Here is a 62,119-nt window from a genome sequence, read left to right on the forward strand (position 1 = left end):
AATCAGTTTGTGATATGCTTCATGAACAGTACATATTTTAGACTGTATCAATATGATCTCCAAAACCATGGAAAATAATTGTTTCACTCTGAATATTGGCCAGAATAAAATATTTTAAAAAAATTAAAAACAAATATTGTATGTATTTAAAGAAACATTTTCCGTTTCCTGAAGAATCAACAAAAATACCTGAAGATGTATGAAGAAAGCCTTCACCTATGCTCTATTATACTAGGATTCATGCTATGGAATAATGACCTTAACATTTTTTTTCCCCAGGTTTAAGTGGGAGTACTTCACTTAGCTGCAGAGATATCCTCTGGCTGCACAAGGTCCATAGTTCCTCTTTGAAATAAAGAATAAATATCCCTGATACATAGGGCAAATTGCAGTAAAGTACTATATTCAGCAAAGCTACGTAACTATCTGCCTCCTTGTGGTACAACAGTAGAAACAGTAGACCATATTCATGTAGCAGAATGAATATTAGCACCCCACCAAAGTGTTGTTGTTTGATCTTATATTTCATGAGAATAAAGTAGCATTTGGATCTTGATCATTTGCAATGCAAACTTAATCAGTTTTAACCATGGGTTGTGGTTAAGTGACAAAATTTATGTGCAATTTGAAAAGTAATATAGGTTCTGAAAAATGTGACGACTATTTTTCACACTTATGAACTTGGAGCATCCTCATGGTCATGTAATTTGCATTTGGATGCTAAACAAGTGACTCATATTTATGACAGTTGAAGTGATCATGTTTTGCGACCTTCTGACAAGCAAAGTCAATGGGGAAACCATATTCGCTTAACAGCCGTGTTACTAATTTAACAGCCAGAGTGATGTATTTAACAAACATGTAACAAAAGTCGTAAAATGGGGCAAAACTCATTTAACAAATTTCTCATTGGGCTCAATAGTGGTGGTAGGTTGAGGACTGCCTGTAGTCCCCAATTTTATTAAAACCCGCAGACATAAAAAGGACAAGATTCAAACAAAAGTCACAAATTTAAAAATGAAGTCTATTTTAAAAACTGCCTTCAATTTGAGTATGGTTGTTATGCTTTTCAGATTTCACAAGTCATGGGACAGTACTCAATGGTTAAGAACATAAAATAGCGATGTTTCTCTACCTTCCCCAGAAGTTCTCCTAGCATTTCATTACAAAACCATTATGTGCCACATCAATATGCTTATAACTTTTTATTCCAGAATGAAATTAGGGTTGAATATAGTAAATAAAATAAAAGCATACATGCTTAGAAATCAATGGTGGACAACCCCAACAACACATTTTACAACAAACTTGTTTCTATGTCTTTCCCAAAAATGTGGAAGCTCATACTGAAGACAGGAGTTTGCGAGATTTCAGACTTTTTATACTCAAGGAATCCTGGAATGTTTGATAACTTCAGAATAGATTCCCTTTTCCATTCATATGCACATCTATCTGGATCTGTTATACAATCTAAATTAAAGCCATTAGATTCAAAGTGACTCCCTCCTCTTCATGCATACCTAAATGCTGAGCCAATAGGAGAATTCATAATGTAAACATATTCAAAGTCTTCTTGCCAAGGAGCAAACAAGGGAATCTGCAGAACAGTGTCTAAGATGCCCTGTAATTCCCAGAATTCTTAGCTAGCATATCCTATGGGACGAGCAATCCCAATGTCTTTTGAGAGAGCCCATTTTGGAAGGCTTTTCTAATGAGTATTGTAAGACAATTTAAAGGCAAACTGCACTTTAAGAGGCATAGAACTTACAATACCATTTTTGTTATATTACTTATCAAAGAGGGGGGAAGGGGAGTAGGGTGAAATAGTAAGTATCTGCTAAAAAAAACCTAAATACAGTAGCTTTTTTATCTTTAGGAAAAGATGTGGACTTTAAAAAGGAAACTTGGAAGGCTGAGTCAAGTCCAACAAGATACGCTATGCAAAACATTTTTCCCAACTATTGTCTCCGGCCTTTTTTAAACAGCACATCCTAAATTTAAGTTAAAAATTATTTTGCAGACATCTTGCTATTGTTACAAGTGAGGTTTTGTCTGCAATGTATGTTAGAGAACCGTGGAAAGAGTTGCTGTTCAAGAAACAGAAATCCAAGAAAACTATTGGATTTTATTACTGCACAGTTGAATGTATTAAGAAATTCTGTATTAGGAAATTGGAAATATGTTTTTACTTCACACTAGATTACTAGAAGAGTCCCCAATTGCAATATGTCAAATTGAAGCATTCAGCCTCACAACTAAACTGATGTATATGCACAGAATATATTAAATTATAAATTCCGCCAAAATCTGGCAGGCAAATCCAGAAAGGCCTGTAAGATTTATTCCACAGTAAAAAATACAGAAAAGAAAAATACGCATTTGCAACATTTTTGAGGTTGTATAAAGTATTGCCAACAAAAATTGAATGAAACCAATTCTTTTGTATTATTGTCCAAATCACTAGAAAACTTCAGTTTCTTGAAGAATGTGACTGGCTGTAATAAGCAGCTGGAAGGCATCTCCCATTCATTTAACTTGAAATTGTTATCAAACCACTCTTTACTGCATGGAACATTATTTAGCCCCATTACTTCTCCTCACAAAAAGAGCCATTCCAGAGGAAAGGAGCCCGGAAGTACAAATTATGCAGTGATAATATCATTTTTTCCAGAACGGTGGTTATTCTGCACTGGGATTGTGTGATGTAGAACTTGATGGTCCCATCCAACTGTTGTCAACAAGTTTTTATTCAAGGGAGACCATGATAAGCCTGTTACAAAATCTCGATGAGACCGATTCCTAAAACTGGGAAAGATAGGAGACATTTCTGCTGTTAGTTTAGAAATCCACAGGTGAATTCATAAATAAATAATTAATACCAGACTACCTGCAAATTGCTAGGAGAAAGATATGAATTGCTAAAATGAGGAAGAACTAATGTTTGTAAGCAATCCACATGGGGTTATCTGTAAACATTGACTATGTTCCTTCAAAAAATAAGCCAATTAGCAAAAACTGCTTTACTCTGTTCACAAAGGGCCATTCTCCATGTAGCAAAAAGTAGGACATTATTATTTGCCTCATACGCAGGAGAAACAAACAAATGAAAGAGCTTCTGGGGGGAAACAAGGTTCCTCCTCACTAAAGTCCCACCCATTTTTGCCAAAATATTCAGCCACTAGAGTGACATCAACTCAGCTTTCAGCCTGCATTTAATTTCCCAATTTTAGATAAACCCTTATTAATGAAAGCTAAAGGAATCCGCTATTGATTTATTTAAAATATTTATAGCCCACACATTATCTATTGGGATCTTCAGATGGTGGAGATAATGTTGCTGTTCCACTATTTGAAGATCCTACTGAACAATGGGTGGGCTATAAATATTTCAAATAATATAATGGTTCCAGAAAAGGGAATATTCAACCATTTCTGAAGCATCAATGTAAGCAAGTTTCTAATTTTCTCTTCTTGTCTAGAACAGAGGTGGTATCTATTCTGAACAGAGTCTACAGGCATACTACCTCCCTGCAATGCAGCGTCCAATTTCCTACTGAGGAAAATGCACTGTGTGGAATTCTTCATTTTACTGTATTATCCTACGTGCAAGCTGCTTTCATTGTGCAAGGATCTGGATAAACAAACCCTGGATAAACTCTGCTCTACTCTTGCATGGGTCCATTCATCTGGTAGACCAATTATGAGACTCAGGTGATTTGCCTTTGGCCATAAGATCCACCAGGATAAAAATGGGCATGCTTTGTTCTGATCATCACTTTAACTAGAGGGGGCAATTTGAGTCTGAACTGTGGCACACAATTATTTTTATATAAATATATGCAACTTTTAACCAAGATGGCAATCATATCACTGAGAGCCTAAGTGACTATATGGCACAGAAACTTAGAGAATTGCAAGAGAGAAGTGGATTGAACTCTTTTGTAACTCACATTTCTGAAAAACTGGAATCAAGAACAACGACAGAACAATCTTCACTGATAGAAGCCAGCTGAGATGAACTAGAAGAAAAAGCTTCTATTAACAAATACAATATTTTTTCTGTTAGTTTAAATGTGACAAACAAATATGAGAGTTTATTAATGACATATAAATAAACATGTCATAGCAAAGAAAACCTTATGATCTGTATGTTAAAACTGGAGAAGAAACAGAAATAATTATCAGATTAACGCTTGTGAGCAGACACAGAGGTGTACTTATGAATGATATAGGATGGACTAAGGGATAAAGCAAACAAAGTCATCCAAGAGGAGAGGTATAAAAGAAATTGCCTGAAGTGAAAAAAAAATACACTATATATTTAGTGAGTTCGAGAGAGAATGAATGGATTAGCTTTACATACAAGAATCTTTTTATGTAACAACACAACACAAGATGAGCAAAGATAAAGTAGCTTTTGTAGTTTAAAACTGAAATTAAAAGATTAACAATATCTCAGTAAAAGCCAAATCTGGTTAGGTAAAATCATGTTGTATTTTAATTTTAGCCAAGCGTACCAATCAAGTCCTTTTTTGTTACAAAATAGCATCAACTGAAAATAAAGATACCAAATCAAATTTATAGAAAAAGAAAATATTGCGCAGAATCTAGAAGTATTTGTAACTTTTTAGCTTTCATTGTTTCAAAGGAAAATCTAAAGTTGAAGGACAAATTTCTATAAGATGACTGTAAACTTGAAAAAGACTTTCTGTAGCGATTTCCCCTTCTGTTGATTACTGAAGCAAAATAATCTTCCAGGTCCCAAGTGATGACAACCTATAGCCAAAGCCATATACTTCTGAATTATATAGATATTTGTAAATTGAAATGGTCATGGGAAAATTCTTCTGGAGGTAGTAATTTTAGAAAACATCAGGGAAGAAGAAGCTTTTATCATCTTTGGCATCTTTGGCAACTATTTTTACATCCAGTGGAAGAGAAAAAGCTGTAACGCTTTTATAGTGTTTGTAATTGCAAGGCAGGATTAGTAGGCCTTTTATATATCATGCTGCTGTTTGTACAGTTTTTAGAAAGCTTTTCTTTGTTTGGTGAGTGCACATGTAATCATTAAGAGACTGAATCAGTCCGCTGCAGTATGAAGGCCTGTTCATAAAGATTATAGATTATAAATCAATTTGATCCAATATAGGTTTATAAACATTTTTTACTTATTTAATTGATTTCTAAAATTTCTTGGCTACCCATTTTACCACAGGATAATTCTGGGTGGTTTACAATCTTAAAGCGATAAAAACTATATAGGGACATATATTCACTGAGCCACCTTCCATGACTAGAACCCAACTCTCCACATTCCCAGTCCAGCCCCTTAGCAATTACCTAACATTGGCTCTCATACGATTATGAGATAATGTACACATATACATGAATGAGTTGACATCCAAGAGTGAATGGCACATACATTTGTACATAAAAACTACATACAGTTTTTTCTTTTGACACTGCAGTCCTACCTGTGTGCAGAAAAAGCAAATCCTGTGATACTACGGGAATGCACAGTTGAACTGATGATGGTATCTGGCTTCTTTGTATCTATAAGTGCAATCATCCCACTTTTGTCACCTTTGAAATAACAATGGAGAACAAACAGCTGGAGTTAAATGGGTATTTAGTATGTAAAAAGGATTTAAAAAAAAATATTCCTTACCCAAAACAAAAGTGTCATTTTGATGTGGATGCCACGCCAGTGAGGTAGCAAGATTACAAGAGGCATTGCAGGCTGAATATATGTAATGGCAGAAAAAAATATAATTAGGTTCACAGGCCTATATCAGAGAAGACAATTGATTACTAGCTCATATTCAAAAGAAAACAAACACAAGTAGACATTTCCTCCTTTAAACAGGTTTAGTTAGCTTATTTCTAAAAAAAAAGTAGTTTAAGACTTTACTCATCTATCTAAAAATACATGATTTTTAACTATAACAAAAATACATTGAGAGAAGTTTTACATATTTATTTATTTCTTGCATTAATATTCTGCTTTTTCTTGGGATCTAAGGATAGAATTAGAATTGTGAATTCCCCAAATTTTATTCCCAAAGCCAGCGTGGAAGGTTGGTTAGCTTGAGAATGCTTCACTGACCATAAGTAAGTGTTGTGGCCCAGCAGGAGCCGTTAGAGCTGCAAACCCTTTGGAACGAACTCCCCGTGGAGATTCGAACCCTCACCACCCTCCAGGCCTTCCGCAAAGCCGTTAAAACCTGGCTGTTCCGACAGGCCTGGGGCTAAAGAGCTGTTGCCCCCGTCTTGAATGGTATGACTGTTGTGTGTTTTTAAATTATGTATTGTTATGTATCGTTTTTATTTTTTATTTTTTGTCTGTACCCCCCCCCCTTCCCTGATTTGATTTGTTAGCCGCCCTGAGTCCCCTTCTGGGGGAAAGGGCGGCATATAAATATAATAAATGAAATGAAATGAAATGAAACAGACTTCAACAGCAAGGGGCCCTATGAGTCGACTCTGGAAGATGTGGAGGACCCTGGACAGGGTTCAGACTCCGAGCAGGGACCAGAGGCTGGTTGGCCACCATGAGGCGCCTGAGACATGGAGCAGCAGTGAAAACCAAAGGGAATTGGTCCCCGATGTCAGGCCCTGGAGCAGTGGGAGGAGCTAAGGGAGTTAGTCCCGGACACCAGGGAAAGGTGGGCAGATAAGCGCCGACAGCAACTACGCAGATACAGAAGATAATTGGACCCAGGTGGTTGAAATTAGACTCCTCCCAAGAGTGTATATAAGGAGAGACTTTGGAGGAGGCTGTTTGCAGGATTCAACTATTATACTAAAGCTGGAGAAGCTCTGGTGTGTATTTCTTATCTGTGGAAGTCTGGGTTGCTGCTAAAGTCTTGTCGGTGTGTTAATTTACTGTGAATAAATTGTCTAGCAGTAATCTTTGTGTCGGCGTGCTTCACCGTATGGAGTGGGGTCAGAACAAGTAACCATTCAAATTTAAGAGGAAATGTGAATCAATCCTATATTTTATGCTACACTATTTCAATTTTATATCTTTTGATTTTCCTTTTAGAAGGCCAACATCTAAGAAAAAAAACAGGGTTATAAAGGAGGGGGGGAGGAACACTTAAATCTACTGTTCAGAAGTAATTTGAGCACTTAATTAGATTACTTGTTACAATACTTCTGGATCCTGCATGCATTTCTACAATAAGGACAATTTAACATAAATATTTTTAGAATTCATAATTGGATTTCCTTCTTGATTCAAGTGACTCCATCTGCTGCAAATAACTAAGTACTGGGATGTGAGCTGGCTTTTAGGTATACTGGTAAACGACTACAGTCTTGAACTACCTCCATCTGATTACATCATGCTCAGTGAGCCCCTTTGACCAAATCCCACCTCAAATCCATTCTTCTTTTTTTACTTACTTGGAATAATGTTATATTTCTGCATTCCACATCCAATAATTTAAACCAGGCTTTAACTCGAAGTGAGAGTGCAAACCATAACTTAGTGATCATTAATACCCACTTTGTGTATCTATAAAACTGCTCCAATGACTGGATTAAAGCATTCCTACCATGAACTATATTTTGTGATTATAATTTTTACACAGCACAGTGATTCAATCAATGTTAAGAATGTGTGGTTAGAAAAATTCATTTCATGGGAACAATCACGTTTCTCCCTAACCTTTATCAGAAAGATCTTTAACAGCTCCTGCTGGAAACTATAGTTCACTGATATTTGAAAGTTACAGGCTGCAGTCACTTGATCCCTTGGGCTGTTCTCCTGAAATTTATCATCCTCCACCCCGACTGGAAGGAGGGGGTTGACCCTAAACAGGCAAAATCTTACATGTCTCCATTCCCTGCCAAAAAGGCCATAATGCAGACTAGGCATTATGCTAGGCACAGACTAGCTTTGGAATCAAAGACTTAAAACTTTTCCAACTTTTTGCCACCTCCAACTGTCAAAAAAAAACAAAACACTAATGTTTCTTTAGGCCTTCTTCTGATGTCAATGGATGAAATACTCTATCCACCTCCACCCAGAAGTGGGTGCGCAGGAGTACATGAGAGTATGTATATAAAAAATGGTATTTTAGGACTTTCCAACTGGCTACTGAATAATCCACTCAAAGGTTATGTTGGAGGAGAAAGAACCAACATTTTTTTCTACTTAAAGGAGAAACATTTCCAAAACTATCAAGCATAAGACATACCAATTCGAGATGCTGGCTTTGGAGATCTTGTATCCCACAGTAAAACCCTGCTGTCCTAAAGAAGTACAAAATTAATAAAACAGAATTAAAAGTGAAATTGTCAACCAAAATATACACTTCAGCATTCCAATTTTGCCACATTTTCCCCATTTCTTTGCAATACTGTACTATTATACTTTCATCCCTTTGATGATTTCTAACATTCCATTCACTTTTGCCTTAAGAATACAGAGGTTAAGTCTGAACTTATATCTACGGTAATTCAGAAATAGAAAGTGGAGTTTACCTCAGCGCAAGACAGGAACATTGTATCCTTTCCAGGGCAGGAGGCTACACAGGCCACTTGACCAGAATGAGCTAGTCCAAACCAAAACAAAAATTATCATATATCCCATTCATACAGATTTGCTTATGATTTAAATCAAAGATACTCCAGAAAACATCATTGGATTCACACAAGACAAAAACCTTTCTACACAAATTCAGTTCAAAACCATTAGTGCTGCTCAGAAGGTAGAAATAATAACATTATATGTGTGTGTGTGTGTGCTACAAACAAAAGTTCAAACTCCATTAGTTATGAAGTTCAACAGATAACCATTACTCAGCCCAATCTACTCCTTAAATGTATGAAGCCACAATGGAATGAATGTGTCTGTGCATATGTGTATATGCATATAATAAATAAATACATAATGGGATAAATAGCCATAAACAGGATTATTTAAGGAATGAGAATACTTCCAATTGAGACATAAAACCATAAAGCTCCTAGAGATGAGAAAATACATTTAGATCCACATTTCCTAAAACATTGCATTCAGTTTAAAGAAGGCATACTAAAAAGTTTTAAAATACATATAAAAAGTTTTAAAAGTCTATATAATTTTAAATTTTTAAAGTTTGTTTTTTTAAAGCTTTATGTCAAGCATTGAATGTTTAGGCCTCCCACATTTAGTCTATGGAAAACTGGGGGGTGGGGGGAGTTGAATGGAGCTGGGGAAGATATATAGTCATAACAACAGTCCTTTCTCCGAAAATCAAAGACATTCTGCCAGGCACCTGGTGTGACTGGCAGGCATCTCCAGTTGGGATGGTGCGTTGATTGGACCATATGAAGGACATGTGGGTGCTGATTAGGTGCTTGGACTTTCTTTCTAATTTTCCCAGATGTGCCAATATGACATCTCTAATAAAAAAAATTGACATCAAGTTATTTTGCAGTAAATTTTAAATATGGTACCTGAACAATTCAAAAATTTCATATAACTTTCTGTCTCCAATCCATGCTGGACAGAACTTGAAACATGGCTCAGACAAACAAAAAGTAGCAACTACATGACTAATTCTTTCAAACTCCCTGTAAAATGGAGCAAATCAGTCCTGTCCAGCATAAATGGCATAGTTTTCATCCCACTGAGATGATTTCCGCTAAAAAAATTAGATGAATAAGAGCAATTGAAAAACAGTAAACCTTTCATAACAAAAATTGATTTTTGAAAACTACTGGGTGTCTGAAAGCACATCGATCTTCTGTCAAAGTATGTGCAAAGTATGACAAAACTCAGATGCACTGACTACAAATAGAGAAAAGAAAGTAACTGGACACCACCAGTGTGTTGAAGGTAGACATTTTGATTAAACTCTGCTCATTCATGAAGTTTATTAGATCAGATTGCGATAACTGTCCTCAAACCTCCCATATGAAGATACACTGTGACAAAGGTGAATCGCTTGCAATTTACTTGGGAAGAAAGACAGGATGAAATAATTGAGTAAAGAAATGTTTGGCAAGCTTGGCTCTTACCTCTATATGTGCTGAGTACTGTTTGTTGAGGGATATCCCAGATCTTCACACTAGACATAAAATTCAGATCAGGTTCATGATTCAAAAACACAGATGTTTTTATATAAAGCAGAAAAACAACAGCACAAGAGTCACCTGAAATCTTTGCTGCCACTGATGGCCTGTGTGTTGTTGGAAACAACACTCACAGTTGTCACAATGTCATCATGCTCGTATTTACAGAATTTGTTCACTATCAAAGTCTCATTCTCATCCAGCTCCCAAAATTCCAGAGCACCTGAGGAATAGGGGAGAAGAAAGTCAAATTCATATACTGCAGCTTGCATTATTTGACTGTCTTACTCCAAAAACTTTAGTTTGTATATAACTTGGCAGCTAGGCTTGTCCTAGTAAGAATGTAAAGAGTCCATATTACACCTGGGCTTAAAGCACTCCAGTTGACAATTTTAAGGCCCTTCAAGACTTAGATCCTATCTATCTGACAAAACACTTTGTTTCATACGAACATCCATGCTTTTATAGATTGTCTACCTTCGTGTGGCTAAAGTTGCTAAGAGTTTGTCTGATTTGGAACCAAGCCTTCTCTTTTACAGTCTCAGTTCTTTAGACCACATTCCCTATAGAGATGGGTTTAATATTTCCATTAGCCTTTTAAAAAACCCATTAAAACGCATATGTTTCTGTCAACCTTTAAAAGTTGATTTTCAAGTTATTTTTAAATGTTTAAGTTTGCTATGTTCAATGTTTCTAATGTTTGCATTTAAAACAATATTCAATTGTTAAGTCCCTGAAAGATTTCAGTACTGAGCAGTGTGTTGAAATTAAATCGTAACCAAGTTGTTCAGCTGTGATATGTGGTATTTTGATTTGTTCCATCAAATGTTCATTGAAATATGGGATACCCTAAACTACAATAAAACACAGTTTCATTACAAAAAGGAAGAGAAATTACTCAAGCATTCACAAGATCCTTCAATAATTTTTACATCACTGATTGTTTGGCTAAATCACACACATGGAATAGATAAGGCAGAGAGAAATAGACACTTTTATTTTGTCACCGGCTTTAAAAAAGAATTAAAGCAAAATCCCAAATTTGCATTTTGTATCCAAACTCCATTGTCCAGTTTCTCCAGAATATTCTGATTGTCTGTATGATCATTCTGTTATTTTCTGGAAGTGATTCTTCCAATATTGGAAGTAGTTTTCAGCATTCTTGAATCACCATGTTCTAAGAAATTTCATTCTATCTTTGACACTATCTTTAAACTCTAACAAGTTTTAGGAGGCAAATATCTTTTGACACTCACCTGAATCTGATGCTACCAAAATTCCTTTGTCTGCTACCCACTTCAGATCTGCTATTCCTGCTTCGGTTTGAACACCCGCAGAGCAAAAGCCTTCATTAGGAGCTCTTGATGTATCTTTGAATACCCAAATGGAACCAACCCAGCAACGTCCACTCAAACTGGATGCCCCCAGGAGCAGAGAACCATCTGAAAAGCAAAATTAAAACAGATTAGTGTAATAAAATATTTTAATATATAATGAATAAAACATACAAAGACTTGAGTTTTGCATTTTACCCAGGACCTTTGTTCTTCAACAGAGGACTGTTCCAATAAAGAAAATATAGTTTTGTCTTGAATGATGTTCTTAATTCTTAGTCCAGTTTTGGATTCTTCTCATAGAGAGAGAGAGAGAGAGAAGTACAGGCTTTTTTTTTGCATATACTTTCAATTTACCAAAAAGAGTAAAATGAGTATATGTTTAAAGTATAAAAATATGAAGCAGCTAATGGAATGCTGAGGACAAAGATATATTTCATGACAGCACTAAAAATATCTGAGTAATAGAAGGGAGTTCATTCAAAGATGATCTAGCTGTTTGCCAAGGTGAACATTTAGACTCAGAGTTCACCAAACTGTTATTTAAGATTTTTTTTATAACTAAAAAAAGATCAGAGGATTGTTCAACTCAGGTAAGGTTTGAATCTGATTTTTAAATGACAAACGTTTATCCATCTTTAAATGATGATAAAATTGCATAAGAGGTGCCTTTCAATCAACATTCACATGGGTGTGTGTATGTCTGTGAACCTTCACATATGGAGAAAAGCTGTCTTTCCTGAGTGGTGTCCAGGTTTACAAATAATGCATTACACATGAATACTTTAATACACAACTATAGAAGCAGACCAAAGCACAGTGATTGGTACCAGCAGTTTATATTCCTAAAAGTGATTGATAACCTCAAAGAACTTTCAATAGCCAGGTGATGTCTATATTTACTATATTCAAAAATGAAACCGACAGTTTAAAATGTTATTTGGGAATCACACTTTAAAATCGACTGATTTAGACTAGAGCACCCTTGCCTACATCAGACTAGGATATCTGCAACTGCTACTGTCAATCCACATCATTTGCTATAAAAGATGGGGATTGTAGGCAAGGATAGCTGGAGTTTGAAGTGTGGGAAGACTGATCCTACAGTAAGAGTTTTATACTCTATAGTGCAGAGGTCTTCAAACTTGGCAACTTTAAAACTTGTGGACTTCAACTCCCAGAAGTCCACAAGTCTTAAAGTTGCCAAGTTTGGGGACCCCTGCTGTAGTGATTCAGAACATCGCAGGATAATTGTTAAGTTTCTGCCTTTTTTTTAAAAAAAAGCCGAAGAGAAATTATAAACACATCAAAAGGCGGCAGATTTAAATTGCGTATAATGAGTATTATATAAAATATATCAACAGAATGAAACTCGGCTCACATGGCAGAAATGGCCAATTTAAGAGAGGCTCCAGCTAATAGCGGAGTTCAGGAGAAAGATAACGTGGGCAGGGCACCCACAAGGCATACGACATCCTCGGATCCCCAGCCACGAGAACCCCGTAAAAGATCGCAAGATCTCTGAAATGCAGGCTGCAGGCTTCCGCAGCTTGCTGCCTTTCAGACGTTCGGGGCTACACCTGTCATTATTCCCTGGCAGCGATGGTGATGAGTTGTAACAAAGGGCGCTGGGGACATCAACGTGGTAAACACTCAAGGGGTACCTGTTCGGTAATGGGCCCCGTCCAGGTGGCGCTCCATGCAGGCGGGAGCATTGGGCGGAATATTCCACTCGGGTCCGGCTTCTGTCTCCACTGCATGGCCGGGACTCGCTTTGGCTTCTTCCATAGATGCAGCAGTGAAATGCTGTCCAACAAACTCCAAGAACGCCCACGTGTTCCAAAAAAGACACTCTTACCGCTCCGATAGTACTCTCCTTTATCTCGCGAGAGCTTCCAAAATACCCTCAAGGCGGAATTCAGCCTGCTTTTCTCGCGATATTTTCCTAGACCGTATAATCGAATTATATAGAGCTAGAACCAAGTGTTTCTAAATCTTAGCCATTTAAACCGTATGAACTTCAACTCCCAGAATTCCGCAGCCAGCATCTCGCGAGAACTTCCAAGATTCCCTTCCAGGGAAGGAGTCAAGGCAGTAAAAGATTTTCTTGCGAGATTTTCCGAGACTACAGAATCAAACTCTATAGAACAGAATAGGAACCAATAGAGAATAGGAATCAATGTTTCTCAACTTCAATAACTTAAGTTGTGTGGACCAACTCCCAGAATTTTCCGGTTAGAGAAAATTCCCCATAGAGGCTAGGGGATTCTGAGAGTTAAAGTTCACTCTTAAGTTGCTGAGATTCAGAAACACTGAAATAAAAGACACTTAACTAACAAGACAATTTACATTATGGAGCTTAACTTTTTCTCAGTGTAGGAATTTAAATTAAAGTACAGATGGCTACCATGCCTGCACTTGAACTTATCAAGGAAAATGCTATTAAAATAAGTCATATTTTAATATTGCTATAGACGTGGCCCTTTTCTTATATAAATGCATGGCTTTATAGCTATACTTTGGAATGATGGAGAACAGGACTATAGCTATTATGAATCTTGATGTCAAAATGATCAAAGATGTCATATCACAGTGCTGTTTTTGTAGCTGTATACTACTACTGTATTATACAAATATGCAATCAACTACTATTCCAAGATACTTTTCATTAGAACTTTTGCCAGGCCAGGGGTCCCCCACTCCAAAATCTAAGGGAAAGTGTTAAACTGCATTCTGTCTGTAGTATTCATCTCCAATCAATCAATGTAATTTGAACTGACATTTATCAGGTATGATTGTTGTAAGACTTCGGAAAATGGATTAAATGGCTGTAATCATGTTGAATTCTGGAATCCTATTATATGGTTCTAAACAGCTGTATCTTGAGACTTCCTAGTACATTACCAAGTGTTCATAAATAAATTTTCACTTTCAGCTGTGCAATGCATGCACAACAGCAGAGGGGGGTGTTTTTATTTTACATAATTGCTCATTTATTTTAGTTTCATTGTAACAATTTTGGAGATTCGTTTTAGAAGTGAAAAATGATATAGACATGTTGAATGAATGAATGAATGAATGAATGAATGAATGAATGAATGAATGAATGAATGAATGAATAGCGGCATTGCCTTGCCTTGAAGTAATCTCAGCCACAGCCTGGAAAAATGAGACCAATGATACATTTAAATTGTGGGGTGATACGAACCACTGCCAGTTTACCAATTGTTGAAAAGGGTCTTATCAGATTTCCCCACAAACTCAAGCTTGAAAAAGAGCATATTTCAGCATCAAAGAAACACAGTCCTACATTCACCAATAGCTATCCCTGTCGAATTTTTTTTTAAAGCTCCGCGGGTATTCCCCCCACCCGCCTAGCTTTTTAACTACTCTCCGTTGCCTTGTCGTAGCTCTATGGTGATAGCCCTTGAGTCGGAGGCGGCGCTAAGAGGACACAGCGCGAGTCCGGTTTTCTCGCGAGATTCTGGTGACGGAGGCGGCCATTTTAGTGCTGTGACCGGGGGTCACAGGGACGTTGGGCAGTGCGGGGGAAGGCAAGATGCTCTCTCGCTTGGCGTTGCGTGCCCTGGGTGAGTAAATTGAGAGAGGGGTGGCCCAGGGGGCGCGAAGCCGGGGAGGAGGCGTTGCACTGTGACCTGATCTGCTTTTTCGCCCTCTCTGCAGCCCCGGCCGCCCTGAAGAGCTCGGTGGCTCTACCCTCCCTGTCATCGGGGTGAGTATAGTTGGATCAGCGGGAAAGGGAATGAGGCGCGTTGATGGCCTAGAAAGCTGGGGCTGGGCCCCTGGGGCTTCTCTGTTAAAAACACCGGTTTGTTCCTGCCTCGAGTGAACCCACACGCCATTTGTCCTAAAAGGTGCTTTTTTTTCAGGAGGCAACTGGACTTCCTTGTTTTCCCTTTGAGGACGTTTCCCTTCTCATCCAAGAAGCTTCTTCAGCTCTGACTGGATAGTGGGGAATGGAAGGATTTATATTACTTGCAGACAAGCTGGTCATTTGCATCCGTTTAGAAGGTCATTGATTGAAGCACTTGGAGGTTTATCTGTGTCCTCGGGGTCACCTGAGTGGTGCTCCTGTTTCCTGCGGACTGCAATTTTTCCTCTAGAAACCCATTCTGACTCCAATGCCATTCAAAGGATGTTTATCCCAAATTGTATAACTAAAAGTCTGAACAGATTCTCAGTCATCCAAGTCACAGTTGTCCCAAAGGTGCTTTTTCAGGAGACAACTGGGCTTTCTTGTTTTTTCTTTTGAAGATATTTTGCTTCTCATCCAAGAAGCTTCTTCAGCTCTGACAGGATAGTGGAAGGAATGGAAGGATTCATATTCCTTGCAGACAGCTGGTCACTTGCATCTTTTTAGAGTGCTGTTGGAGGCTTATCTGAGTAGTGCTTCTGGTTCCTGTAGTCTGAAATTTTTCCTCTGGAAAAGGATCCTCTAAAACGATGCAAATGACCAGCTGTCTGCAAGGAATATAAAGCCTTCTTCCATTCCACACTATCCTGTCAGAGCTGAAGAAGCTTCTTGGATGAGAAGTGAAACATCTTCAAAAAGAGAAAACAAGAAAGTCCAGTTGCCTTCTGAAAAAGCACCATTGAGACGACCATGACCTAGATCAGTGGTCCCCAACCTTTTTATCGCCGCGGACCAGTCAGATGAGCCTCCCTCGGCCTTCCGGACCGGCGGGTGGGAAGGCGGCCATCCTGGGCGCGCGTTCCGCAGGGCGGGGGGGGGCTTCCTTCACGCCAAGGCCGACAGCCCACGAGGCCGCCCCGCCTCCTCCTTGGCCGTCGGGGGAAGGGAGGGGGAACCGACCCCGCGATCCGCTCGCTCGGGCAGCCCTTTTTCCTCACTGCAGTTCGGCGGGGGAAAAAGATGGCCCTGTGTCCTACTTTGGGCGGGCGGGCGGCTGGCGCGGCGGAGGCCGGCTGCTTCCGAGGGGATGGGCCTCCGCGCCGCGCTCCATGAAGGGAAGAGGGGGAGAAGGCGGGCTGCGGCCGAAGGGCCCCCGAGAGCCCCGCCGGCCTGACACAAAAAGCGCTGCGGCGGAGGGGAGGGGCGGGAGGCAGGTGACACTCCAGGAGGGGGGGCAGAGCTGCGCCGCGAGTCTTACGTAAAGCCCCCCCTCCCCGCCTCGGCGGAGGAAAACATCTCCCACCTGGGTGGGGCTGCGTGCGAAGCGCCTCTCGGAACGGCAAAGCTCCCCAAGTTCCCCCGAAACGGCCGCGCTGCGCCCCTCCCCCCCGCAACCTTAGTTTCTCCTTGGGAGGAAAATGCAGCGCCGCCGCCCCCTCCTGCCCCCCCCTCGTCATTCCACGGGGCAGGCGGGCCGGGTGAGTCCGCGGACAAAGTTTCGTCTCCCAGGCAGCCTCCGCCAGCAGCATCCCAAGTTCGGGCCGAGGCCGAGGCCGCCGCCGCCGCCCCTTCCCTCACGGGGCGAGCAGAGCAAGAGGGTGGGGGGGAAGATCGGGCCTCCCCTCGCCCCCCCAGCCCCGCACATCTGGGGCGGCGGGGGGGGGCAGAGAAAGGGCGCGTTCATGAGGACTAAAAAGTTGCAAATATGGCCCCCGGCCACTGCAGCGATCATGGCCCCCGGCCGCTGCGCGGCCCGGTGCCAGGTACTCCACGGCCCGGCACCGGTCCACGGACCGGGGGTTGGGGACCACTGACCTAGATGACTGAGAATCTCTACAGATACATGCCATATGAATATTTTCATCATTTGGATGGCAAATGCCTTTTGATTGAAAGCCTTAGATGAAATAAAGGAAATTGCAATGAACCCTGCGGTTGGTCAGCGACTCTTGGCCACATTTACTGTGGTTTATACATTGATGCGGATTTATTATCACAAAATATGGGAAACAAAACCTGCGTTCTATACTTAGGTGGAATTGAAAAAAGTAGTGAATTGCCTGGCCACAAGTAATCCAGCTCTGTAAAGGAGGATACATTTATTCAAGTCTGGTCTCTTATTAGCTATAGGAATGATGGTCTTTGTAATACATGTTCTTGTGCGGACATAACTTTGCATAGTGATAATGAATTGATTAAAAAAAATGTATTTCTCCTTAAGGTTAGGTTAGGTTAGGTTTATTTGGTTTGTATGCCGCCCTATTCCCGGAGGACTCAGGGCGGCTAACAATCAGAAGGGGAAGGGGTACAAAAGAAACAAAAAACAAACAATTTAAAAATACAGCAACAGTCATAACCTCGGAAGGGGCTGGAAAATTCAACAGCCCCAGGCCTGCCGGAACAGCCAGGTCTTAGTCGCTTTGCGGAAAGCCGGAAGGGTGGTAAGGGTCTGGATCTCAACGGGGAGATCATTCCAGAGGGCCGGAGCAGCCACAGAGAAGGCCCTCCCCCGAGGGGTTGCCAGCCGGCACTGGCCGGCAGATGGAATTCGGAGGAGGCCTAGCCTGTGGGATCTAATAGGTCTTTGGGAGGTAATTGGCAGGAGGCGGTCTCTCAAGTACCCAGGTCCGATGCCATGTAGGGCTTTATAAGTAACGACTAGCACCTTGAAGCGTATCTGGAGACCAATAGGCAGCCAGTGCAGCTCGCGGAGGATAGGTGTGACGTGGGTGAACCAAGGTGCACACACAATCGCTCGTGCGGCTGCATTCTGGACAAGCTGAAGTCTCCGAACACTCTTCAAGGGCAGCCCCATGTAGAGCGTGTTACAGATTAAGATTGTATCTGTATTCATAGTATTCAATATGCAAGGTTTTTTATTTGCATTTTATGTCCCTTGAAAAATTTTGCCTGGTTATTTTAGAAAAAAATATGGAACATGAAGCCAATATTGTATTTCCTTTGTAAAAGTTTGGTTGGGAGGTGAAGAATTTGGGAAGTTATGTTTATATTTGCATAACCTGGCAAGATGCAATGTATTTACAAAGGTTAGAAATATGCTGGCTTCTCCCATGACAAAGAATGGCTAACAAATAATGAATGATATACTATGCTATGCAAATTAGAAGGACAGATTTTCTTTGAAAAATAGACGTACTTTTGAATATTGTCAAGAAAGCAATTTAAACTAAAATAATTGGATTTATTTAGCAAAATTATTAAATGACTTTTCAAATTACAGCATAATTCATGTATCAAGATCACTTCACACAAATCAGCAACACTTGGCTCCGGTGCCATCTCTTCCAGAGAAAGGTGGAAAAGTTCGCCATGGAATAATCCCTGAAGAATTTTTCCAATTTTTGTATCCTAAAACAGGAGTCACAGGTATATCTTTGAAACTATTCTAGTGTTAACACGATTACTGATTTTTCAAAGTATTTTATATATGCATTAGGGAATATTGAGGTGCTGCCATTAATGGAGGGATATTCTATTGTACTAATTAGTGGCAGTGAAATGATAAATATAATGAATTTATGATTTTATTTTTAAATTATGCATTTAAACATATTTGTGGCAACTGCAGGCTTGTGCAATGAATTTTTAAAGGCATGTATTTACTATTAGGAAATAGTCAGATAATCACAATAAAAACTGACAGTCTGGGGCGACACATTCCCACATATCAGCATTTCTCGGTTTTACACTAGTTCTACTCCAGTATTTGCAGAAATACCAATACCTTTTGGGGTTTTGAGTGAATGGTGTTTGACTGGGCAGAAGCAGAAAAGGAGAAAAAATGCTTTTTAGGTCCCACTATATGACAATAATTAAGGAATGGGACCTGGGGCACACTCACCCTGTCTGACTTGGTGGGATGGTTAGATATCCTGACGAAGAAACAGTCCTGTAATTTTTCTTTTAAAATTGACAAACATTTTTGTAGTTAGACCTGTGCATTTATCAACTCATTTCAAGGTTAATATAGCAGAGCCCTTGTATCATGTGGGAAAGCCCTATTACAAGTTGACTTATTACTATTAGAGAGACAGTTTGGTGTAGTGATTTAGTGATTTTTGCTCAATTTTGTCCCAGTCCCCAGGAGCACTCTATAAGCTTCCTAAAGGCTATGCATGCTTTTTTTTTACAAAAACCTGGCCTGTCTTCTTGAAAAATGGCCCATTTTTTGCTCATTTTTGGCAGGGAAACCTCCTAGGAGCACTCTACAAGCCTCCTAAAGGCTATTCATGCTCTTTGGGGGGGGGGGGGAACCGGGCCGGTTTTCACGAAAAATTGGCCCTTTTTGGGAGGTCTGTAGAGTGCAAAAACTTTTTTTAATTTGCCTCTTCAAAACCTTGGTGCATCTTATACTCTGAAAAATACAGTACCTTAGGCAAAAGCACAGTAAATAACCTTGAAGTATTCACACTCTTGCAGTCCTAGAAAGTAGGCAATAGGAAATCACTTCTGAAATCTTGCCGTGAAAACTACAGAGGCTTTCCCAGGCAGTCACCAGGAGTCAACACTTATTCATATAATCAGTAGCATTTTAGAGAAAATTGTGAAGTGATAAGGTCCCTGAAATATTACTTTAATGTTTGAAAGGAAAGTTAATTAAACTTGCTTAAGTGCTATATCTTGATTAAATTTTGTAAGAAAAAAACCCAACAAAATAAGGTTTGCACTTCTTTCAAGCTTATGTGGCCTGCCTCAAGAGCAATAGCTTTTGTCTCTTGCAGTTTACATGCAGGGGAAAGATAATGTGCATAATATTCTCAAGAATCATTTTGCTCCTTTCTATTATATTGAGTATTTCTGCCCTCTGCATAATATTATATTTTGCTTATTGTTAGGTCCATATATGCTTGCAACTGGATTGACACTCTACCTTCTGTCTAAGGAAATTTATGTAATAAATCATGAAACAATAATTGGCATTACTGTTTTGAGTGTATTAATCTATGGAATTAAGAAATATGGTCCTCTTGTAGCAGCTTTTCTTGACAAAAAAATGGACGTAAGTACAGTGCTTCAGTTGTATTATACTTTGTTGAATAGCTTATTTTGTTGCAGGTACAGTATATTATAACTTAATATATTCTGCATAATGTGAAGTATTTTAAAGTGATCTTTAGAATGTAGAATACTTTTTGGTATTTGCAAGCATATTGTTGTAATAAATAGCTCCCAATTTGACTTTGGCCTTTCTAATTCCTATTTTAATTATTTATTACTGAGATTTCTAGTTGCTGTAGGCTGGTTGTTAATCTTTTGCAGGAAAATACCATGCATTAATAGTAACAAAAAAAGACAAAAACAATAGAATAAAAAATAATATCCATCATGGGAAAAACCCAAACTAACATCTTCTCAAAGCTTACAAAATATCCAGGTTTGTACAGCCCTGAAAAGCCCAGATTTGTAAGGACAAGCAGTTTGACAAAAATATCATACGTGTGTTTACATAGGCTAATTCCATGATTTTCATCCAGGCTGCCTCCTAAATAAACATTTATAGGATTGTAACAAAATCCTAATTTTTATGTGATTCAAAATCATCTTGCAGATAGTCCTTGGATTGCAGCCCTAATTGGAACTGGAATTTGCATCACTAATTTGCTTTGTTAAGCAAAGCATCACATGGCTACAATGCATAGTGATAGCAGTCCTTGCAATCCAGATTGTAGTCATTAGGTCACAACTGTGTGGTTGTTAAACAAGGACTTCATTCTCCTCCTGTTCTGATTGAACCTCTTCTGCTTCACTTCTCCCTGCTTGCCTCTTTTGACTGCCTGTACTTTACTGCCACCTTTGCTGTTCCAGTTGACTTTCATCATTCTTTTCCTCTCAATGCTGGCCTGGAATCCAGGTGCTGGGAGAGGACATAGCCCTAGTAGGGCATCAGAAACTTCTCTGCCGAGGAAGCTTGCCAGACTGGGCTAGGGAGGTAGCAAGACGGAGCTGGCAGATGAGCAGTGAGGTAGTGTGAGTTGAGGAGCCCCATTTTGTAACACAAAGAACAAGCCCTCAGATTGTAAAGAGCGCAGTGAATCAGGCCAGCAAAGTACAACATACTCTGTGGCTGGGTGGGGCCGGAGAGGCAGAGGTGGTTCCCGGGGGAAAGATAGCGACTGCGCAGGAGGAAGGTACTATTCGATGTGGTGGAATAGTAAGAAGTGAGTAGGCTCTTTTGGTGCTGGGCTCACCTCTACCCTTGCTGAAGCCCACATGCTAGTTTCCTGCATATGCTCCATAGCATGCATTGGAAGCTGCTGGCCCTTTACAAGGCTTTGCAAGAGTAATGCTGGACTGAATGAGCAGAGGGTGTGTAGGTAGCCTCTTTGGGTTCATGTCCATCCTTCATTGAAGCTCACAAGCTGCTTCTTTATGAGCAATTCAGGATCTGGAGACAATGCTCTGTGCCTCTGGGAAGCCCTCAACCCTCTGCTTCCTCTGGTTCCAGTGCCATCCTGAACAGGACTTCCTGTAGAATCATCATCTTTGCCCAGGGATCTCTTGTTTTGCTCAGCAATGGAGGCTGTGGCCTGTTCTGCAGGTGAAGGGGATCCCTGCCCACAAATGCCATCTTGCCTATTCCCAGCTGGGTCTGGCAAGCTTTCTTTGGCACATAAGATTCTGCTGCTCTGCCATGCTCACAGTGCATATCCTTGGACTGCATCCTCATTCAGTGCCTAGACCTGGAAGAGCAGGAGAAGAAAGGAAGGAAGATCAGCTTGGAATAGGAGTGGCAGAGTCTAGGGTGTCTGAAAGGGCAGAGATTTGTGTGGAGAGAGAGATAGAAGTGGCTGGCCCATTGGCAGGCAAGGCTCTCTCACATTGCCACACATGTCCAGGGATGCATCCTTACAAAGCACATGGATCTCAGACCAGCGGTGGGAGGAAGAAGATTAAAGTCAGTTGGGGTGACAATGGCATAGTCTGTGGTGAGTGCAAGGTGTCAAAATGGGCAGAGATTGGGGGGAGATGGGTGTTGAAATTGAAGCAAAGGTGCTTCTCGCATGGCGGGAGAAGATAACTGGGTGCTATGATGAAAATGCAGATTGGTTGCCTAGTTCTCATTCTGATCACGTGACACTTCAAAGATAAGTTGTAACTAGCACCATCCTAATTTCATATGTGAAATGTCAAGAATTTCAAGGAGGTAAAAAAGCTATGCAGTAAAACTTCTTACAGAATTTAATGTACCTGAATATTCTACGTTCATGTGTATTATTACTAGAACTGTTATCCAGAGTTAAGAGATGCCATTGGAGTGTTATTATCTGAGTCAGGATGATAGGCACAGATATTACTTATCTGTTCAAGTAGGGAAACATAAATGAAAACTGATATAATAGGTTGTTTAATTAGAAGCAACCAGTATTCTTGTTTGCTGTTTAACTAATGGGAGAAGCAATACTGTCTCCTGCATTATTCAACATTATATGAACTGGAAAGTCTGCCGTGTTTGTCTCATAAACAGAACTTAATGATTCCAGTTTCTTCTAACAAACTACGGTTCTGTGTATCATATAAATGAAATAGAAGTAGCCATCTTTATGTGCTTGGCTATTCTTGCTAGTAGAAGGAACCAAATGAGAATAGTGACCACCTATATTCTGGTTGTTAACAGTTAAACCAGAATTCAATCTGAATGCAGCCTATGATGTTAAATTGCTAGTGTTTGCCAACGTTTATAACTTCATATTTTTTTCACAGTAATAATTATACTTTCTTTTGCCAATAGTATTGTGTTCAGGTAAAATTAGCATGTAGCAAAAGACTGAACATTTTGATTTCTTTTAGGATTAAACTGGTTTATACTTCTTTCATTGTAGGAGGAACTTGCTTCTTACGAGGACTTTAAAACTGCTTGTATAAATAGATGCCAGGAGGGAATTGAGGAGGAGAAGAAAGAACAATGGAGACTTGATGGTCGCCACTATCTCTTTGATGCCAAGCGGGTAAAGTAGAAAATGGGACAGTTCTAAAAAATGCTTGGAAACAACTCTTAAAACACTTTGCTTGTCCAAACCAGCTAGGGCTGACAGAAATTAAAATCCAAACTTCTGGATATTATGAAGTTATCTTCCCTCACTCTAGAACACAGCCTTCTGGTAACTATTACAATAATGAATACATGGTTTCATTTTTATGATCATACTTGTGATTTATGAGAGTAGTACTCAGTTTGTTCATACCTTAGTCATGTTATGGCTGGATTGTTCTGACATACTCTACATGGATTGAGTACTAAAAAGTACAACTGGCACAGAATGGTTCATCCAGGTATCCTCTTCTCTGTGAACTGCACTTAATCATCTTATACTTTTTCATACAAGAGTCATATGTCTCGCTGTTCCATTTTCACACTTATTTTTCCATTGTCTTCATTTCTTTGTGTAATTGTCTATACTTGCTTTGACAGCACCAGAACATTGCCTATCACTACTTGTATTTTTTTCACTAGTTATATCACTTTCCTTGTAATAATTAAATCAGCTATGCTTTTTTATTTACATTTATTCCTTTACATCTGTATGCATGAACATATTTACGTTTCAACCACATATTCTTATATATCACATGAATATTATAATCAAAATAATAAGGAATCTCATGTTTTCTGGTGACTCTAGAACAATATTGCTATGATCCTGGAGGCCAACTATAGAGAAAGGCTTCTCACTGCATCCAGGGAGGTGAAGAAGAGGCTAGACTATCAAGTCGCATTACAGAACCTCAAGCGGGGTATGGAACGAGATCATATGATCAACTGGGTAGAACAAAGCGTTTGGAAGAGTGTTACAGCCCAACAGGTAATTAGCAAGTATTCCCTTACAGGTGGCTTGTGGACATTTTACTGCTGCAAAAGCCACTAGCTTTCCCTTCCTTTACTCCATAGTGGAAAAAAAATCCAATTGGGTGATAGATGAATCTCCTTGATCTAAGAATTAATGTTTCATTTTATTGATATTACACTTTTGTATTTTGTTGATGAACCATTTTAATCAAACTATTTATTTTCATGTGTTTTATATTGTTTCATAGTCTGTGCTGTAAGATACATGTAATAAGTATATGCTACATATTTTTAATGTTGCATATTCTTTGAAAAGGTTTTAGAAAAGGTTCTAAGAATATATGCTGGACTTGCAGATTCTTCAGCTCATCAACCTCGATATTTGGAGATCGATTGTTAATTGATCTCCAAATGTATCTGGAAATAATTTAATAACAATTGCTTTAATTAATAGTAATACTACAATAATAACCCAATTTTTACCTTTGGGAGTTAGTATTGATCACATTGGGGAACGCTCCTGTAAGGCAACCATGTCTTTTTCGAAACTTCCACAGACTGAAAAGAGAACACAGCTGCATTCATGGCCACACAGAAATCTAAAAAAATGTGGCTTGGCTGCTCTAAAGATATCCCACAGTTCTGAATTCCAGCGTAGCTTTGAATTAATGTCACAACATACAGAGTCTCTTTGTACATCTTTTTTGAAGTATACAAGACATAAAAACAAAAGCAACTCTTAGATATTACCCATTAATACTTATTGAGGAATGAGCAATATTTTGGGGCCAGTGAGAACTACTGTAATTTTAAGGGGAAATTGAGAGTGTCACAAATGGTTGTCATGGGCTACAAATGGTAGCTTATAGATAAGTGCTATTTTACTTTCAAAGTTGCTGTGTGATGTGATATTCTTACAAATAACAATTATATCAACTTTTCATTTTGAAATTAATGGTCAGGCAGAAAAGCAACTACTATATTTTTCAGAGTATAAGACACTTTTTTTCCTCAAAAAAGAGGGTAAAAATCTGGGTGCATCTTATACACTGAATGCAACATTTTTGGCCTCCTGAAACCCCATCACCATCACCAAAATAGCCATGCATGGCCTTTAGGAGGCTTCCAGGGTGCTCCTGGGGGCTGGGGAGGGCAGAAATGAGGGAAAAACGGGCCATTTTTTACTCATTTGCCCCTCCCCCCGCCCAGCCCCCAGAAGCACTCTATAAGCCTCCTAAAGGCTATGCATGCCCTTTTGTTTTGACAAAAAACGGGGGATTTTTTGCTCGTTTTGGGGGGGCCCTCTGAGCCCCCAGGAGCATTCTATAAGCCTCCTAAAGGCTATGCATGCACTTTTTTGACGAAAAACTGGCCCGTTTTTGCGAAAAACAGGCTGTTTTGGAGAGGTCTGCAGAGTGCAAAAACTTTTTTAAAAATTTGCTTCTTCAAAATCTTGGTGTGTCTTATACTCTGAAAAATACGGTAGATACCGGACTCCTTTCTCAATCTTGGTTCTTTTATTTTATTTTAAATATAGCAAGCTGTAAAACAAAGTACAGACTTCTTTACTGGATTCTCCATAGCAGATGGGCTTTTCAAAATCATGATTACAAAGTAACGGATGACAGTCTGGTATTTTATTTGGAAGGGAGTAAAGAGAAATAAATTGAGATTCTCATTCTTTGAAAGTAAAGGAAGCATGGGAAAAAGTTTCCTTTCTAATAATATGTGTGTCATGGTGACCATGGCCATCATGGCAGCTATGTTCGGAGAGCCCCCAATAACATACCTCAAAATCTTGACCAATTTCCACCCTGTAGAGATTGGGAACTTCACTGTCATTCATTGTTAGAATGACAGCTATTACTTTTTAACTTATTTGTTAAATCACTCAGTTGATGCTAAGAACCATGTTAGCCTCAATTAAGTGAAACTGCTTTGTTTTGTTCTTTATTTTGCAAGTTTGGCAAAACATGACTTACAGACTCAGCCAAATATGAGCTATTCAACAAATAAGCATATATATAAGTATGTGAAACTCCATTGGAATTTGGAGTGGGAAGTTTTTTAAAAATATTTCTATATAAAATTAATAGATTGCAATTATTTCTCTAGAGGTCCAAACCAGATTTTACTTTAAATGCATAGTTATCAAACATAACTTCTGTTTTTCTTAGCTTTTTTAATGAGATTAATCACTGTATTTGGAGATAATTTTTCATTATAATTGTGATGGAAAGGCATGATTAATTATGTCTTTTTCCTTAGCTCAAAATGCAGAAAATGAAAATATGATATGGCACCCTTTTTCCTCATAAAATTGTCTTGTCTTTTTTCATATCAGTCCATGCTAAAAAGATTACTTCATAAACCAACAGTATGCTTTAACAAAATGTTTTTATTCTAAATACAGGGAAATTGGTCTAGGGTAGTCTTCACAAATCTTATATCTCTACATTCTAAATAGCAGATGTTTTCATTGAGAGATTGGGTAAAGAGTTAAATATTTTTCAAGATGCCAATTAGATTCTCTAGGAATGGGTTTCTTTAAGTTACATTTTTTCTTCAGGGACCAGAATACTTTATTTAAGAACCATGTATGTTCTTATTTTTTGTGTAGTTTTATATCTGATCAGTAGATTATTTTTTAATACTGGTTTTTGGAAAGATCAAATGTAGTTTAAGTAACTTCATTCTTGGGTATTAGTTGATTAGCCATATCAAAGTGCAAAGTTCCCAAAACAAATTATTACTAAAATTTGATAAAAAGCAAATTTAAAATGAAATTGTAATAAAATGTGATTTAAAATGAAATTGGAATAAAATATAGTCTACAATGAAATTGGAATAGAATGCAATAATTTATGATATAGATAAAATATGATAAAATTATATTTCGGTGTCACCCCTGCAATCTACTCCAATTAGTCCCACATATGCAGATCTCAACTGAACCATTTTGCTTAAATATTGTGCTGTGTTAAATTTATTTTTAGATTCTGACCGCACATAAGTTATTTTGGTATGGGGAATCCCAATGGCATTTGTTTGGTATATAGACCGAGGTACCTGTCTCTCACCCTCTTGTATAAGGCAACAATCAAATAGGATGTAAACCAGGTCTTCTACCTCTGCCGCTCCGCAAATGCAGAGATGTTCATTGTAGGGTATAGAATGGAATCTTCCATATCTGACCATTGTGTCAAGTTGTTCGAATCTCGTTCGCGTAAATATCTTCCTTAGATGTTTTGGCAGTTGTAACTTCAAATAGCTGTCTACTTGAAAACTATGTTTGTATTTGTTCAACCATTTCAGATTACACACCTTACTAAGGATAGCTATGTCATTTTGTGTTTCTGTATTCTTAATTCTTTGGGCAGCTCTTTTTTAAAATTAAATTCTTAATTTCAGTCAAAACTAAATGTTTTAAAATTTGTGTACATTTAATAGCATGTAATTTGTTTTTGTACAGAAGTCAGTTGTGTAGAATCATAAAGCTGCAGTGAACCTCCAGATCTTGAATATTTTCTGTAGGTTCTTTAAACTTAACATGTTAATTTCTTTTCTATATTATAGGAGAAGGAGAACATTGCCAAATGCCTTTTGGACCTGAAAGCATTATCAACCTCTGCCCAAGCATCTCTTTAAGTCAAACGTTATTGAAACTTCCAAAATTGTACAATTTCTATCTTTAATTAAAACATATGTATCATGGTTTGGTTTACTCTGAAAGTTCCTTGAATGTGTTCCTCTCCTTATATAGTATTCAGAAAAGAGATACTTTTGAAAATTTAACCACAAAATAATGTAAATGAAATTCATATTTGTCTTCTCTAAATATGGCTAATACTGTTTCACACACAAATATTTCAGAAGTGTTTTATCGGGCCTCTTCACAAACTTGGAGAAAGATTTTCCTGTTTTAAGAAATCGACTTATTGTAGTTAATTCAACTCTTAAAATAGTAGCACACTGGTGGCATAGGATCAGAGTTTATCAGGTTGGGATTTTATGAAATATCAGTAACAGCTTGATATTCATTAGATCAGCAAATAGCACTTTTTAAATATTTAACACTGGTCTAGTAAGGTCTGTTAACTGCTTTCTTCAAATGAAGTAAGTGTCTAGTGCAACCTTATGTAGTGGAATATAGTAAGGAGGTGGATTCCCAGAAGGGAGAAGTGCATTTCAAAGGAGTAAGAGGCAACTCAGTCCAGATATGTGTGAGAGAAAGAAAATGAAAATGTTTCCTAATAGTTCACAGGGAAGTGTATATTGTAAATGAAGATAGTAGAATGCTCAGTTTGGCAAGATTTTGTCTATTGGTGTAAAACAATAAAGAACATCTTAAAAGAATCACATGTGTCAGTCTTGGTTTGGGACTGACACCTTAGTACTTGGCAGTGTATGTTCAAAGTAATCTATCAGCATTTATACCTTGTGGCTAAACAACTATTCACATGTGTATTTAATAGAGATTAAAATGTAAAATACAGGATTCATTTCTGTATATAGGTAACAGATAACAGTAACCCAGTGATATCAAATGGAAAAGGTAATTGAAAGTAATTACAACTACCTATACATATTCACCAGGCATTTCTATATATTTCTAAATCCATTACTTAACATTAAGTATTAATTGTGTTCATATATATGAATGGAATTTCTCTTATGATCTGATTCTGAATAAATAGCTACACTATGAAATGTGGAAGATTTCCTTAGATGTGCAGTTCCCTGGGCATTTTTATTCTGCTCTAAATCAAAGGCTCATACTCTAGATACAGATTTTGTTTTAGAGCAGTGGTGGCATGATCTCGAAATTTTCTTTTGCATTGGACAGGTCACTTCCTGTTAATTGTGAAGTTTTGTGTGGGATTTCTTCGCTGCAAGCAAGAACATGTTAGATTGATCCAATGAAATACCTAATAGTCACCATTGATTTTGAGAGGATATTGGGTTGTCTAGAGTTCTTATGCATAGTTTGACTGAAGGAGTTTTTTATTTAAAATAGGCAGGCAACTGCATCATTGGGTCAGATCATGCCTATGCAGTCTCTATAGGAATTCCAGGGAGCCCTTTTTCAAAGGAACTCCAGGAGATGAAATTACAAGAGACGCATAGAACGGGGGTCTCCAACCCCTGGTCTATGGACCAGCACCAGTCTGTGGCATACCAGAAACTGGACTGTGCAAACAAGTGAAGCTCCATCCGCGGGATGCAAGCAGCACGTGAAATCAACCCCCCTCCAGTCCGCAGAAAAACCTCCACGGAACTGGTCCCTGGTGCCCAAAAGATTGGGGGACACTGGCCTACAGCACTATTAGTAGAGGATGAGCAAATTTGTATGAGGTAAAGGTTTACCTTGTGGCAACAAGAATGGTGAATATGCAACATAGTTAATGTGACCCAGTTATTTCTGGTGAAAAGAGCAAAGAAAGCACCTGCTGGGCTCCTATAAGGAATGCACTTGGCATCTGTTATATCAGGTTACTAGGATCTGCTTTGAATTAGGTGCCAGTTATACACCTAGTATGGAGTTTATTATCTAACGTAAACTATCGGGGAAGAGTTTGGAGTTTGGTTCTGAGGAATTGGACATCTTGAAGCTTTTGTCACCAGTGTTTAAGAACCTGGTTGGTGAAGGACTGTGCTGGTGGCATGTGGTTAAATCCATGTAAGGGTTAATCCAGTTCAGAGGGGTTGGTTCTGACAGTTCTGAAGGAGACAGTAATTCACCCCTTCAAATGGATGTCATCCATGCTCCAAAATTTCTTGGGAAGATTGATGAGAAGAAAGCTGAAGAGTGTCTTCAAAAGGCCTTGGAGGAAGTGCATTATATGGACCTCTTCCAGTCCAGACAGTCCTTAGATAGCACTGTATATTTTTGATGTCCTGGGATTCTCTTAGGATGGGGAAGTGCATTCCTGTTTAATCTCCTTGATGTATCAGCAGTCTTCCATATGAATAAATATGGTGTCCTTCCTTTCATTAATGAGTGGAGCCATTAGAGAATCTTGAAAGTTTTGTAGAGGTCCAGGTGCTTCTTATCTGTGGCATTCCCCTAATCTACTAAAATAGCGACTACCAAAGAAAGAGATTAAGGTCAGTGTGACTTTTTTGTTTGCAGAGAAGCCTTGTTGACCTCTTATTCATTATAGCCTGCCTAACTAAATGTTCATAAAATTACTGCATGATAATCTGTTGAAAGACTTTGCCCAGTATAGATATCAGTTGACAGGTCTTTATTTTCCTAGATCATCTTCATTTTGAAAAGTGGGATATCTTACTGAAATGGATTTAAGATCAGCAAATCTTCTGCCCTTTTAGATTTATTAAATCTGAACATCAATATACATAACGAAATTTAGGCAAAGAAATGTACTTCAAAATGATGTTTTCTTGGCTGTCCATAATATCCTCAGGAATCTTCCACAAAACCACTTTGGTATCTTGTCAATTCTAAGGCATCTCAAAAATCGCATCATGCCACAGTGAAAAGAAAAGCAGATATAAATGACCACAAGGTGGCAACAGTGTCCCATAGGAACATTCTCCTGTATACTATACTTGACCTGTAAAGGAAATCCAATGTGCTTATTTCTCAGCCAAGTGGTGACAAGGGTGTGTCCAACCAATATCCTTCCACACCATTTTTCTAGTGGTAGAAAAAAAATATTGTCTTCTGAGTTGCTTCTACATGCTCTAAAAATCTGTACCACAATTGCTTGCTTGTTTAAATTGCCTCACTGTTGGATATTGAATAATATAATGTCTTTGTTCTTATTTGTGTACATAATCATTGAACTAAATAATTGTGGATTTGGAAAGAATTGTAAATATAACGTGCAATGTGCAGGAAAACCTATTAAATCATCCTTGAGAGCTGGCCATTCAGCATCTTAAAATTTTCCAAGATGGAGAACCCATAGCTTTCAAAATAGACTATTCTGGTGACAATGAGACAGATCTTATTGTCAGGAAATTTTTCTTTATATACAGTAGAAGCAAACTATAGAAAGCTGCAATTTCATCCATTATTTCTGGACTTAATTTCTGTGGTATTGGAAAATAATTCTTGATCATTTTCTCTATGCCATTCTTGTATCTATCTCAGATCTTCCCACATTCTCTTTGTGTTTCATATCTAATTTACATTAACCCAAGGGACCTCATAAGTGAACTGAACTACATCAGTTGTCAGAGTATTAAACATTTTAGCCACATGAATTGTTTCACTCCAGGTTATGGTTTTGTATATGCTAGATCTGTCACACCTAATTTAGTTCTTTAGTCCTAATTTGTGCCTCATAAATCTCAGCATAGTCAACAGCTGTGCTTGGCATTATAGAAGCTGACGTTCCAGATTGGAAAGATACCAGATTGGGAAGGTTGAACCGGATAATAGTTTGGATGGAGGACTTGTGTTTGGAGAGAACAGATATGTTTGGATGCCTCCTCATGAAAAGCTCTAGTTCACTTGATTACCATATTTTTCGGAGTATAAGACCCACTTTTCCCCCCCTAAAAGAGGGTGAAAATTTGGGTGCGTCTTATACACCGAATGTAGCCCCACCCACCCACCAGTCCCCATCCTTTGGCCTCTGCCTCCCAGCAATTGACCTCTTTGCAGCAAATGGGGGCTTGCAGAGGCTTCAATAAACTATAGCAATCCCTGCAGCCTCTAACAGCTGATGATCAGGAGAAATTGAAATGAAACCAGCTGTTAGCTCTACATGGCAAATTGTTGGGAGGCAGATTTTTTTTTCTTGTGCTAATCAGGCTGTTTGCTGCAAGGAGGTAAGTCAACAACTATAAATGTCTATAGAATGTTCAAATTATTAGACATTTTTTAAAGACTGCTTTATTATATTTCTAGACAACTTAACAAAATGAAGCTTTTTAAAATAAATGCTTGATCTGAAGAGGCCTAGTGCTATTGTTTTAAAAAGTGCTGTTATAAATAGCAGAGAATAACTATACTTCCAGAAAGCACATTTTTAACAGCATCTGTACAAGTATAGTCTGAAATATAACACTACAAACTGTATATTGTCTGTTCTGTTTGTTGCAAGGAGGCAAATTGCTGAGAGGCAGATATTTTTCCCTTGTTTTCCTCCCCAAAATCTAGGTACGTCTTATACTTTGGAGCGTCTTATACTCCAAAAAATATGGTACATTTTTTCCAACGCTTAAAGGTGCCACCAAGAACTGATTTGATTGCCTTATATTGATAAGAAGAAAAAAGCAAAGGCAAACCCTTTAGATCAGGACTGTCAAACTCGTGGCCCACGGTCTGGCCATATCCATGTCCGGTTTAGCGAAAGAGAAAAAAGTCCAAGCGACACAAGTTTAACACCCTTGATTTAGATTCTGGATCAATTGGAAATTATTCCAATCCAGCCTTTCGAATGTTTTTCTTTACATACAGGGATTTCAGTTGTCTTAGTTCCTAGCTAGCACAGCTAAATTGCCTGGGATTTACCTGTGTAGAAACCTGTCGAGACCATCAAGTTGGAGAAAGGCTTATCTAATCAGTATTAAACAAGTAGTGTGTTCTATTACGTGAATTGTTTTTGTTTCATAACATCTATTACCTTAATCAGAAGTATATCTTTCTGTTATTTCCATCTCTGTTGAAATCCTCACTGGCCCCTTCTCTCTCTTTCTTTGCATTGCATAGCAAGAAATGTCATTTCAAGGCAGCATCTTGAGAAATTATCTCTGAGAGCTGAATGGCCCCACCCTGCTAGTGTTTGGTGAAGGACCTTGAAGACCTGGCTCTTCACCCAGGCCATTGGAGAGGATCACTAAAGCTTCCTACTTTTTCCACTCAATTTTACCCTTGTTTCTTTTCCTGGTTATTGTTTCTTGTTTCTTTTAATATTTTAAGTAATTTGCAAACCACCCTAGTTGTTGGCAGTTGGTAGTGTGTAAATGTTAATAATAGAAATGCCAAATCAAGTTTCAACATCTGGCTGGCTGTGCGATGTAATAAGGCCAAATTTTGATATCTGAATAAAGCATAGGCATTGTATTAAATATGAGGTTTAAAAATGAAACAAATTCAGTAAATACAGACTACATGGTAATTCAAACTGTAAGGGGGAAAAAATATAACTACTGTATTTTCCAGGCAATATAAAGTCTTCCAACCAGACAATGATATAATAGGCAGCTGGATCCAGTGAAACAAGTCCACTGGCTCCTTGCCAAATGACCCAAGCTATCTGCCTGTGGGATAGATGTTTTCCCTTAGGCAATATCTATTTCTTGTTCAAAACCAAGCAATCTACTAACTGGAGACGTTACTCTTAGCTTGTGCAGCAAAGAACGAGAAGTTATTCTCTTAAAAATTCAGGTGGGCATCTCCATTACTTGAACTCCGGGTTACAAAATACTCAGAGTATCTCTGTGTAGCTCTCTGTGAAAGTGTCTCGGTGAAAATGTCAATACATTCCTTTCTACCCCACAAGCCACACATTTCCTGTTTCAATCAGCACCTTCCTTCTGGTTTCTAAAACGACATGTTTGCAGAAAGATTATAAAATAACCCTTCTTGTATTGAAGTTAGATCAGAGTTAATTATTTGGGTGGCTGTCTCTCTTTTCTTTTTTATTTACTCCATTGAAAATTTTTTGCCTCTAAGTCATTCAGACATCTGAGAGTGGACTTTTTTTTTCATTACCAGCTTGCAGTTTAATTAATTCTGGAACTTGTAAACATCCAATCTAGATACCTCTCATTATTATCTCATAAGTGATCAGGCACAGGAGAGAGCCCAAGTATGGTGCTGTCTACTGAAATTCATTGCACTGTAATTGAAAATCTATAGTTACACTCATTTATCCAACAAGGGAATCACATAGGATAATGTTTTATATGAAGGTGATAGGATATTTTCAGAGAGAAGGCTGCTACCACACAAAAAACCTCTGCACAGGTATGTCTCAAAGGGGCTTTTTCTTTAAGGAAGATATTTTAATTTTCATCCAAGAATCTTCTTCATCCAAGAATCTTCTCTAACTGATTCAGGGGTGGGTTCTGGCAGCCGCTACTGCCGGTTTGCTCATGGTCGCGCAGCGCACAGACTTGATGTGCACTGTGTGCGCATGAACAGTTCTATAAAAAACAAGATGGCAGTGCCTATGGCACCGGGAGCAGCGACCCAGGCGTGGCAAGCCTGGGTCGCTGCTGGTTCCAGTGACCAGGCCGCCAAGGGGGTGGGGCAGAGAGAATGAAATAATTTATATTCTTTTGCAGGCATCTGATCATTGGCACTCTTTGGGAATTGTTGAGGCCACTGGGGGTTTATCTGTTCCCCCAGGTTCACGGGATTCAGTGTGCAAATGGGTGTGGAATCTTCTTGGAACTGCTGAAAGGACTGTGTAGTAAACAGGAGATACTGTAAGTGGTGTCACATTCTTCTCCCTTTGTTGAGAGAGGGCTGTTCAATTTTAACATAGATGGCTGTAGAAAGTTAGCATACACACCCCTCCTAGAAAAATGAAATATTCTGGGAAATATTAAAAAGGCAGAATATTACATTTCATTGGATGAGAAAAGGAGAAATATGTTTTTAAAGACAAAACAGCTTCCTGCAGCTCCCTGCCCCACCTTCAGATCCAGGTTGATGGGATTAAGACATGGCCCTCAGGACAAGATAGGATTAGCCCTCTACCCATCTCACCACAATGCACCTGGGAAGATTGCATCACCCAGCAAGGCTCAACCAAGCTTGGGACTCAGGACAGCCTACAGAGTTGCTGTTGCATGGCCCCATGGGAGTCTGACAACCAATCAGAATACAAGCTCAAATTCAAAAGCCCAGATAGGGTATAAAATTCAGGCACTCTCAGCAACTCTATCCTTTTTTTCTTCACCCAACATCTTCAAGGCATGTGATCCTATCCACGATTAAAACCATCTTTCCAAACAGCCACCATGTTTCCAGTGTCTTTCTCCCCACTTGGAACTGAACCCAGAAGGACATTTCTTTCAACATGGCCTCTTTTACCCTTCTTTCAAACTAGTGGTCCTCTCTGTTCAGATGACTGCAAAGGAATATGAATCCTTCCATTTCCCCACCCCACCCCATAGACTCTTAATAGATATCTGCACAAATACTTTATTTTTCACCATTTATGTTGTTTAAAAAAAAAAGTGATTGACAAATGGGGAAGATTATAATCTGGATTACTTGCAAAGTGTTATTTGAAGCATGTAAATGCACAACAAAAGTTTCATCTGGGAGTAGCCCATCTAATATTGACTAGAATAATTAAATAAAAACTATATCTGAAGACAAATTTCAATTTTGGAACACAATTAGGAAAAGATTGGACAGAAAGAATGTATGTGATGTAATGAAAAACAAGTTATTTAAACAGCTTCACACAACTTTAATTTGATTTTACATATGCTTAATTGGAATTATGGCAGCACAATATTTTGTAATGGGTTGCTTTTAATTGAATTTTATTCAGCTTCATTACTAAAAAAATAGCTTATTTTGAATTTCAGCAATTAACACTGTATTTTTCATACACATATTAGTATTTCACTCATGTTACTGATTAGTCACTATTTTATGGTAATGATGATGTAAAAAGAAGACAGTGACAAACCAATTCCTGACTGCTGTTAAGAAAATTACATGGGTATACCCATATATTCACCAGGATTTGCACTTGATTTTAGAGATTTCATTTTAGAGATTTTTTTAAAAAACCCTAATAGTATCTTCAATATATTTATTCTCTCTGTGTTACTTGTCTGAATGTTTACATATATAATGACCCATTTGTAGAAACCATCACTTCAGCTGTTACTCTGAATCCTCATACTTTATTTTGATTACTGTCTTCCTACTAGAAATATATTTGCCTTTCTTTGTTTTTTTTATCCCAACAGTATTCTGAAATAGCGACTAGAAGACCAATCCTTCCATTAGGTGAAAGTAAGATATAGTCTGACACTGAATTATTTTATTATTATTTTATTTTTATTGCCAATGATCGGAGGAGAAATAAATAAGGTTTTCTGCTTTCTATATCCTACAGTAAAGTGGTTCGTTTTGGACAAAGTATCTTGAGCTAAGATTTTGCAAGGGAACAAGAGCTATACATACTTACACATGGTAACTAAGAACCCCCATGTATCTGTCTCCTATATTGCTGGGATTCTGCCTCCTTAAAATTTATCACAGTCTTCATGCCACTTTTTTTATCAGCTCCTTCACATCGCAGGATAAGATTGATATTCCTCTATTCTTTAAAAAAAAAAACACTTTTCCATAGCTTACCCCAGTAAATGCTTCTGGCTTCCCACAAATTATTACTGACGGGAATCTGACTGGACACTAGATTTTGCATTTCCTTCCTTCTTTCCTTCCTTCCTTCCTTCCTTCCTTCCTTCCTTCCTTCCTGCCTGCCTGCCTGCCTGCCTGCCTGCCTGCCTGCCTGCCTGCCTGCATCTTTGTCAGTTTGTAACTTCCAGTTATTTCAGGCAGCATTTTTTGTGGTATGCATCCAAGTTCATCCAATCAGCACCATCTAACTCAATACATCCTTTGCATTATTATTACATGTCATTTGTTTCAATGAAGCTAGTCATGTTAAAAAAAAAAAGTAAAGAAGTCCCTGTGGATTTTACTCCACTAGTTGTTGCTGATTATAAAGGGTGGTACTGATCTCTGTTTCAAGACCATTGAACCAACACTGTCGAAAGACATTTCCATGGTCATGACATTATAGAGTGCTGTTACCTTCCCACCAAAGTGGCACCTATTTATCTACTCACAATTTGCATGTTTTAGAACTGCTAGGTGGGCAGAAGCTGGGGCAAAGATGGGAGCTCACCTCATCGCATAGTGCTTAGGTCTTAAACCTGGGCTGCTGACTTTCCAGCCAACAAGCCTAGTATTTTAACCACTGAACCACCACACCGCCCCATGTTAAAAAAAGAGTTACCCAAAATAAATTATTCTAAAGGGACAGGGATATTCAGAACTCATTCTTTGAAAAGACTGTCGTTCAGCAACAGTCATGACATATATCGTAATTGATTACAGCTCTATTTCAGTGGCATTTAAACTTGACTAATTCTAGCCTTGAGCCAGTTCTGCTATTCCTTTACATAATTCGTTCCAAGGCTGATAAAATGTATTGGAACTACAACTTTCTGGTTATTGCAGACTCCTCAAATGGAGATTAAACATATATTCTCCACTCATTGACGGACAGGTAATATTACAGCTTGTATTTAACAATGATAGGGTGATAGAAATTCATTCTCAATCTTTGCCTATATTACTGAACTCAACTTTAGAAACTAGCAGACATAGATTCAGTCATGTGTGTAACATCTTTTTCAGGCTAATTTTAACTCATTGGCTAGCTGACTTGTCATTATATTCAAAGATGTTTTTCTTTACCGTGCAAAATCACCAAATGTTCACATCATTCAAATCTTAGGTAGAAGCAACCAGATCTATTGATATACTTTTCAGAGGTGTCAAACTGGCATCCCGGGGGCTGGATGAGTCACATGCAGGCCACCCCCACCTCAGCTCCATGAATGGGAAAAACATCACAAAACATCATGTGAAGATAATGTAATGTGGTAAGTTTGACACCCGTGCTTTATATTGTTGGTTATCAGAGGAAGTTTTAAGTATGCAAATAGTCAAAGAGACAGGTAGGTGCAACTCCACTCAAGCTGAGCTAGCAAACCTACTGAGCACTTTGGGGCAGTTGTTCAAACCTCAAACTACTTCACAAGGTTGCTGTTATTAAAAATGAAAAAAGGGAGGATTATACTATAGGGCATGTTTTTCAACCTTAGCAACTTTAAGCTGTGTGGGCTACAATTCCCAGAGTTTCCCCCAAAATAAGACTTCCCTGGATAATAGGCCCAATTGGGCTTTTGAGCGCATGCGCTAAAATAAACCTTCCCCCGAAAATAAGCCCTCCCCAAAAATATTGCAACACAACAGCAGCCATGAGGTGACCACTCTTGTCGCCTCCTGCATCTCAAAAATAATAAGACCTTCCCGAAAAGAAGACCAAGTGCTTATTTAGGGGGTCAAAAGAAAATAAGACCCTGTCTTATTTTCAGGAAAATACAGTAGTTCCTAGAATTCTGGGAGTTGAAGTCCACATAGTTTAAAGTTGCCAAGGTTGAGAAACACTGCTATAGGTATACAGTACTAAGACGTATTGTAGGAAATGATGATGATTGATGAAGGGGTTACTACTCTGGCATAAAGGTAGGATTATGGTATGTGGTTTAGCAATGCAGCTCTGATCTTAGCATTAGCTGATCTGAGTTTGCTCTTGACCATTCCCCAGTTGCCACAATTTTTTTTCTTAATTCCATTTCAGGACAATTCATTCATTCTAACAAGCACAAAAGATGATTAAGTAGGAAGACTTACCACATTAACCATTTGGTCATTAGTAAGAGTGATTCATTCAAACCTGTTGGAATTGACTGCCATGATTCATAGACACTACATTTAAAATACATTTAGAACCTGTGTTGCTTTAGTTTCATATATGGAACTCCATTGTCACAGATATGTTGGTAGTATCTGTGACAATGGAATGCCATATCTGAAATCAAAGCAACACAGGTGAAAAAGAAATGGGGTTTTGGTTGTCACACACTGCCATTCTGACTTTTTTATTCTTAAATTGCTGATGCCGACAGTATCAACTAAAGCCTTTATAAGATTCTGGAAAACCTGGCAAACAAATGATGTTTGAGCATTCTTCTTTCTTCTAAGTCAATGCATTTTTTTCTCTATAGAAGTCAGAGAAAAATACCTTTTACTACCATAAAAGAAAAGTATTGACCAACTGATCATTTCAAAAATGATCCATGGCCTGATGCAACTCCCCTACATGTGTTGAGGTAGAACAATTGTTTCTGTCATTTTTCTTTTAAAAAGAAAAAAAATGGCTTCAACTCAAGGTACAGTAAAAGAAAGTGAGGATTGATTAGATAGCAATAGCACTTAGATTTATATATCGCTTCATAGTACTTTATAGCCATAGTACTTTATAGCCCTCTCTAAGCGATTTACAAACTCAGCATATTGCCCCAAACAATCATTCCTCCTTAATGACTTCTGTAAATTAATTCCATAATTCCTCTGGGTCTCTATCAATGTTCATGACTTCCAAATGATCCCTGATGTTCTCCTTGAAAATGGTACATATATATTAAGATCAGATCATGCAGATCATGCCAGATTAATCTTATTGCATTCTTTGATAATGTGACAAAATTAGTGGACCAGAGGAATGCTGTCGATATAGTTTACTTGGACTTCGGTAAAGCATTTATAAGGTAGACCATAACCTACTACTAGATAAAGTAGAAGAGTGTGAGTTAGACAGCATCACCACCAGGTGGATTTGTAACTGGCTGACCAACTGCACTCAATGTGTAGTCCTCAATGGAACTGCATCTTCATGGAGGGAAGTATGCAGTGGAGTACCCCAAGCTCTGTTTTGGGCCCAGTACTCTTCAACATCTTCATCAATGACTTGGATGAGGGAATAAATGGGGAACTCATCAAATTTGCAGATGACACCAAGCTGGCAGGAATAACTCTCCAGAAGATAGGCTAAAGATACAGAAGGATGTTGACAAACTTGAACATTGGGCACTATCTAATAAAATGAAATTCAATGGTGAAAAGAGTAAGGTTCTACATGTAGGTAACAAAAATGAAATGCACAGGTACACTATTGGTGTACCTTGCTCAACAGTAGTAACTGTGAAAGGGACCTTGGAGTCCTAGTGGACAACCATGTAAATATGTGCAGCAGCTGCCAAAAAAGCCAACACAGTTCTAGGCTGCATAAACAGACGATAGAATCAAGATCACATGAAGTGTTAATACCACTTTATAATGCCTTGCTAAGGCCACGCTTGGAATACTACATTCATTTTTGGTCACCATGATGTAGAAAAGATGTGGAGACTCTAGAAAGAGTGCAGAGAAGAGCAACAAAGAGGATTAGAGGACTGGAGACTAAAACATGTGAAGAACGGTTGCAAGAACTGGGTATGTCTAGTTTAATGAAAAGAAGGACTAGGGGAGACATGATAGCAGTGTTCCAATATCTCAGGGGTTGCCACAAAGAAGGAGTCAAACTATTTTCCAAGGCACCTGAGGGTAGAACAAGAAGCAATGGGTGGAAACTAATCAAGGAGAGAAGCAACTTAGAACTGAGGAAAAATTTCCTGACAGAACAATTAATCAGTGGAACAGCTTGCCTCCAGAAGTTTTGAACGCCCCAACACTAGAAGTCTTTAAGAAGATGTTGGATAGCCATTTGTCTGAAATGGTACAGGGTTTCCTGCCTAGGCATGGGGTTGGACTAGAAGACCTCCAAGGTCCTTCCAACTCTGCTATTGTATTGTATTGTATTGTATTGTATTGTATATGAAAGAAAGTCAGAAAATTATATATATATTACTATAATGCTGGTGGTCTTACTGGAAGATTGGCAAGGAGGATTTGGATACGTCTTTCCTTTAGGAGGATGAGAACTGTATATTTATCTCTAATAGTTGAGTACATATTATGGAATTAAATAAGCATTTATTTTAGTCTATATAGCAGTGATGGCTAACATTTTTGATGCCAAGTGCCCAAAACGTGCATGCCAAACCCCAACATGCAATGTGAATGCCTCCCGCTCATGTACCCCACCCCCCTGCCTCCCGTTTTGGCTTCCAGGTTGGTGCAGGAGAACTTCCAGGCCCAAAACAGGGTGCGGGGGTCATGCGCTTGCACGCGAACCCCCAACATGCAAAGTGAGCACCCCCTGCACATGCCCCCCATCCCCAACGCATGTGTGGCAGAGACCCGAAAACCAGGTGGGAGGTGCACGCAGATGTGCAGTGAACCTGGGTTGGGGCAACAGCTGGCGTGCCTGCAGAGAGGGCTCTGCATGCCACCTGTGGCATGCATGCCACAGGTTCGCCATCACGGCCCTATAGGATTATATTTCAGTCAGACTTTGTTTTATCCTGTCCTTGGAGGGGAGGTACTTGTATATAATAGAATGATGTTTTTCATTGTTAATTCAAAAGGCTTGAGAAACAGATGCTTCTTAACTTTGAGATGGTGTCATTGCCTACTGCCATAAACTAATACTCCTTAACTTTGATGGTCTCATCCTTGGCAGATATCCATAACCTTGAAACAATTCTCATTTCTGGCAGGACAAGGCAATGCATTCTAAGATAAGATAAATTCACCCTCGTCCTTAATGAAATCCAGTGGGATATGGCCATCAAAAACAGATGTCAGTCATGCTATTTAAGAGCTATTTAAGCTGTCAGAAACCCACCATGGGGTGTCACTTCAGTTTAGATCTAACTAGAAGAGTGCTGCATGTTTGATGGCTTTAAAGAGTTCCATTCTACTATAACATGTTTAGGTGTCATGATTGTCAGAAAGGGCATAACATCTTTCTTTCTTTCTTTGTCTTATTGCATTATTGAGTATTTTTTATTGCTGCTTCATGTTTTGTTACTTTCCTATCCCGTTTTGAAATAAAACCTTACGTACTCATACTATATGATCATTGCTTCCCAAACCCAAAGAACCAATGATATCACTCTTCTGGGCTCGGGACATAGCAATGCAAGACCTGACTAAAACATGTTATGGTCAGGATGTGCAGTAACTATATAAATAAAACCGAAAGGTCAACAGTAAAAGGTAGGTGAGTCATACTGAGCAATCACAAAACATTGCCATTGTTTTTCTGAATCCTGAATTTGGTATTTGCTCAAATTGCTTGAGTAGCAGGAAAGACTCAACCTCTACCTTTGAGTAAAAAACCTCTCTTGATAAACTAGCTTTTGGTGTTTATATGTGTGCTAGGTATAAAGATAGCTTCCTCCTGGCTTAACTCCAATCATAGCAATATGTCAAGATAAGCTACTTTGATGCAATGAGAGTGAGAGCATACCCTTCCCTTTTTGGAAAGTACAACTTTGCAGACTTGGCAAATACATCCAAGCCTGGAAATATTTGACATTGCAAATAGCAGTACCTTTCACAATGCATTGCTTTTTAGGAATTTTGCAGGCTTGGGATAGATGACTAGCATTAAAACTTTGACAGCTTTGAAAAACATAGATGTTAACTTCCACACTGTCAGAGGCACAAAAAGGGAATGGGAGAAACTAAAATATTATGGGAGTTTTTGGGCAGAGAGCCTCCAAGAGAACTGCTGCCAGGTCAATATATTGCCTCCACTGTTAAATGAGTTAGCTCCTTGTAAGTCCAGAGTAATTGTGCATTCATTGCTGCTTCCATTTAGGGATATGGTATTCTGTCACAGGGAAGAATTATCTCACTCCTAACCAAGGGAAGGCTGCTAGAAATCTTTCTCAGAAAGCATGAACAGATTACAGATAGCCCCTTTTTCTCACTGACAAGTGCAAAAGTTGACATTACTAAAGCCTATTGAACTGTTAGCGGCAATAACACACTGAAGCACAATGAAAAACTTGGTTGTTGGCTTGTTTTTCAATGTCATTTTATGGTATGAGATTTACATGTCCAGCCACTACCAAATCTAAAATCCTGGTGGAAAAAAATAGATTAACATCCATGATCCAGGATTGACTAATATAGACCTATTTACAAAAAGGTTACTTTTCTCAATAATGACTGCAACTGCTTTTGCCTATTCAAAGCTGGTTCTGAATAACTATCAAGCTGGAATATTGATTACACTAGCCTAATCACAGCTAGAAGGAAAGCACAGCTAGAAGGAAAGCAAATTAAAAATTTATCCAGTGTCCACAATGCATCCTAGAAATATAGCTCCATTGGCAAATAACCATAACTCACATTTTTATAATTTAATTTTTGACATAACCAAGAATAGGCATTGATTGCTAAAAATTGTATACTTCATGTATGCCTTCCTTAGAATGGTTGCTTTAGAAATCATCAAATTTGGTTGGACAATTAAATGGGAAAGAAAGATTAAAAGAAGCTTAGTTAACAGACCATTGATATGTGTTATATTTTTAGAGATTGGCATCACTATTTACTTTGAGAAAAGCATCAGCATGAATTTAGCCAGAAATACAAAGCGTTGAAATGAACAAATGAATGAATGGCTTGAAATTTCTCCTCTGTAATGCCTATGTGATATTCTTAATTCTCCAATACAGCAACATTATCCAGAAGGATAGGTTTAAATGTGCTAACCTAAAATTTGGGTAGAAATTATGGTTGAATTTTAAAATGTTCTTACTTCAAGAAAGATGTGGGGTTTGTGTGTGTTCGTGTAATAGAAAAGGGGGCCTTAAATAGAAGGGAGAAAAATTATATTCACTATATTTTAATATTAATTAAATCAAATATTGATTTTTTTCCCACCTAGTTTCATTCTCAGGTATGTAGCTGTCAGCATAACACTTAAACTTCAAGTGCCATTATTGCCTCCCCTGGACACAAATTGCATAATTGAAGTCTAAGGACAGCTTTTTGTTATAGATGTTATACAGTACTCTGCAGTACTGCAACACTGTTCTGTAGCTAGTCGATGCTTGTAGACTGCAAGCATTATATGGAAGTTTCTAATTATCTGAAATCAGAAAACCATATACTTTATGTTACTCAAGTAAAAAATATGCCATTTTATAGTATTTTATTTGTTTTTCCTTCTAAAATTTTTGTTTTGAGAGGAGTATTTTCTCTACTGGAGAAACAATTCCAAAACTATCTTGTTTAATGACATTGACTGATTATGGGAGCTGAGCTAGTGGATTTCTCCCTCCCTCTCCCTCTCCCTCTCTCTCTTCATCATTTCTTACTATCTTCTGGCAAATTTGAACAGGGACGTCCAGGTTTCTCTGTAACCTGGTCCATGAGACAGAAGATTTCTATACTGCATAAATAATTCTCTTTTTCTCTTGTGAATTGACTTTAGGCTAGTTTCTCTCTTTTTGAAGTAGCTCTTTGACTGCTTGTTTGCATTACAATGCAAAGTCTATGTGTGCTTCACATCTCCCTTCATTTCTGTAATCATGATGATAGGCAAACAAATGCAAATCAAAGTGCATGTGTGAGTGAAAATATGCATAAAGAGAAAAAATGCTATGTAGTAAGCATTCTAAAATATGCTTCTTGCGTCAAAAGTCAAGCTGTTTTTAAATTATAAGCTTTCAAATTAAATAGTTATTAATGGTTAATATTTAATCATTACTTGCAAATAATTAAAAAACAGAAACATGGACTTGAGCCTCTTTTAACATCTTCTTAACTTTATAGCTTAATAATATGACTAATACATTCTGTACATCTATCCATCCTTTTGTAATGTTATGAATTCTGCAGTTCTGTACAGCCACCACCGTGAATAAGATTCTTGACAGGAAAGCCAATATGTACAGGGCACCAGTTTGTGATTAGTGTCATACGATTTTTTTGTAGGGAACAGAAGTCCTTCAAATTGGAAACCTTGGAATTTGATTCAAACGGGGGCCTTGTGCTGGAGAGGAGACGTTGTCCTTCCACTTCCAAATGTTGGTGAAATATAATTCTATCTATAAATATATTAATTGGGATTATTGCTACACCTTCAAAATGGGGATAACACTTCCATTATTTACAGAGTATTTGCTTTGATAGCAGAAAGGGTTAGCAGAGGATACTACGGTAATAGGAAGAAAAGGATGGTCCTTAATGGATATTAGGTATCTCATAATGAGCTGTATCTTACTCAGCCAGTGTTCAAAACGAAGCAGAGATTTAAAAGACATCCTGACTAAAGAAAATAAATCTGTAAGATGTTTTTCTCTCTTCTTACATTAACAAAACAATCTCCTACTAATGAACTACCTGCAGTTTTTCAGAAAGTGTGGTACTTTGTCAGTAGATAACTTTAATCAACTTTGATTTTTCCTCAGCTAAGGTTGGGAGGTCCTCACAGATTAGTGAATTTTTGTTGTTGATCGTGTGAATTAGACCCAAGTTTTTCAGTTTTTCTCAGGTTTCTTTTATTTGGTATTATTAAAATAAGGTATGACCTTTTTTCTAGATCTAAAGAAATATCTTCCTTTACATTTCTTCTTCAACAGTAAGAATTAGCTTCTGATCATTGAATTCAAAGCTATTTCACCCCTCAGTATGATTTGGGCCTTCAAAATTTTTAGCAAGGTGCTCTCTTCCCGGTTGCTGGGTTGGTGTGGGTGTGGCCATGGTGAGTGTGGCCTAGTTAGCCTCCTACACCACGGTGGTGGGGAAATTTTGTCCTCCCTGGGCTCCAGAGGCTTTCCTCAAGCCTCTGGGGGAGTGAAAACAGCCTCCTCAGGCTCCGGAGGCCCTCTAGAGGCCAGAAATGGGCCTGTTTTTCGCCCTCCCAGAGCCTCTGCGCGGGCCCTGCATTTACCTGAATCCAAAACGGGCCATGTGGGGACTCCTGGGAGGGGTGGGTGGGGTGGGTGGGTGGGGTCCCCAGGAGTGGGATTTGGGGGTTCTCTGAACTGCACAGTAACTTAGCTAGAGGTTCTCCCAAACCCTTGCAGCCTATCCCTGATTTGGGGAATATGCAAATGTAATTGAGCAATTAAATATTAAGGCCAATTAATACAATTTTTTAAAAAAATGTTTTAAGTCTACCAACAGACTGACTAAAAATCTTGTAAGAATTCACATCATTTCTGTAGCAAATTATTTTTTTAAAAAAATCCAGAGCAAATTATCTTGTAAAGGTATATTTTCTCTAAAGATTCCACATCTTATTCATTTGTGCCTGAACAATGTATAACATTCAGCAAGCTAGAATATTGCATCACTAGCATATTTCTTCCCCCAGTGCATTTGCTCTTGACCTGAAGAGCAGAACAGAACTAGTTCAGGAAGGCTATATGTACCGATTTTGTGGTATCCCTTCACCCCCCCCCCCTTTCCTGCAGCTGTACTAGATTAACTAAAGGGCATGCCAATGATCAAGGATGCAGGTATTAACAGTGTTGTAGCAATAGTGAGACTGAATTCTGCTTATAATTTATGATGGAATTGTTTATCTTATGCTTCACGTCAGCCATATTTTGTGTGTTGTTTCCTACCTTCATAATTATCAGACAGTTGAATGTTCTGGGTATCAGTTATGGCAGCAGTAATTGTTGTATCCCAGGTATCAATCAGTGCAGTAAAGAGCTCTCATTGGTCAAGACGCACTGAGTATGCAGGCGGGAGAATTACGTGTTCTAATTGGTTGCCGGTTTGACAGCTGCCTTATAAAAAGCTGTCAAACCGAAGTTGCTTGTTCTGTTTCTTAGAGTTGTTAAATAAACACTTCTGGTTGACTTGCCTCTTGCCTCAGTCCGTGATTCCTTGTTCGGAATACACAAAAGTAATAGTCCTGGACACAAGTGGGATGATCTGGATTTGTTGTTATTGTCTTCATGGCAAAGACGTCTGATTCTAATCCTGTTTAACAAGTACTTTGTTTTGAAAATAAAGCACTTCTCTGTAACTGTGGTAATGTATTTGGTACATTACCAAGAAAGCATGCAAAAACCATGGTCTTTCATTCAGTTTTTCTACTGCATCAATAAGAACCCCAAGACTGCCATGCAAAATGCTTCTAAGAGAAATGTAATACTGTTGTGTAAATTTCAATTTCAATTATTAAATAAGTCACAGTGGCAATGATATTAGATGGTGCCACAAAGATTGGCATCCAGTCTGGATTCTGGAGAAAATGATGTTAAGAGATTTTCCTCCTTATTGATATTTCTATCAACTCACTTATCTAGAAGTGCTATTGTTTCATTTATCACTTCCCTAATCCTTCATTCCTTAAGGATTTTTATTCTTATCTACTTTGTGGGTGAATACTTACGTATCCCTGACTCTCAAATAGTGGCTAGAAGCTCCTTTTATTTCATAAATCTCAAGACTATCATTATTGTGTTACAGTGATGACAAATAATACCAGATTCCACACCTCAAAGCAACCATCAGGACCAACAGAAGCCCCTTGTGTATCACTGTTGCTACAATCTCTATTATACCCTCAATAAAAAAAAATCCAGAGCTATATCTTTTACTGCATGTGTCCTCTTTTTTAAATTTTGTATCCCCATAGAAAGCCATTATGTAATTTTGTGTAGGGCAGTGCAGAGGATAAAATTGAAATTTAGAAAATTTTTCTTTTAAAGTTTCTTTTCTAATGTTTTTGGGTCAGGATACTTTGTACTGAAAGGTAACTCCTGCAATTGTTTTTTGCATATGTATAATGTTGTACCTGTTATAATATTTTTTTTAAATTTCCCCAACTTCTTTCTACTGATTTGCCATAATGTATCTGACAAGCAACTATAATAAATACTCCATGAGCTGCCATTCACAAGCAACTATAATAAATACTCCACAGCTGCCATTCATAACACAAAAGCCATTAAATATATTACTGTATGGGGAAAAAAGGGGCTTCCCCTTCTGTTTATATGGAATAAAAGGTAGTGAAGAATGTCAGTGGGAAGCTGATGGGATGTTTTCCTTCTTTGCATTAATCTATGAGAACAATATCCCAGTTCTACAAGCTATCAAAGTAAAGTTCCTATCATAGTATCAAGTATTTGTGCTAATAGCTATGTTCTGTTCTCTCACATAAAGAATCATAGGACTGAAACTCTGCAGGAGAACTATGGTATTTAACCACCCAGTGCTGATATCAAAATCTGGTATTTATTGATTCTGTCAATATTCTGGAAATTTAACCTTCATAATACTCCGCTTCTTTAAACCTATTAAGCGATGCTGGGCGTATAGAGTTAGAGCTGGGCAATCTTTCTCACAATACCTCCAAATAAAATGTTACAGCAACTTTTTTTTAATTGATGTCCTCTAGAAGATTTGGATTTTTTAAAAAATGCACCATTCCTCAGTTAGAAGAGCCAATTATTGAAATAAACTAATGAGTATTGTGTAGAAATGTGGACTTCATCTTTCCCAATTTTCAGTGTTAGCTAGGAAATGTTTACAATTGAAGCCCACACTTTTTGATGGCATCAGATAGCTAATCTCAGCATGGTAGGAATAGCTACAAGAAATTGCAGTTAGCTAGTAAACTCACCGTGGCACAGAATAGACAACTTATTTTTACTTATCTGGCTAACATGTCCTGAAACTAGGATGCACTAGTGCAATTACTATACTACAGACAAAAAGAAGAAGGGGACCTATAAGCCTTCTTTGTAGATGTGTGTCCACATGCATGTAGTCATATAGCCTTTAAACAAAGAGGAGAAAATACCTTTCAAAATGTAAATATCTCTAAATCAAAGAGAGGAAAAATTGTCAGTTTAACAGAGGCACCATTGGTGTCATGCTTCACATTAGGCTTGGCTATTAATATTGCCTCTTCAGATGATTGTTTTTTTAAAAACAATTTTTATTTGTTTTTGAACAAGGACAAACAGACATAAAAAATAAAATAAAAAAAACATCTTCCATTACAAATTGTAGAAAGTGTGTCAGTTGGTTACAGTATTTCCATGCATCTCTTCCATAGTCACCACCTGTTTTTCATATCAAATCGCATATTATAAATTCACCTATATTCATGTATATCACAATTATTATATCTCAACCTTAATTTTACTATAATTGTTTTTACATCCTTTTATATATAATATTCAAAATCTAGAATAGGATTATATGATAACATTCCATTAAATCATCCTAAAATCATCCAATCACAATACATCTTTATAACATATTCTAGATAAAACTTTTAAACCTCCTCTCGTAATCTCCATGTGTTGTTTATATAAAATTTCATATTATCAAACTAATATATCTATATGTATTATCATTATTAATCATTATTTAACTATAACTATTGTTGCTTCATTTTATACCTACTACTAGTAAACTAAATTTAGCTTCATTTTTATTATACATTTTCATTGCATCAACTTATATCTTTCCAGTAATAGTACGGTCTTATATCTCTTACCATTTGTAGCATTAATGTTCTAGTTACTTTCTTAATAAATCTTCTAAAACTTCTCTTAACAACATGTTATTCCTTTTATATCTCATAAAAGCTTAAAACCCAACATCTGTTCTTTCCATCAGCTTATCTTTGGTTATTGCTAGTGCTTCGGTCAAGATTTCTCTCCTTATCTCCGTCAATTTTTTTCTCTTTTCTTTTTCTATGCTTTAAAGTCTGGGGTAGAGTTCCAATCCATCTATCTCCCCTTTCCATATTCCACTCTTGCCATTACCAACCATGCTCACTTTGTTGTCAGTATCCACAGTTTTCTTATCTCTTTGCTCATTTTTTTCTTCCATCTTTTGAACTCTGTCCTCCACTTTCTTCATTTGGTAAACATCCTCAGTTTCTCCATCAGATTTTTCTGTTTTGTATTCCATATTCTCCATTCTCTTTTCACAACTAATAGATTTTGAATTTCAAACATAATCATTTGCAATGTTACAGCTTCTTTTTCCTGCTAAGCCATTCTTTCAATTTTGCAGACACTGCCACTATAGGGTTCGAGGCTATTTTAATAAACTTAAAACAGGTTAATTTATTATCTTTCAAGTCACAATGTTGTCTTCGCTCCAATAGCCAGTGATAGAACTTCCAAAAGGCACCTGTATAAACAACTTGTGCTCTTACTACTATCACTGTCAGTAAGCAAACTGAAAGAACCTTGAATCTTAAGTGATGAAAGAGGAAAAAGAAAAAACAATGTATCCAGCCTCCAGCCTCTAAGTGACAGTATAACTGCTTTTCCTCCTGTTGTTACAACCCCCTTTATAATCCTTCTTATTATCTTCTTTATATTCCAAGTTTAAGAAAGAAAAAAACCCCTTAAATGGAAATCCAAAACAATCCAATCAATCAAACCAAGCATTATAAAAAAAGGAGAATTTAAATCCATAGGTATAAGCAAAAGTGAAAAAAGAAGAAGAAAGAATTAATTCATTCAGTTTAAAAAATAGGGAAAACCTGCAAAAGTTCCATCTGTGAAAAAAATAAAAATAAAAATAAAAACTGGATAACACACTAAGTTCAATGAAGATCAATCTCGCCACCTACAGTCTTCTGTCTTCAATCTTAACTTAATTTTTTTCTTGGGTAGTCTTTTCCTCTAATAATAAAATTTCCTCACCAATTCGACACACTTTCTCTTTCCACTTTCTTCCCATTCTGGAGCTGTCCCAACTTCAGCAGCTTCATTAGCTGTGTTTCTATTGCCGGAAAAAAGGGCTATTCCTGGATCTTTCAGGGACTTTGCGGTGTCCCTGAGAGCAGCAAGAGGTTCCCTTCTCAATCACCATCTTTGCAGGATGGTTTAGGTCCAAATGGACCATCCAGCAGCAGAAATTTGACTGCGATCTTGGAGCACCAAGATTGCACATCGTGCCGTTGCGATGTCAGCTCTCCTCCAGATGGTTGTTGATTTAGACTGAAATAGTAGTAGAAGAAGCGTCAGAAACAATAAATCCAGGTGATCATGAAGCTTCCTGTTCTTATAGAAACCAAACTATTTTTTTCTTTGTTTCTAATTGACCCTTTTCTACATCAAAAGCTGGGCAAGGGTGAAACCTTTGAAAACCTGCTTATACAAAACAGTTCCTTGAATGTCAGTCAGATACCATGGCGACAGATATGGGGGCTGAGATCATCATGATACAGGTGATGCCATGACTTTGTTCCTTTCTTTTTCTAAGCAGAAGACAGATTGAGATCTGTTTAATGTTATCATGCTTCTTTACAAATGATTTTCTGGAGAATTTTTAAAAATTGCTAATTAACAAGTAAATGGAAATAAATATGTGCCCTATATATCAGCACAAAAGGGAATGAATACAAACGGTAGAAACTATCACGTTTGGAGCACACAAATTAATTTCAAGTAGAAATCTGCATCCAGAACAGCTAGTTCAAAATCACTGAACATTGAGCAATTCCAGACTGGCTGTTGGCTTTTAGGAATGGAATTAGCATGTTGGTTCGTCTTTTATTAGACTCTTCCAGAATGATAGGTTTACAGTGGGAAAATCTCTGGAAAGGAAATGAATTATCTTATTTCAGATTGGCCTTGTGTATTTTGGATCCTGCCTATGAGACAGTGGAAGTTGAAGTATTGTTCAGTATTTAATTAATTAGTTAGTTTTTACATTCCTTTAACCAGCAAATGGTTCAGTACCCATTGTTTTCCTTTAAGCAGGAGTGTGTAATTTGTTAGGGCCAAGAATAACACTTCAAAAATTGTGAAGCATAAATACTTCTATTTAAGCTTCTATTTGCTACTGTAGTCTCTAACAGTCATATCTGTATTTAGGATCACATAGCTATAGTAGAAGCTTCTCCACAGCAGTTGTATAAGTCTAGGAAAAGATTTGACTGATTTAAGGAGTTTCAAAAAGATGGTGTGAAGCATTTCTTTCCAACTAAATCCCATTATTGCACCACTATAATCTTTATTATTGCCATACTCTATTTAATATTTTCTCATTTTTAATGTTGGAAACTATTTTTGGAGGCGACTGAAAGACACTCCTAAAGCTTTCAGAGGATGTTGGAGCTTCAGGTTTTGGCTTTAAGGAAGAGCTGTGCTCTGGCTCAATGCAAAGCCTGAAAACAATTGGAATGAGGTCATTTTGGGACATTGCTTAAGTAATCTAGGGCAGGAAAGGAGATATATAACTCATCCTGTCTCCAAATCAAAATCTCACATGGATTTCCATCTCTGGCATATAGTTTGGAATATAGTTTGCAATGTGTTAGGCAACTACGGATTCACTTACCATTTCTACTGGTTCTCAAATAAATGTGAGCGCGCTCAACATATTTTTTGAATTGTGGCAACCAGAACTAGACACAGTATTTCAGGTATGGCCTTACTAGGGCAATATAGAGCAGTACTATCACTTCTCATGATCTTGATGGTATCCCTCTGTTGATGCATCCTAGGACTGCATGTGGCTTTTTTGGCAGCTGCAGCACACTGCTTGCTCATACTTAAGTGATAGTCCACTATGACACCTCTCAAAGTTACTACTGTGAGCCAGGTAGTACCTATTCTACACCTGTGCATTTGATTTTTCCTGCCTAAGTGCAGGACCTTATTTTTCTGAGCACTGAATTGCAGCCCATTGTTCAAATCTGTCAAGATCCTTCTGTATCTTCAGTCTATCTTCTGAAGGGTTGGCAAATCCCCCCACCCACCCAAGCTTGATGTTGTATACAATTTTGATGAGTCCTTTTATATCCCCTCATTAGATCATTTATGAAGATATTGAAGAACAATGGTCCTAAGACAGAGCCTTGAACTACTCCACTGCATGCTTCCCTCTGTGTAGATATACAGTAGTTCCATTGAGGACTATATGTTGAGAGCGGTTGGTCTGCTAGTTGTGAATCCATCTGGTGGCGATGTTGTCTATCCCACATTTTTTTAACTTACCAAGAAATAGGCCATGATCTACTTTGTCAAATGCCTTACTGAAATCTAAGGAAACTAAGTCCACAGTATTTCTCTGATCCACTAATTTAGTCATTTTATCAAAGAAAGCAATAGGGCTTGTCTGGCATGACCTGTTTTTAACAAACCCGTGTTCACTTTTTGTAACAGCTTTGCTCATTTCTAGGTGCTTGCAAATCTACTTCTTGATTATCTGTTCCAGGATTTTCATATGCATTGATGTTAGGCTGATTGTCCTGTCTGTCTGCATGCAGTAATAACAGGTGAGACTCCTTTGTTTTAACGTAAGCTAAGAAGTGACATTACAGCGTATGCATTTGGAAGCACATCTCACCATATTTGAGAGGGATTTAGTTGTTTTAGTTACCTAATTGTTATTTTAGCAGTCTACTTTACTGTATTTAGGGATGATCTGCTGATTTCAAGTAATCTTTACATAATTTAATTGGGCATGAGCATCCTGTAATATATATCTGATTCTAAAACACCAATGGCAATCTTTGTAATACTTGAAATACCTCTAGAATTCTCATGAATATCCCCATTGGGTAGATATAAATTTAAAGCAGTCTTTCCTAAGCTTGTGTCCTTCTGATTAAGACTCCAGGTAGTGTCAGGGGGAAGAAAGTTGTACTGAAGTCTTAAGATGACAACTGTGTTTCCAAAGGAAGAAGCAAGAATGATTATACTCAATGAATATGTGTGCTTTTTCTGTTGTCTCTTATATGTCATGCTGGTATGGGGTGACTATAAACTAAACTGTATGATGTAGGCCAGTGGTGGGTTTCAAAAAATTTTCGAACCTACTCTGTAGCTGTGGTAATGTATTTGGTACATTAGGTGTGGCCTCCTTTGTGGGAGTGGCGTGTCACCCATGTGACTGGATGGGAGTGGCTTGCCGCCCATGTGACCGGATATGAAGATACCGACGACATTTGTCAGAACCACCTTAAATTACCTCACACACAGCACTGGTATGCATAAGAATATGATATAAACTTGTTTTTTAAAAGGCATCTTTGGTTTGCGTTAAAACAACTTCAACACACGCAATGTTCTGATTGCACCACAAATGCAGTAGTCATCCTTACCTTTCACAGAGGCACTGAGTTTTATAAATATGAGCATGATAGTGTAGAATAATCATATCCAAGGACCAGTGGTGGGTTTCAAAAAATTTTGGAACCTCTTCTGTAGGTGTGGCCTGCTTTCTGGGTCCACTGGTGGAACCTTTTCTAACCGGTTCGGTAGATTTGACGAACCGGTTCTACCGAATAGGTGCAAACTGGTAGGAACCCACCTCTGATGTAGGCAGAAGTCTTTAGATAAAATAGCAAAGAAAAGGTAGTAAAAAAAACATCAGTAAGAAGGAGACTGCAACCAATTCAGCTAGGAACAAAAATAACTGGAAGGGCCTGGGAATTTGGTTGCCTGAGATATTTCTATCCTTAATAATAAAAACACAATAAATTAAATAGCTATTTTGTGCTTATTTGCAATATTCAAGATCTAGTATCTGAGATGGCCACCTCACTTTCACTAGTGGTAGACCAATCCTGAAAAGTCAAAATACAGCATACAGGATCAACAACTGAATATAGGCCTCGCTGCATATTTGATGGGAGTCAGTTTTATGAATGAGGAGCTTGCTCTATCAAAAAGTACCCAGTTCTTTTCTTGTTGCCTTATTGCTCTGAAACCAGAGTCATACCTAATCTTACACTTTAGGATGGTTTTTTTAATGTGTTTAGTTTGCTCCTAGGTAGAATAAAAGGTTATAATGACATTTACCACACTTTATCACTCTGCCTTTTATATGACTGTTTGCTGAACGCTGTCAAATGTTTGTCTTCCTTATCACATGGAAATCCAATTTATGGAATAAAGTCCCCTTCTTTTGCTTGACTGGCATTAGTATGACTTCACAGTTTGCATGCCTGTTTTACAAAAGGATGCTCAATTGATTTTTTATTGTAGCAAGGAAGTAACTCCCAGCATTTCAGGTTACTAGGTGACCTAATGCAAATGTTTAAAAATAACAGCATAGTTGTATCAAATGGATATTTATAGAAAATGGAAAGTAGTTCCTAGTATTACCATCTGGTAACCATGACGAGGCAAGTGACATGAAATGGTAATGGCTACAATCCTGCTTCAACAATGTGTGTGAACATAGAAAGATAGCACGGTGCAGTTAGATTATACAGTAACTTCAAATAGTAGCTAAACTGAGTCAGCCAGGCGCTTTACTATAGTTTCTCCTACACTCCCCAAGTAAGACACAATTATTAGTTCTGTGGAAAACAGCTTTACATATAGGATCAAAAGATAAACAGACTGCTAGGTCCTTCATTTAACCCAGCAGAAACTCAGCTGACATATTATCTCAGTTCTTCTTGTGCAGCAATGAGAATAATGGAGAGGGGAGAGTTGTATTGTTTAACATTTCTGAGATGGGGGAGAGGAAGGACAGGTAGATGCCTTCAATTGAATTTAATTCCTGTAAGTTATATGGAATAACCATGACGATTTTTGGCAACAAGTAGTAGTTTTACCACTGCCTTTTTCCAGGATGTTTTTCAGTTTCCTGGTCTAGTCTATATTATCTGGTACACATATATGCTTATAAAGTTTTGTTTACTGTTTCAAAAGTTTCCAGAAGGATGGCCCTGTTTCATTATAATTCTTCATATGTGATCTAGGTCCGTGATGGCAAACCTATGGCACACGTGCCCAAAGTGGCACACAAAACCATGTTGCCCAGCATGCATGGCCTTGCCTATTTGTCTTCTGGATTTCTGGCGTGCATGCACATGCAATGATCAGCTGTCCTTTGTGTGCACAGCAGTGCCAAAAATCGGTGTGTGCATGCACACCCGCTAGCTGATTGTCGGGTGCATATGCATGCCAGAACCCAGAAGTTCAGCTTTTATGGTGTGCGTGGCAGTGCCAGAAACCAGCCTGTGCATATGCGCTGGCCAGCTGATCATCAGGCATGCACACGTGCTAGAACCCAGAAGTTTGGCTTTTCCAGACTTTCTGACGAGTGCAGGTGCAACATTTCTGCATGACCTTTTTGGCCCTTGGTGCCGAAAAGGTTCACCATCTCTGATCTAGGTGGGTGATTCATGAACAGTTCCCATTTATTTATATGGGTCTGAAAACAAAATCATATCTTGCTTCTATGTACTTAAACATAAACAAAAAGCCAAAGAACTGTTTTTCCTCTGGGCCATTTTAAATATGTAATGTTATTCTTTTTAATCAGGCGTTTCCTTGCATTTTCCATTTCTTTTTAATATTTGTGATATAATTTCATGATACATCAATGGAAGAAGGAGAAATTATCAAGTCCAATCCAAAAAGATTCTCTCTCTATTTACAAATCTTTTATTTCCATTTCATTCTATACAATCACAGAGATCAATTTGGTTCTGTACTTAATAACGGCAGCAAGACTCTTGGTGGCGCAATACTGGAAGAAGAAAGACCTGCCTACAATTCAAGAATGGACTTTGAAGGTTACAAACTTAGCCGAAATGGCAAAAATTTCAGCATATCTTAAAGAACATTCAAATGAGAGGTATAAACGAGACTGGAAAAAATGGATTGATTATATACAAAGCAAATATGGGACTAGGAAATTCCAGATAGCTTATACTTAAAATTAGTAATAACTTAAACTGTTAAAAATTTGGGTAACAGCAAGAAGCTGAGTTCAATGTAGAGATATTTTAGACTGTGATTGTCAAAAAGTTATACCATGTATGGGCTCTGGGAAGTCGGGGGGAGGGAAGGGAGGTGGGGATCTAGGGGGAGGGGGGGAGGGGGGAAATATAATATGTGTTAAATTTTAAAGCATGATTGCACTTGTATACTGTGGCTTTTTTAATGTTAGTGTCAAAAAAGAACAAACTGAATATATTGGAAGGTAATAGAAGGAGGAGGAGCTGAGTGAAAGAAGAAGGAGAGTAGAGAGGGTGAGAGAGAGGAGGAGGAGAAGGAAGGGAGGGAATGGATTAAGAGAGGGAGTGATAGGGTTAGGGTTAGATAGAGGGGGAGGGGAAGTAGGTGTAGAGGGGTATGAGAGAAGGAAGAATGAAAGTTGGAGGGGAATGAAAGAGGGTGTATGGTGGGCTAAGCCGGTATATTGGGTTTGTATTGTAGGGGGCATTTTCTATAAAAGTGAGGGCTGTGTTTATTACCCAATGTTATATGCCTCGGTTGCACAAAAAGATTCTCTCTCAAAGGCACTTCTACACCCTCCCATTACCATCACTGCTTTCTCTCACAAACACCAGGAAAGTAACTGTGACCAATTTTACTCCTGCTAATCTTAATACGGATAATGAGGGAAAGAAAGGATGTGGAGGCAGAACAAGCCAGAGTTTCCATTATTGAGAGAGCAGACTCTCTACCAGCTTGGTCAGATTGCAGTGACTGAAGACAAAAAGGCCATCTTTAGTATAATGTTACATATACTGTGAAATTGACTCTCTCCCAGACTGCAGATGTGGAGGGTAAGGCAGATCAGGAAATTTATAAATCTCCCCTATGGAAGCATCCTCAGCCTCTGACTTCATCTTCTTATGGAATAGCTATGTTAACAGATACAGTATATAGCCGTGATGGTGAACCTATGGCATGCGTGCCACAGGTGGCATGCAGAGCCCTCTCTTCAGGAATGTGAGTCGTTGCTCCAGCTCATGCACGCACCCCTCCCACCAGGCCTCCTTTTGGGCTTCTACCACACATGCGCTGGAGCCGGGTGCATGCGTGGGTAGCATGCAGGGATGTGTGGCGCAGGCCTCCCATGGCCCATTTTTGTTCCAAGGAGGCTGCAGGGAGGCCAATTAGGCCCCAAATGGGGCACAGGGGTCATGTGTGCATGGATGGGGGGGTCACGGGCACTTGTGCAGGGGGCAGGGTACTCGGGTAGGGTCACACACACATACACGTTGCATTATGGGTGCAGGCACACGTGCTGTCCCGCACATGTGCTTTCGGCACACAACAGCAAAAAGGTTACCCATCACTGGTATATGCTTTGGAGGGGAAGGAAGATAGCAAAAAGCACTATGTGGCTAAGCTCTCTACCCTCATAATTAGATGGTGCACTTTTGCCTTTCTTTCCATTTTGAAAAGTTACTTATCACCAGTAGTGGGTTTCAAAAATTTTGGAACCTACTCTGTGGGTGTGGCCTCCTTTGTGGGAGTGGCTTGCCGGCCATGTATTCTCTCTCTCTCTCTCTCTCCTTCCTTCCTTTTGTCTCTCTGTCCCTTTTTTCTTTTTTCTTTCATCTCTCTCTCACTCTTTTTCTTTCTTTTTTCTTTCTTTCTTTCTTCCTTTCTTTCTCTCTCTCTCTCTCTCTCTCTCTCTGTGTCAGTCAGTCAGTCAGTCAGTCAGTCTGTCTGTCCGTCTGTCTGTGTGTGTGTCAGTGGTGGGTTTCAAAAATGTTTGGAACCTCTTCTGTAGGTGTGGCTTGCTTTCCAGGTCCACTGGTGGAACCTCTTCTAACCGGTTCGGTAGATTTGACGAACCAGTTCTACCGAATAGGTGCGAACTGGTAGGAACCCACCTCTGCTTATCACCTATCTTTGCCTCATGCTAAATTTCCCTTTCTCTTTCTGTAAGTATTTTGGTTCCAGTGCCTTATTTCCTTTGTTGTGGTAGAGAAATAATCCCTCTTGAGTTTTGTATTCCTTTGGTTTGAGCATACACTTTGCAAAGGGAAAATTAACTACAGATTCCTGCAGGAGTGACCTGGATTGTGGAACTGGCCATGAGCATGCCTAAATTGCAAATATCTCCTGACTGAGATCTGGAAAGAACTGAAATGAACATGACTGCTAAACAACCACAAACAAAACCCTAAGCTAATGCCCCTCAGTAGTATACAGAGAAGTTTTTCCAAAATCGTTTAAAACGGAAAGATTTGTAATAGAATGCTACTATAAATGGGACAAAGCCTGGGGAGTTTAATGGGATTTATGCCTTTATGCTTCTCTTTTCTAACAGTAGGGAGCTCCCCATATTTGTTTCAGTAATGTACAGCATTTTAAAATGTTTGCAGAGCCACAAGTGTGGAAATAAAAGAACTACTGCTTTGGGGTTTGCTCTGCTGTGACTAAAAAATAAAATAAATCCATATTCTCCAATCGGGAATAAAACAGCCCAAAGGAATCCTGTTTTTTTGGAACAGGCAACCCACTCAAATATTTGCTGCTTGGGGAAGGAAGTTGTTCTACTTCACTCCTGAGCCATCTGTGTTATCTCTTCCAGGCATCCTAAGGGAAACAGCAGTACATTTCTGGTGAATCTTCTTGGAGTAATTTAACAACAACTACAGATCTCATGTGAGCTGTGTAGGCGAAAGGGATACCCACTGAGAATGTATAAATTCCCAGCAGTAAGCTACTAGTGCAAGCATCTCCTAATGTACATAGCATACACAACTACTGGTGGATGCAAAGTAGCAATTGCACTAAACTCTTGGGTTAGGAACATGCCTGTAATACTCACAAACAAGTTGGAGGTAGTGAGGTAGGATAACAGTTGCTAAAGGTTAATGGGAGAAATGGTATTGGCGCACTGAAGAGGAAGTGCAATATTATGTATTGATCTAATTCGCAACCCAAATCAACCACAAATTTGACCATATCTATGCTTAACAACTAAGTGCACCTACTGGTGCACTCTTTTATGGTTCTCATACTGACTTGACTCTTTAAAAAAAATCCCATTTGACTAAAAGGCCTTGGCAATGGCTTTCAAGGTATTTAGAGCTGGATACCATGTCATCCCATTTTACAATTTCCCTGGTGCTCAGTCCTCCATTTCCAAGAACGAAACAACAATCATTTTTCTTCCTAGGCAATTATGGTGATACAGATAGCCCTCGAGTTATGACCACAATTGAGCGTAAAATTTCTGTTGCTACATGTAACATTTGTTTTGCCCCATTTTATGACATTTCTTGCCACAATTGTTGAGTGAATGAGTGTGGTTGTTAAGTTAGTAATGTGGTTGTTAAATGAATTGAGTTTCCCCATTGACTTTGCTTGTCAGAATGTTGCAAAAGGTGATGACATGACCCTGGGACAGGCAACTGTCATACATTTGTGTCAGTTGCCAAGCATCTTTGATCATGTGATTGTGGGAATGCTGCAATAGTTGTAAGTGTGAAAAATGGTCATAAGTCATTTTTTTCCAGTGCCATTGTATCTTTGAACAGTCACTAACTGAACTGTTTTAAGTTGAGAACCACCTGTAGTTGATAGTGAACTAGCTAGCTAGCGTTCATGACCCATGGAGTTACCAATTTTAACTATTTAAGAAATAAGTTATGACTTGCAGCCATCAGTCACTTTCCTTTCCTTGTTTTGGCTTTAATTTGGTCAGGTTCATGTAGTTTAGTGTATTGTCATCATTTTAGCCATTGTCTATCCACTGGAGGATGAAGGCCTTTTCTGCCTGTTTCCAGTTAATACAGCTTTCTTTTGCCAATTGAGCCCACAATACTTGTTTTAGATCTCTTTTGTGGATGCTTTTTATCAAGTAAGATTCATTTTATGACTGCCTTGGTCCACCTGCCATCAGTTTTTCTTGCTATGCTGCTGCTGGCCCACTTCTTCTGTGACTGCTGGCTGCCAATGGCACATGTTGCTCCCAGCCTCCATCTTGTCATCAGAGGCCTTCAGGAAGGGCCTCTGAAGCTGAGAAATGGTCTCCAGATTGATGCATGCAGCATCAATCTGAGAAACGAGCTCTGAATTGATGCACACATCAGTCTGGAGCTCTTTTATTGGCTGCAGAGGCCTCCTGAAGAACCCTGACACCCTGTGCAACCAGGTATAATGGACTGGGTGGGGTCTTAACTGGTTTTTTTGGGAGGGTAGAGTGTATATTGGGCACACGTGTAAAAGTCAAGCTAGGGTTTATTTTGGGAATACGCCTTATTTTCAGGAAAACACAGTATAAAATCTACTATTTTTACCTTTAGCTTTTTGATTAAGTAAAGCCAACTCATTAGACAGTCGCTAAGATTTATAATAAAATTGCAGGAACTGTGAATTCAACCTCTTGCTCTCCTGCCAGAAAAGTTAATGGAAATCTTAAACAAATACATAATATTCTCAATCCCTTTTCTGCTCTGCTTTCTTTCCATAACCACCTAGTCTGTAAAGGTCACCATCATAACATTCCCACCCACATGCTGTTCACTACTCACAAACTCACATTTGTAAGTTGTCCAGTGAACTCCTTCTAACTGTACTAATCATAGAAGTGAATGTTTCTTTGCTTTCCAAAAAAGAAAAAAAAATAGAAACAATGAGTCTTTCCCAGGGAGTGGCTAGCTACACCATTACCCAAGGGCCTGAAGCCTTCTCGTTGGCAAGCTGTTCAACCCTGACAACCCAAAAATAACATCCCTCCCATGGATAGCTTTGCTCTAGCTATATAATGGGTGGTTCCACCTTCTCTGCAGGCTCATCACTTCCTTCCCCCACAGGAATGGAAACGTCCTCCATCTATTTCCTGCCCAGTGCATTTCCTTAACACACCATCCAGGTCATGTATGACTAATCTTGGAGCTGAGCTGAAACAGTGCATAATAAGGTTTTAAGGCATGAGTCAGTGGTCTAAGCTGGAATCATGAGACAAAGTTTCTTTAGTTTCTGACTCAAGAAGGCAACAGGGATCAACTGCAGGATTGAGAAAGCACTTTATGACTTTTGCCTTATGATGGAAATAACCATGAAGTGAGTCAGAGATTATCATGATTTTTACATAGAATAAAACAGGAGCATGTGTAGTTTATTTAATGAACTCACATATATTTATTTAATCAGAGTTTTTAAAAAAAATATAATCTGGAACTATTGAAAATTTGAAAAATCAAACTGTGAATTAGCTAATATTTAGGTTCTTCAAGAAAAGGTCAGTGTATGAACCTGACTGAAAATCACCTCCTACAATGAAGAAAGTATTCTTGTAATCTTAGGCACAGTTTAGAAAGAAAGAAATCCATGAAATCCAAGATCCTGCAAATTACTTTACATGTTATTTGAGAGTTACTACATAGTGGTTTGAAGGAGAGGTTCAAAAACATACAAGTGACTGAATGAATCATCTTTGGTAGATCAAAGATGGTTCTTTGGCCTCATTGGTTATCTATGGACATATGTCACAGGAGATTACAATGCTGATGAGAATATAGAATTAGAGGATTAGTACAAAACTACATGTATTACAATTGTTTAGGACAAAGATGATAACAAATTTTATTCATTAGTGCTGAAGCAATTATGAGTGGCAGCTATCTATAGAAACTTTGTAGATTGATGTTGCATGCTGGAAATCACATATATCAGGTAGTAGGATTAAGAGCTTGAATAATGCAGATGTAGAATAGCATGAAAATTTTACTTAAGATGAATAAAGGAATGATACTGCAATGCTAAGTATCCTACTGAAAGAAAACCTTAAGTTATTCTGGAACATAGAATTTATTCTGCCCTTTGAACACAAAT

General features: G+C 38.4%; 2 protein-coding genes across 2 annotated transcripts; one reads left to right on the forward strand and one right to left on the reverse strand.

Moving 5' to 3' along the window:
* Positions 1-1,190: 1,190 nt before the first annotated feature.
* Positions 1,191-13,296, reverse strand: WDR77 (WD repeat domain 77). Its single transcript, XM_032217465.1, has 10 exons — positions 13,064-13,296; positions 11,322-11,507; positions 10,147-10,288; positions 10,012-10,061; positions 8,491-8,561; positions 8,205-8,259; positions 5,669-5,740; positions 5,475-5,583; positions 3,951-4,019; positions 1,191-2,805 (listed from the first exon to the last, which is right to left on the reverse strand). Exons 1-10 carry the CDS (start codon positions 13,185-13,187, stop codon positions 2,643-2,645), a joined length of 1,041 nt encoding a protein of 346 aa, XP_032073356.1. The 5' UTR covers positions 13,188-13,296; the 3' UTR covers positions 1,191-2,642.
* A 1,583-nt stretch (positions 13,297-14,879) lies between these two features.
* On the forward strand, positions 14,880-28,435 carry ATP5PB (ATP synthase peripheral stalk-membrane subunit b). The gene is made up of 7 exons (XM_032217466.1): positions 14,880-14,989; positions 15,084-15,132; positions 18,515-18,660; positions 20,130-20,293; positions 23,115-23,240; positions 23,916-24,095; positions 27,656-28,435. The coding sequence occupies exons 1-7, from the start codon at positions 14,959-14,961 to the stop codon at positions 27,725-27,727; spliced, it is 768 nt and encodes a 255-aa protein (XP_032073357.1). The 5' UTR covers positions 14,880-14,958; the 3' UTR covers positions 27,728-28,435.
* Positions 28,436-62,119: the final 33,684 nt, after the last annotated feature.

This window comes from Thamnophis elegans, chromosome 5 (genome assembly GCF_009769535.1).
Source record: "Thamnophis elegans isolate rThaEle1 chromosome 5, rThaEle1.pri, whole genome shotgun sequence".
Classification (NCBI taxonomy): Eukaryota; Metazoa; Chordata; class Lepidosauria; order Squamata; family Colubridae; genus Thamnophis; species Thamnophis elegans.

Bases quoted from the DNA above. Each gene is read 5' to 3' on its own strand.
- WDR77 (XM_032217465.1), bottom strand. From the start codon at position 13,187: ATGGAAGAAGCCAAAGCGAGTCCCGGCCATGCAGTGGAGACAGAAGCC. The intron at 8,562-10,011 runs GTAAGAGCCAAG...GGTTTGGACTAG, and splicing joins AGTACTCAGCACATATAGAG to CTCATTCTGGTCAAGTGGCC. The intron at 8,260-8,490 runs GTAAACTCCACT...GTACTTCTTTAG, and splicing joins TGTTCCTGTCTTGCGCTGAG to GACAGCAGGGTTTTACTGTG.
- ATP5PB (XM_032217466.1), top strand. From the start codon at position 14,959: ATGCTCTCTCGCTTGGCGTTGCGTGCCCTGG. The intron at 14,990-15,083 runs GTGAGTAAATTG...CCCTCTCTGCAG, and splicing joins CTTGGCGTTGCGTGCCCTGG to CCCCGGCCGCCCTGAAGAGC. The intron at 20,294-23,114 runs GTAAGTACAGTG...CTTTCATTGTAG, and splicing joins TTCTTGACAAAAAAATGGAC to GAGGAACTTGCTTCTTACGA.